Source organism: Lathyrus oleraceus, chromosome 7 (genome assembly GCF_024323335.1).
Source record: "Lathyrus oleraceus cultivar Zhongwan6 chromosome 7, CAAS_Psat_ZW6_1.0, whole genome shotgun sequence".
In the NCBI taxonomy this organism is placed as follows: domain Eukaryota; kingdom Viridiplantae; phylum Streptophyta; class Magnoliopsida; order Fabales; family Fabaceae; genus Lathyrus; species Lathyrus oleraceus.
The window spans coordinates 196,858,938-196,931,026 of NC_066585.1; the positions used below are offsets into that span (position 1 = coordinate 196,858,938).

Here is a 72,089-nt window from a genome sequence, read left to right on the forward strand (position 1 = left end):
CAATGTATGCAAATTTTACATGTTCTACCATTTTGATCATAAAATCACCATATTAGATCCAAATCAAATGAAATTTTAGGTGTAGATTCCTGACACTCTCCTGGAATTTTTGGCATAGGTTTTATAATTTTTGGCCTTCTGGTTTTTGATATATGATTTATTGAACTTGAGTGTGGAAATATGTGACACAATGTGACATGCCGAGTTCCCTGATTTTTTTGCCATGCTTCCCCTTGGCCAATGGCCTTAATTTTTTGCATGTAGCACCATTAACATGTTAACATTCAATATGATTTTTCGTGGATTTTTATAATCCATTTCTTAATTGATTAGAATTTTTGAGTGCTGCCTAGCATTTTAGGGCTTTACTTGTGTAACCTTTTGTGTATATGTTGCCAAATCCTCATACCTTATCCAATGATCATGAAACCTGGTAGGGTAGTTCCTAACACATTAAGCTTTCATTTAGCTTTGGTCCCGTCCATTTCCCATTGAATGTCACTGTTTACCATTTAATTGAAGTTGGTGCATATTTGTGGACCTCATTTGATTGTGTTTTTGCATGCTTAGACATGTTGAATTAATTCCCATAGTTCCACTAATCCAAATTGCTTGAAAATTGACATGCAGCTTGTTGAATGTCCTCTGTTTAGGATATAATTTTTGTGGAATTTTCCATGCTGTTTTGATATTTTTTTGGATGTGATCTTGCTGGTTGCTCATATGTGGTTTACCTTTGCTTCCTTTGCCTTACATGTTGCATAAAATGAAATGTGTACATAGTTTGGATATGGGACCAATTGGGATCCCTTTGTTATTGAAATAGCTTGACTTTGATCATGAATTGGTTGCTGTTTTAGGATTTTTCCTTCTTTTGGACCCTAGGCTAGTCCTAGTGGTCTTGTCACTTACATTTGAACTTGTCTTTGGCTTTTCAGGTTAAGAAGTTAAGGCTTAAGGATATTGTTTCACATTTGGGATGTTTTGCTTGATACTTGTAAACTAATGTGGCTGTTTTGTAGGATGCATAGCTCATTTGAGCTTTGAGCCTTGTGCTTTGCACATTGTTGTTTGATTGTACATTATTGATTGATCATTGTTATTGTTTGATTTTGAATGGGATGCTGATTCTGTTTGATGATTACAGGTACCCTTAGTTGCTCAGTTCTCTTAAGAACTTGCATTGCTTCGCTTATAAGCAATTAGCATTGAGGTATTGCACCTTCTTCTTCATGTAGTCTGGAGACCCGGCCCGTTATTTGGCCGGGCAAATTGTCTGAAGTCCTCCTTAAGAGGCATTGATTGTGTATGTTTATGTTTGTCCTAAGCAGGAAAAGTCCTCATTCGAGGCAATTGGTGGATCATAGAGATAAGTAGCCTATCTCCCACTATTCAGTGAGTCTTCTCCTTGCTCCCATTACATGGTTGTAGCATTGAGATCCTAGCCCAAGATCTATCGAGTCTAATTGGGGAAAGAGTTCCATCTTTCTGAACTCCCCCACATTCTTATATTTACATGCTCTCTCGGACCTGAGATAGAAGCAATGAGGCACACCCCTCATACCCTTTCATCTGCTTCACCTTAGCCCCTCAATGGCAAGGTTAAGAGCGACACTTACCTCTTACAGTGGACTTTCATAGTCAAACCCTTTTGCTTGAGCCTCATTGAATGGTTATAGCGTGTGCTACTTGAATTTATGTGATTGATTACTTGACTCATTTATACATGATTACTTGATTGCCATTGTGCATTTACTATCATTGATTGCCATTGTGCATTTATCATCTTTGTTTGCCATTAGTGCATGATCATTTCTTTTGTCCTTGTGACATTGATGTTTTCCCATTGAGGACAATTGTAAGTCCATATTGATTGGCTTTTGTTCCTATGACATGGAAGAGATAGAGTGTAAGACCTCATTGGTCACTCATATCTTCTTTGCTCTTTGTTTGAGCATTGTTGTTGTATGTGAGGATTCATTGTAAGTCCCTGTGATGTGGCATTTGTATTCCTAGGATCATACTGTGGAGGTTAACATAAGTCCAGATAGATTGGCAGTTGACTTCCCTGTTTTGTTTTTTTGTTTTATTCTGATGGAGATTAGTGTAAGTCCATAGAGTGGCTTCTGATATCCTTACTTGTTTTAGGAGACAGGTATAAGACCATTGAGTGGCATCCAGTATCCGCTTTTATTTACTTTCATCTGTTACCATGTTCATTGCTCATTTGTAGCCTATTCCTAAGGACCCACTTGAATCATCTTCTATATGATTTCAAGAGGTGGACCCTCCTAAGAAGTTTTTCATTCGCTCCACCATTATCCATTCATCCCATTGTGTCCTACCTTTTCACACATGTTTTAAAAAGCTTGAAATAAGTGTTGTGCAAACATTCTCACCGCTTTCCAAATTAGAAACTTGGACCTTAAGTCCATGATTTTCCAAACTTCATTTTTGTAAATACTTCATTTTGAATTGACTTTAATCATACTTTGACTTTTTGTAAATAATCCAAATAACTTCACCCATTCAAATGATTTTGTGGCTTTGTCCATGTTTGTTAAGTTTTCATACATTAGCTATAGGTTTGATTTACCCTAGTTGGTTGATATTAATCTCACCTATTTGTCCTTAGTAGATGAATTGCAAGTCTTCCTTGCTTATTATAGGGTTAACCCCTCTCTAGCAAGTTGAAGCTTTTTCTCACATGGTGGACTAGTTGTTATATAAGGTTGAGTTTTCTCCCGTGGGTAACGTAAGACCTTTGAGCTTGTGTTTTAAAATTGAATCCACTAACTTTTGGAAGTTTTTAGCCGAACTACGAGGTTTTGATCCTGTAAAGGTACGTAGGCAATGGTTATCCATCCAAACACAAAAATAATTAATTTGTACATTCTTTCCTCATCATCCCAATCATGTTTGCACAATACTTATGTCATGACAAATAATAATTTTTCAAACAACAAAGTGTGAAAAGGGCTCCCTAGGAGTACCTAGGACGCATTGGGTGCCTAACACCTTCCCTTTGCGTAATTTACCCCTTACCCCGATCTCTGATCTTTTCATTAGTTTTCTACGTGTAAAACTTCTTAGGTTTTTGTTCGCTTTTTAACCAGTCCTTAGGATAAATAAAAGTGCGGTGGCGACTCTATTTACTTGTATACTTTGCTTATGATTTAATCTATAGATCATATAGTGACGAATACACCGCTACAGAAAAGTGGCGACTCTGCTGGGGATTAAAAGGTATTTCCTTGGTGGTATTGCCTACTTTTCACCATTGTCGTGTGATATATTATTATTTGTTATTTGACATATTTTTGTACAATTTGGGATAACTGTATTGATTGTAATGTTTGAATTGCTTGATATACAATTGCTGTTTGCTTTGGTGATCTCTGTGAGATGAGTTCTATACCCGAACCCGAGTGCACTCTAGGATAGGAGAATGGCGTAGTCTTGTCGACTGGTGTGGAGTAGTCCTTAGCCAGTTGACTCGCGAGTCCATTCACTTGGTGGAGGTCATGTTGGATTAATAATGTCACACAAGTTATTTGTGGTTAGGCATTATTCTTTCAATCATGTGCCTTAGAAGCCAAGGACCTTAGTTTACCAAACCCATCTTGGCCTATTTTTAGGACGTAGTGCGGAGGTCGTTCAGATGTCAGTTCTGATACGATTGTTACGCGATACTACACTCATAAGAGTTTCTCTTGAGAATATTCTTGGAATACGAGTATTCGTTCCTCCGATAATATTCGAAAGATGGAACGATGATTATGGGAACCTTTGGTAGAACATGTCTGGCAGGTTTAAACCCTAGTACACTCCCTTTGGGTGGTTCTTAACCAAGACTCCATGCTCGTGACTCTCAGCAAACCCGTGATTCGTGGTTGAGTCGTTCAAACATTGTTAATATCAATGGATCCCGGATCAGGTGTAAAACCTAAGATCCACCAAAGCGGCTGGTTGATATTAAGGATGATTGAGCCGGTTCATGTACCGTTAATATCAATGGAACTTGGGTGTTGATAAGGTGAAAACCTGAATCCACCAAAATGGATGATTGATATTAGGGATACATAGGGCTTTCCCATGACCTTTGTTTGGTGTGCTTTGCTTGATCCTTGAGTGTGATTGTTGCATTCATGCATTCATGCATTCATCTACATCCATATCACCAGATAAAAAGAAAATTTTCAAGGAACTCAAAGGAGTTTATTTGCAAAAATTTTCAAACATGAAAAAACCGGGAAAATTTTTTCACCTGATATATCTGATGAGATGTTCTCATATACAATCAAAATGCTTAAATATTTCAAAGTTTGCAAATAAAACCTTCGAGTTCCTTTGATATAAAAACAAGCATATGCATAAACACTTCATGCATCATTTGCATAAGCAGGTGTTTTGTTCCGGTCTCCCGTCCTGTGGTCTGACCCTGCGATCTTCATTTATTTTGGAGACGCACCTTCCCGGTACTATACCAGAGCCAACTCTGCCAGATTGATGGATCATCCTGAGCAAGAAAGTTGTGAACTCAGAGGAGATATTTGCTAGACTAAGTATTGTTGATGGATTTATTCCTGGTTAACCGATCCCGGGCTGGCATTGGCTACTGTTCTGGGGCGTATGATGAGCAATCTGAGGAAGCTGCTGCTATCATTGAAGAAGATGCAGAGGATATGAGCAACTTCGTTATTCCTGGCGGTGTCTGCCACAATTGGGTCGCTGTGGATGTTCCTACAGTTATCCATAAGTCAGAGTAATAATGCTCACTTTGTTTAAAACCCTTCTCCCATGCCAAAAGGAGAAGTGATGACATTGTTGGCAGCATTTAATACAATGATGTTTCATTCAATTAATGCATTGGTAAACATTTGTTTTTCCATTTGTTTTCACTTTTTGCTTTTGCATGAAATCAGTGATCACAAAAAAACCATGAAAAACAAAAACAACTTTTTCATCTGCATAAATGATTTGCTTGTTTAAAAATCAAAAGCTTTTCATTATCCAAAATCATTATGCAGGGATTTCTAAACCCATTGAGCATAACGATCCAACGCCATCTCCCAAATTTGAATTCCTTGTATTCGAGGCAGAGGAAGATGATGTTGAAGGGGATTCCTGATGAGAGTACCCGCCTTCTTGAGCACGAAAGAAGCTCATTCAGCTGTATCATGAGAATCAGCAAACCAGTCAAACTGGGGCATTACAAATGTAAAAAAAAAATGAAAGAAGAGAGGGTGGAAAAAGATGAAAAATCAAAAATCAGCAAATTTTTTTCAAGATTTCTTCAAAAGAAAAAAAGAAAAATGATACCCTCGAAGTCCCTAGTTGACTGATGCTGAATGGATTCAGAGTCGTTATGACCAGTTGAATTTAATTGAAGAGAAGCGATTAATTGCCATGTGCCATGGTCAGTTATATCAGCAGAGAATGAAGAGAGCATTCGATAAGAAGGTCAAGCCTCGTGTGTTTAGAGAAGGTGACCTTGTGCTCAAGAAAGTTTTGTCTTTCGTGCCCGATTCCAGGGGCAAGTGGACTCCAAACTACGAGGGTCCGTATGTTGTTAAGAGAGCCTTTTCAGGCGGAGCTTTGATGCTTACAACAATGGATGGGGAGGATTTCACTCGTCCTGTGAATTCAGATGCAGTTAAGAGATACTTTGCCTAATAAAAAAAAAGTATATGCAAATGAAAAACAGAATAGTTCGCTAAGTTGAAAACCCGAAAGGGCGGCTTAGGCAAAAATGAGCGTCTCGGTGGAGAACCTGCAAGGGTAATCCAGGCAAAAATTAGACTTTTAAAAAAAAAAAGCATATTTGCATCCCGCTAGATTGAGTACCTCACCCTGGGGCAATCTAGGCAAAAATTAGGGATCAGGCAAGTAACTGCATCCTGACAAGACTTTCTGTTCATCAGCTGTCTGGTCGTCAGAGGATTCTCGATTCGTCGTCAACTGAAGCTTCGAATACATCGAGATTCAAATTGGTAGAGAAAGGATCATTATGTTCAATGTAGCCCTCTTCCAATATATATCACTGATTTCAAATTTGTACAGATCTATGGAGTCTTGCCATTTGCAGACTACCATTCCATCAAATAAATTTGAGCTTTTATCCAATTATTTGCACTCTTATTTGTTCAATTCAACAAATGTTTTGCATGTTTTACTTGATAAAAATATCATTGTTTTAAAAACAAGATTTTTCAAAGATTATTGTTTTAAACAAAGTGAACATTCACAATGATAAAAGGATACTCAAAGAAATTCTCAGCGCTCTCCCAAGGGTGGCATGATTTCCAACAGGTAAGACATCTGTTCATATTCCTGGTTTGGTCTGTATCCTTCTTCTCCAGATTTGATTGTTGGGGTTGTTCCCCAAGCAGAGATTTGGTTGTTGGGGTTGTTCCCTAAGCAGAGCTTCCGTGGATTTTGACTCCCCGAAGCAGAGTGGTGTGTTGAAGACTCAGTCTGTTCTCCAGCAGTAGTCTTTCCCCGGCTTGATTGCTCAGCTGTTCAGAATATTTGCGGTTGGTGGGTTGATATTCCCGTATCCCGTATGTCTCCCCAAGTGAGTTGCTAGCATAATTGCAAGTCGAGTTGTTGGTGGGGTTATTCCCCAAGCAGAGTGTTGTTGAAGAGTCAGTGTTCTCCAACAGCAGTTTTCCCCAGCATGGGTGTTTTCCTTGTGGAAGATTCGGCGGTTGATGGTTTGCCACCTTGGTGCCTCGCCACTTTCTCCAGTGGATCGCTATCCCCAGACTTTATTTGTCTCCTTGGCACAGTAGAGCTGTTATTGATATCCCCATCCAAGTCGCGAGCAGAGTTGTTGTCACTCTCCCCAGCGCAGTTGCCAGCAGATTTATCTGTTTTCTCAGCACGGTCGCTTTCCTTTTGGAAGACTCGGTAAGTCAGTGGTTTGATACCCGATACCTTACCTTTTCCCCGGCAAAGTCGTCAGTGGAGTTGTTTACTTTCTCTCTATCAGAATGGTTGTTATTCTCAGCAGAGCAGGATTTATTTTCCTACTCCGTGGTTAATTGGGTTGATATCCCAGTATTTTCGTCCATCTTTCTCTAGCATTCGTCTGCAGAGCGGTTGTTGTGGCAGTATTTCCTGTTGAACCTCCTTCAATCCCCGGTATGGTCGGTTGATAGCTCCGTCATCCAGAGGTTGTATTGATTTCCTGATCACTTTTCGATCCTCAGTAGAGCGGATTTTGTTGCAGAATCTGCTGATGTGATCCATCAGATGTGTGTTCGCCCCGAGTAGAGTGGTTTGTTGCAGAATCTACTTGTTTGGTGCTTTCCTTCCTCAGTGGGTTGTTCCCCAAGAGAGTAGTTGATAATATCCCCAGTAGAGTTGCTTGTGCAGCCAGACTCTATCCGGATGACCTTTGCTCCCTCAGTGGGTTGTTCCCCGATGGAGTTATGTTGGATCCGTTCCCTTAGCGGTGCTGCTAGGATCCCCTGCAGGACTTTGAGATTCTCTTGTTCCCCAACAGATTTGTCTTTGTGGCTCTTTGCCTGTTGTGACTTTCTGTACCCCAGTTGGGACGATCGCTGATCCATCGCTCAGAGATTTGGTATTCTCCAGATATCTCTGATTCTTTTGCTTCTGCTTCCCAGCAGGACCCGCAGATCTTTGCTTTATAGCATGTGGATCTCCAGCAGAATTGGCTTTCCAGTTGGTTTTCCCCTGGAAGTGTAATACCGGACGTTTGATTCCTGGACCTGTTGTGTTAGAAATGTCTGTTTTGTCAGCATTCATCAAACATAAACCACGCATATTCATGCATATTCATAAACATTCAGATATTCATGTTGCATTTTTTGCCATATATCCTTTGTTTGTTGTTCCCTGCTATGGTGATATAGATCTTTATAGATCTTCCCAAGCAGATGTCGGGTGTTAAATCTCTCCATATAGAGTCAGCCCATAAGCAGAAAGTGTTTGTCTTTCCTTCTGCAGTTCCCCACTGAGATATTTCCTCGTGGATGACGGTTTCTTCCGTTTCCTCCCAACACATATATTGGGATGGAGGTTCCTAATTGGGTTATATCCTCATTAGGACGTGTCTTGATTCAGTCTGTCTTTTCGGATCTTTCCTGAATTGGCATTTGTCGTCTGTTCCTTGTGCTTCCCTGTGGTGATTTTATCCCCAGCGGAGTTTCGGGCCTCTACCCTTATACCGGTAGTTGTAAGTCCTATTGTTCCTTTCCTCTTGGCGGAACTTGTGGTTATATACCTTTCATTCCTCCGCAAGAGTCGATTTTGGCCTCTACCCTTATACCGGTAGTTGTAAGTCCTATTCTCCTGGCTTTCTTGGCAGAACTTGTGGTTATATACCTTTTAGTCCCCAGCCAGAGTTGTTGGTTTTCTACCTGATAGTCGGTAGTCGTAAATCCTAATTCCCTACTCTCCAACAGAGTTTGTGGTCTGTTATGAACCTCATTTTTGGTTTCTCGTGCGGATTCATGATTTATTCTATCCCCACGCAGAGTTTTTGGTTTTCTACCCCGTATTCGGTAGATGTAAACCCTAATTTGTGGTTATTCCCACCAGAGTGTGGCTTCTACCCCGTATTCGGTAGTCGTAAGTCCTATCTTTTTTCCCCTAGCAGTGGTAACCTTTATGGTTCGATCTGATTATTGGTGAATCTTCTGTTGTTGTGGTTTTATCCCTAACAGAGATTTCGTTCCCGGTGGTGATTTATATCCCCAGTGGAATTTGTGGTATTCTACCCCGTATTCGGTAGTTGCAAATCCTATGTCGCTGTGATCTTTCTCTCCAGTGGAGTGGTATCTTATGATACATGTGGATAATTGCCGGTTGCTAGCAATTTTATCCTCAGCTGAGTCTTTGGTTTCCTACCCAGTAGTCGGTATTGTTAAACCCCTTGTTTTCTCAGCCAGATTTTTGGTCTTCTGCCCCGTATTCGGTAGATGCAAACCCTAGTCTTCCTTTGTGGTTATCTTCATTCAATATTCGATGTTGATATTCCTCCCTGCTTTTGGTAGTTGCTCTTGAGTAAGCACTTGTATTCCCAGCAGTCTTCTGGATCATTGCCGGATGCTCGCAATGTTATCCTTTTGAAGTCGCCAGTGGGTCTTTTCACCGTTTGCTAGTGATTTGTTCCCCGGATCATTGATTGTTTATCAATGTATCCCCAGTTTTGCGGATAATTGCCGGATGCTTGCAATTTATCCCCAGTGAGTCTTTCATTTACCCTTTTGTTGGTAATGTTGTTGCTCTCTTTGATTGGTCATCATTATATGCCTGTTTGGTATCCCGATGCCTTTCGTTTCGGACGATTTATCCTTTATTAACCCTTATACCGGTTGTGGATAATCTTCCATGCGAGTATACTATCCACGTTCTGACGGTAATGGATAATATATCTCATGCACTCTTCAGCTGAAGCCTTTTGTGTTTCCCTGGTCGAGTAAGATTCGTTGTTTCCCTTTGCGGGATCGAATATTCTTGTTGTTGGATAATTGCCGGATGCTTGCAATTTATCTCTTTGAGTTGTCTCTCGTTTACCCGGATGCTTGGTATCGATTGTCTCTCTTTTTGGTTAGTCACCTATTATATACTTCGGTATCTCTGGTGTCTTTTCCTTTCGAGTATATTATTCACGGTCTGCCGGTAATGAATAATATTCCTCATGCGCTCTTTAGTTGGAATCCTTTGTTGATTTTCCCCAACTGAGCAAGGTTCGTATTCTTTGTAGAATCGAATATTCATCCTTTAACCAGTTTGTGTTTCGGATGTGTGTTTTGGCATATATACCAATTCACGTTTTCGGTAGATCACCTATTATATACCTCGGTATCTCTGGTGTTTCTTACCATGCGAGTTTATTATCTACGTTCTGACGGTAATAGATAATATGTCTCATGCGAGTATTCTTATCCACGGTCTGCCGGTAATGGATATTATATCTCATACGCTCTTTGGGTTTGTGTCCCCAGTTTGAGTAAGATTCGTTTTCCCGTTGTGGATTCGAATGTCCATCCTGTAAGTTGTTTTGCTTTTTCAAGCCCTCCTTTCGGATGATGAATGTCTTGGCATATATACCAATTCACGTTTTGGTCGGTCACCTATTATATACTTCGGTATCCCTGGTGTTCCTTCCTTTCTACTCCCTATTATGACCTTGGTCCCCTGTGGAGTCAGATTTTCCTGAGTATTATACCCTTTGTTGGTCTGTCTCAGATGTTGGTTGATTGATATCTCTCACCCTTATACCGGTCTTAGATATTCATTCTTCCTGAGTTTGTTACCCTTATACCGGTAACACCTCATTCCTGTTGCTTTTCCCAGTAGAGTCTCTTTGTTAGACATTCCCCTGTGGAGTTTCCTTTGGTGATTTTTACCCTTTGCTATATGGGTGTTTATTCCCCAGTATATGCATTTCCCGGCAGGGAGGTTCTATGTGAATCTTTTCCTGGTCCGAGTCCGGATTTTTATCCGAAGTATCCTTTCTGGATAGTTGAGTCAGCTTATGTCTTTCCTATGGATTTATTTTCCTCTGGAATTCTTTATTCCCCCGGTGTGAGTCCTTTGCTCCCCCAGCAAGCTCTCCTGTCCGATATCTGTTATCCCCAATCGGAGTCGTGTCTAATTCACGCTATGTCAGTTTTGTCATTTCCCTAATCAAAGTCGTGTTCTGCTCACGCATCCTTTTTCTTATTATCCCCTAAAAGAGTCCCAATAAGAGTCTTATTAGAGTCTCTGTTCCTGGTGAGTGTATTACTCCGATGGATCGTCTTTTCTTCTGTGTGAATCGTATATTCCCCATAGAATTTGCTTTTGCATGCATACATCTGCATCATGAGGTCTCTTAGGGACCAAAATTTGTCTCATTACTATTATTTAAGCCCATTCTACCGCGTCGAGTTGAAGATTTCTAAACTTCACTTCTCCGGATAGAATGACCTTAAATAGGGGCATCTGTAAGACCCGAATTTTGGCCCTAAGATCCCTCATGGCCCATATCATATCATATCATGGCCTCAAGGATCATTGCATACCCTAGCTGCCCTCCTAGTGGGTGGGTTACCTTGTGAGTGTGGTTCTTGATCACCAAGCATGTATTGCATTTGTATATCATTGCTTTTCATATGTTTACTAACCAAATGTACAAAAATATTGTCATCTAACCTTGTTGCTTGCAGATGAAGCAATCATCAGTCAATCAGTCAGATCAGGCTTTGAGCAATAGATGGTGGCCATTCTTGAAGAATCTGGACACCATGATCATTCATAAAGAGTTCATATAACTTGTGATATAATTTGGAATCAAGATCTCAACTGAAAGAGGCTTGAAATTCATCAGAACATGGCCCAGTCAACAAAAGTCAACAAAAGTCAACTGTGGTCAACTGTGGATTTAATCAGTGATTTGATGATTGGAATTGGTTAGAAAGATCTCATTCATGTCTATATAAATTTCATTCGGCATTTCAAAGACCGAGGTTGAAGGAATTGAAGTCAGACAGAAAGTTTCCCAAAATGGCAAGTGGACCTGTAATTTCAACTGCCAAAAATGGAAACTTCTTGATCCTCAACTTACATCATGATACAAGCTTCAAATGGATTTTTGCCCAACATGAAAGTTGAAGATCTTGTTCTCACGATTCCAAAAAGTCCAAGAACTTGAAAATCCCATGTATGGTTGGGAAATTATGGCTCAGTGAATTTCAAAAAAGACCCGTAATCAGGAGGCCATAACTTCCACATGGAGTGTCCAAATTGCAAGTTCTTTATATGCACAAACTCCATTTAATATGTACTTTCATGGTGCATAATTGGATTTCTTCAAAAGTGGTCAATGCAAAAGGTCAAATTTCAACTGGACTGTTAAATGAACCAGGGGCAAAATCGTCCAACTTGTGAAATAATTGGAATTTTTGAGTGGGGATTTTTGTAACACCTCACAAATGGCATTTGAAACTTGTTGGAATATTCATAACATGCCTAGGCCTTGTGGTTTGGAAATTGGCTTTTGAAATGAATTGGAAAAATGGACACATAAGCCATCACAGAGCCAAAATGCAAAATAGGAGGAATTTGGAAATGAGACCAATTCTATCAGCTTCCAAATGATATTTGTGGTTTGCTTGAAGTGATAAATTGCTGCTACATTGCTTCTAATGATACAAGGGCTTAAGGACCAAAAATGCATCATAAGCTTAATTTCACTAATCCTTTTTTTTTTCCACTAATCATGATTAATTGTGAGATTAATTGGTAGTATATAAGCTTAATGCTAACTGTTTTTGCGGGGACTAACCACAATTTCTCAGATCCACAAGAAAATCTCAAAAATTCTCTCAAAATTTCACAATTCTTCATCACACTTTTTTCAATTTTTCTTTGAATTGCTTGATCTTTTGTGTTTGCTATTGTGATAATCATCTTCCAGGCGTGCTATATTGGATCTGTTTTCATCGAATCGTGGCAAAAGCATCAAGAACTTGCAGCTGTTGAAGCAACCTCCATTTCCATGGCAGCTTGAAGAATCCATTGATAGCAGTACAATTGAGCTAAAACTTTGATCCTGTTGCACTTCCACATCAACATACTCAAGCTTTTTCACCGTTACACGCTTGGAAATGCGCTAATTCTTCAACTGTCATCATACAAGGCAAGAATTCGATCCTCATCAAACTCAAAATAATGATATGGATCTTGTAGGTCTTAGTGTGTAGATCGTGCAGAACCTTAAATCTTGAATTTCCATGATGAATTGAACGAGTTATTGCCGTTTGAACTTTGATACGCTAAACTGTTTTGGCTCGATCCTTGAAATATATTTAGAATTAAGTTGTTTACTTGCTAGATTCATGTTCTGCGTTGCTAGACGGTTACAACGGTATATTATTTGCTTGATTTGGTTGAGAAACGGCCATAACCGAAGCTGGTGTTATCGAACCCGTAGAACGCATGCGAAGAAGATGCAGAAAGCTGGAAAATTCTGCGCTAGATCCATGCTGCACGCGTTTCATTTCAAATTGTTGTTTCCCTCTGAACCGAGCGAATCAAGCAGCGCCACGTCAATTAGTGGCACGGCAGCGTTTTGGATCAGGAATCGCTTATTACGGATTTGCCACTCGGTTACCAATTAATTAATTAATTCATAATAAGGCTTAAATAAATATTTCAATAAATATTTAGAAACTTCTAAAATTCATAAAACCACCAATAATCATCCAAATAAATTGAGACTTTTTTTGACAATCTCCTTTTTTAATCTATTATTTTTTAGATACAAAAAATAAAATAGTGCTTGGTGGAATTTTTAATTGGTATAGAGGTCTTTACAATGTATGCAAATTTTACATGTTCTACCATTTTGATCATAAAATCACCATATTAGATCCAAATCAAATGAAATTTTAGGTGTAGATTCCTGACACTCTCCTGGAATTTTTGGCATAGGTTTTATAATTTTTGGCCTTCTGGTTTTTGATATATGATTTATTGAACTTGAGTGTGGAAATATGTGACACAATGTGACATGCCGAGTTCCCTGATTTTTTTGCCATGCTTCCCCTTGGCCAATGGCCTTAATTTTTTGCATGTAGCACCATTAACATGTTAACATTCAATATGATTTTTCGTGGATTTTTATAATCCATTTCTTAATTGATTAGAATTTTTGAGTGCTGCCTAGCATTTTAGGGCTTTACTTGTGTAACCTTTTGTGTATATGTTGCCAAATCCTCATACCTTATCCAATGATCATGAAACCTGGTAGGGTAGTTCCTAACACATTAAGCTTTCATTTAGCTTTGGTCCCGTCCATTTCCCATTGAATGTCACTGTTTACCATTTAATTGAAGTTGGTGCATATTTGTGGACCTCATTTGATTGTGTTTTTGCATGCTTAGACATGTTGAATTAATTCCCATAGTTCCACTAATCCAAATTGCTTGAAAATTGACATGCAGCTTGTTGAATGTCCTCTATTTAGGATATAATTTTTGTGGAATTTTCCATGCTGTTTTGATATTTTTTTGGATGTGATCTTGCTGGTTGCTCATATGTGGTTTACCTTTGCTTCCTTTGCCTTACATGTTGCATAAAATGAAATGTGTACATAGTTTGGATATGGGACCAATTGGGATCCCTTTGTTATTGAAATAGCTTGACTTTGATCATGAATTGGTTGCTGTTTTAGGATTTTTCCTTCTTTTGGACCCTAGGCTAGTCCTAGTGGTCTTGTCACCTACATTTGAACTTGTCTTTGGCTTTTCAGGTTAAGAAGTTAAGGCTTAAGGATATTGTTTCACATTTGGGATGTTTTGCTTGATACTTGTAAACTAATGTGGCTGTTTTGTAGGATGCATAGCTCATTTGAGCTTTGAGCCTTGTGCTTTGCACATTGTTGTTTGATTGTACATTATTGATTGATCATTGTTATTGTTTGATTTTGAATGGGATGCTGATTCTGTTTGATGATTACAGGTACCCTTAGTTGCTCAGTTCTCTTAAGAACTTGCATTGCTTCGCTTATAAGCAATTAGCATTGAGGTATTGCACCTTCTTCTTCATGTAGTCTGGAGACCCGGCCCGTTATTTGGCCGGGCAAATTGTCTGAAGTCCTCCTTAAGAGGCATTGATTGTGTATGTTTATGTTTGTCCTAAGCAGGAAAAGTCCTCATTCGAGGCAATTGGTGGATCATAGAGATAAGTAGCCTATCTCCCACTATTCAGTGAGTCTTCTCCTTGCTCCCATTACATGGTTGTAGCATTGAGATCCTAGCCCAAGATCTATCGAGTCTAATTGGGGAAAGAGTTCCATCTTTCTGAACTCCCCCACATTCTTATATTTACATGCTCTCTCGGACCTGAGATAGAAGCAATGAGGCACACCCCTCATACCCTTTCATCTGCTTCACCTTAGCCCCTCAATGGCAAGGTTAAGAGCGACACTTACCTCTTACAGTGGACTTTCATAGTCAAACCCTTTTGCTTGAGCCTCATTGAATGGTTATAGCGTGTGCTACTTGAATTTATGTGATTGATTACTTGACTCATTTATACATGATTACTTGATTGCCATTGTGCATTTACTATCATTGATTGCCATTGTGCATTTATCATCTTTGTTTGCCATTAGTGCATGATCATTTCTTTTGTCCTTGTGACATTGATGTTTTCCCATTGAGGACAATTGTAAGTCCATATTGATTGGCTTTTGTTCCTATGACATGGAAGAGATAGAGTGTAAGACCTCATTGGTCACTCATATCTTCTTTGCTCTTTGTTTGAGCATTGTTGTTGTATGTGAGGATTCATTGGAAGTCCCTGTGATGTGGCATTTGTATTCCTAGGATCATACTGTGGAGGTTAACATAAGTCCAGATAGATTGGCAGTTGACTTCCCTGTTTTGTTTTTTTGTTTTATTCTGATGGAGATTAGTGTAAGTCCATAGAGTGGCTTCTGATATCCTTACTTGTTTTAGGAGACAGGTATAAGACCATTGAGTGGCATCCAGTATCCGCTTTTATTTACTTTCATCTGTTACCATGTTCATTGCTCATTTGTAGCCTATTCCTAAGGACCCACTTGAATCATCTTCTATATGATTTCAAGAGGTGGACCCTCCTAAGAAGTTTTACATTCGCTCCACCATTATCCATTCATCCCATTGTGTCCTACCTTTTCACACATGTTTTAAAAAGCTTGAAATAAGTGTTGTGCAAACATTCTCACCGCTTTCCAAATTAGAAACTTGGACCTTAAGTCCATGATTTTCCAAACTTCATTTTTGTAAATACTTCATTTTGAATTGACTTTAATCATACTTTGACTTTTTGTAAATAATCCAAATAACTTCACCCATTCAAATGATTTTGTGGCTTTGTCCATGTTTGTTAAGTTTTCATACATTAGCTATAGGTTTGATTTACCCTAGTTGGTTGATATTAATCTCACCTATTTGTCCTTAGTAGATGAATTGTAAGTCTTCCTTGCTTATTATAGGGTTAACCCCTCTCTAGCAAGTTGAAGCTTTTTCTCACATGGTGGACTAGTTGTTATATAAGGTTGAGTTTTCTCCCGTGGGTAACGTAAGACCTTTGAGCTTGTGTTTTAAAATTGAATCCACTAACTTTTGGAAGTTTTTAGCCGAACTACGAGGTTTTGATCCTGTAAAGGTACGTAGGCAATGGTTATCCATCCAAACACAAAAATAATTAATTTGTACATTCTTTCCTCATCATCCCAATCATGTTTGCACAATACTTATGTCATGACAAATAATAATTTTTCAAACAACAAAGTGTGAAAAGGGCTCCCTAGGAGTACCTAGGACGCATTGGGTGCCTAACACCTTCCCTTTGCGTAATTTACCCCTTACCCCGATCTCTGATCTTTTCATTAGTTTTCTACGTGTAAAACTTCTTAGGTTTTTGTTCGCTTTTTAACCAGTCCTTAGGATAAATAAAAGTGCGGTGGCGACTCTATTTACTTGTATACTTTGCTTATGATTTAATCAATAGATCATATAGCGACGAATACACCGCTACAGTGAGCACTGGAGGCCCATCGTTAGGATTTTCGGATATCTTATGAAAACCAAAAATCTTGGTCTCCATTATGCTAGATTTCTTTCCATATTAGAAGGATACACCGATACAAGTTTGATATCAAGTGTTGAATAATCATAAATATGCATTTATGTGGATATTTACACTAGCTGGGGGTACAATTTCTTGGAAGAGAAAGAAACAAATGTGGATCACTCTCTCAACCATAGAATCGAAGTTTGAGGCTCTTGCTTCCGCTGGTGAAGAAACTGAGTGGTTGAGAGACCTTTTGTTGGAAGTTCCATTAACTAAAAACAATGTTTCAAAGGTGTTGATACATTGCGTTAGTCAAGCCACTTTACCTAGAGAATATAAAAAGTGTATAACAGAAAGTCTAGGAAAGTAGGACTTAGACACTCCTTTATGAGAAAATTGATTAAAGATATAATTATTTCCCTCACCTATATATGAACGAGCTATAATTTGGTTTATCCAATTACTAAGCCACTGACCAAAGACTTAGTAAAAACAACCTTGAGAGACATGGGGTTGAAACTCCTTGAGTAACAGTTCCGACAGCGGCAGTAGCCCAATCTTACGTTAACAAAACATTAACCTCGAGATTCAATGGGTAACAACAAGTTGTTGATTTGGATGTTCGTTGAACATTTCGTGATAATGTTGAACTTTAAAATGAGGGTTGAGTTTTTATTTAAACTCTTAATGAAGTTCAATATCAAAGGTGTATGTCTCGTGGAAAAAGGATATAATATGAACTTCACATATGAGAATTTCGAGATGGTTCCGTATCATGAAACAAGAAAGCATATGCTATAAATAAGTGATAGGTGAGATATGTAGGGGAAGAACCCTTAAACAATGTGTGTAAGGTAACAGCAGTATAATCATATGGATTAATGGTTTACAAGCATTGCTATCTAACATTTCGATTAGACTTTGTGTTGTCCTCACTAAGGTTAAATTCTAAATTGAAAGATACTTAATTATATTAACATTCTTTATTTCTCTTTTTTTAGAATTGATCTTCTCATTATTAGAACAAGTGGAGGATTGCTGTAAATTATTAAGAATTAATAAACTTGAGTGTGTTTCAAAATGACAAGAAAATATGCAAGTGAAGATTAATTTTGAATTCAGAAATAAGCAATATCTATGAAGTGTTGCAGTGGGTTTGGATTCAGAAATAGGTAACACTTTGAAGTGTTGTAGTAGGTTTGAATTCGGAAATAGACAACACTTCGTGAAATGTTGCAAAATAAAAGTATGCAACTCTTGAAGAATGTTGCAGTAGGCGAAACAATGTATCTTTTGGTAAAAGTACGTAACATTTGGCAAAAGCTTGTAACTCTTGGTAAAAAGAAGTTGTTTCACAAAGGGTCGCAACCTTGTGAAGCAACACATATATGACCTATAAATACTCCATTCTGGATTCAGGAAAAAAATATATATATCATCTTCACTAAAATTCCAGATACGCTTCCCTACATTTGAGTTTTCATCGGTCTTGTGCAAACTCGGGTATATGTTGAATTATCTTGGGTATTTCCGCGTTCCAACTCTAAGAGATTTGAGAGTGCTTGGAATACTTATAAAAAAAGTGATTTCTTTCACGATTCTAACCTCGATCAATTCGATTTAAATTATTTTTCTAATATATATATATATATATATATATATATATATATATATATATATATATATATATATATATATATATATATAATTTGTTTGTGTATTGTACAATTATATTTGCGTTAACTTACAAAATGATGGAATGTTAAATATTTTTTAGCAACATTCAAGATACATACCTAATAAAAATTTGAGATATTGTTGATAAAACTTAAATCAACTAAAATAAAGTATAAATAGAGACAATGATGTGTACATTTATGTTTGCATCAAAGCTGCTTTTAGTAAATATAGTTTACACTTAGCTAGATATATCAATTCATATAATTAATAATGTGGATTATCTAATGAACTTTTTATATTACTACCACACTATTATAAAAAATTCAAAATACCTCAATAATTTGAAGATACATCTTCGAGCACACCTCAAACATATATAATTGATGTTGATTTTGAGTCATGTCTCAGTTTTGTGTATATTTTTTTTCGAAGATGTGTCTCCGTAAGTCATACAGAGGTGTATTTTTTGAGCATATTGAAGCAGAAACAGAAAGTTATTGTTTGACAAAATAAAATTAACATTGATAAGATAAGAAACAAAGTATTACACAGGTAATCATTAACATAAATCAAACATTATATTTCAATATCCAGATGGACATTCGAACATCTTGATAATATCTTCGACCGATCTCGAAATCGCCGCATCCACCTCGATCAGAACTTTTATTTCAAAACAGAAAAAGGTATTTCACATAGCCCTTAAATTTGCACATGTCTTCAGCTCAAAGTTGTTGAACTCAATTTCCCTTCGTTGTCAAGCAATGTTGAACGCCACTTGAGCTTCACAATTTTTCGATTATCGAAGTATGATAGGAGATTATGCAATATGTATTTTAGATATACAAGAGGAGTGTACTCATTGATCTTAAATTCAATTGAGGTTTCACGTCGTTAAAATGGACATTTGCGACAATGCCAATGGATGTTCGTTATGGTGTAATGTGTTTTGGTATGAAAGATGAGACAATAGCCCATACTTATAGTAGTTGTAGATAAATATGGACCTAAAAAATTCTATCTTGTACCGAGGATGTTCTAGAGATGCATCTCTGGTATCATCCTATTCCATTATTTTGGAAATGTATTTCCGAAACCACTCAGAACAGAATGCCAGACAGAAACATAACCTGTATTAAATGCATAATTTTTTGGAAAACTTCAAAATATATTGAAATATTCTAAAATGTAAATATTAGACATCATTAATATTAATACAAGATTACATATAATATATTGTTGAATTAAAACTAAAATGAACCGAAACATGTGTCACCAACAAAATTTATATATATGTGTGGTATCCCCCTTTGACTTTTGTTTATTTGATTTTCTTTTAATCTCGCTCAATTTGGTGAACTATTTCATTCTTTCCACAAAATGGTTCGGCCAAGTCTCGACTTTTTTTGTTGAATAAGTTGTCCACTCCGGTGATGTCATTGGTATTGGGCATCCCGATTTCAAATAAACTTGAACAAAGTATGGCGGATTTGAAATCCACCCACCACACATAATACATATATTTAGATTTTGAGGTGAGGCAGTGCGCAGTGGAAAAAATGCTTATAAAAAATTGTATCTTGTAAGATCAATGCTCACTCTTTCATACGCATTTGTTATGAGATGACCCATTTCAGTGAAGCACATCCATTTTTCCTCCGGTGCCGGTCCACTAATGCAAGGAATTAAAGATTCATAAATTGAGTCAAAATTTCCCTTTTTCTCCGTATAGTCATGCGAATGATTCTTTATGGCCCCTCAACTATTGGGTAAGTTAATGGCAGACAAGTGTGTGATCCTCTTATCCTTTGAAAGGAAAATAAGAAACTGCTTGAAATCTGCAGTTACCATCACCCTCAACATTGACGATTCGTTCAATGTATTTGTGCATAAAAACTAGCATCTCATTAATGAATGGATTTTTTGGGGGATGAGGTGGTTTGCTAGTGCGAGCTCCTTTGAAAACGTTTTTTTTTAGATTTTGGAGTTGAAAAATCGGAAAAAAGTTTGTCAATATGTTCATAATATGAAGGTGACAACATCATTGAATTGTCACTTGGTGTATGTTTGACCTTCTTAGGATCACATTTTGTTTTTAGCAGTTGAGAGGGTGGTTTCAAGTCTGTGGTTTATGAATAAGAAATCTTCCTCAATTACTCTTTGATGTGGAGTTTCATATTGTCACCTACTTTCAAAAATCTCTCTTGTAGCAGTTCCCAAAAAGTCAAGATAAAGATATTCGATTTACTGTCTTTCATGACACTATCATCATCAAATTTAAGCCTTATCGAGTGAGTGCAAACTTGGTCTTTTTGTATCGGGCTATCAAGTTTCACCTTCTTAGATGTAATACAAGCACAATGGAGACTATAGGTTTTCATAAGTGTGCAATAACATTTCGAGCTACCAGAGCCTACATTCTTAGCTCGTTTGACTTCGTGAAAAATATAATTCAGGTCTGCTCGAGATATGTTTCCGATTAACCGAGAATAAAGACTATGGTATTTAAATTTTTGTTTCAACACTGTGATGTTGCGACCAAATTATGTATGTATCTCATTATGCTGATTTTAGATCATTTGTTTCATAGAATCTCAATCGCTACACAAATAACCCTTACTATTTCCCAACCAATTCTTCAGTGTAACATGGGCATACTCAACTCGGTTAGTTGTTGTATTTCTAAGGTGTCTAACCTGATCGGTCCAAGCACATATAATTTTCTCCTTCACATAGTCCAGAATTGTACTTTCAACATATTTTAACAAATCTGGATATTTCTCACAAACCTTCCTGAAATGTATAACAACATCGGCATATAACTCTTTTGTAGAATAATTTATTATAACATTCCATGCATCCATCATTTTTTCCACTACCAAGTTCGCCTTGACCATTTTTCTGTCCTCGACCTTTATCTGTTTCGTACGTACTACGTGTTTAACCCGACTTCTCACATTTTTTGTTGTGTGATACCTGTAGCGGTAAATTCATGACCATCAAGCTATGGATAAGCTGAACGCCAATAAAACCACAGTGGCCACCACGCTTTTATTGTTTCCAAAGGAAAAGGCAAAAGTACGAACAAAACCCAAGGATAAGAAGTTTTCAAATCAAAACTAATAAAATGCCAGAGATTACAGATAAGGGGGTTGGTTACACGGAGGGAAGGTGTTAGCACCCAAAGTATCCTAGGTTCTCCTAGGGAGCCCTTTTTTGTGTGCATATGTTTTTGGGTATAAATGATGTTTGATAAAATAAAGAGTGTGGGGGTGAGAAAAGAATTCATTGATTATATTTTTGTGTTTGATAAGACCTTCAGTCTTATGCCTACATACCAACATAAAAATGAGGGATCAAAACCCCGTAGTTCGTGGTAAAAATTCAAAGAAGTTGGTGAATTGATTTTAACAAAAAGTTTAAGTAAAAGGGGCATACAAAGCCAAAGATTTGAATAGGGTTCTTCGTTCTTTTTGTCTTTTGAAATTTAAGTCAATATGGTTAAGTTTATTTACAAATTTGATTTAAGAAAAGAAGTTTAAATAACTCAATGGTATAAAGTCGAAGTTTCTAATCATTACAACATGTCTAAGTTTGAAATCACAAACAAAGAAAGTTTTTGAAAAGATGGAGAGATTTTGAAATTAAAGAAGTGGGGGGAGATGAAGAGACTACCCTAAGCAAAAAATTAAAAGTTAAAAGTTGAAAAGATCTTACCAACAGGATTCAATCCAACAGACAAGAATGTCATATAGAAACCCATTTTCCTTTGGACTTTAATCAAGCAACAAGCAATAAGCAATGAGCCATATCCAGACATCAAGAAGATCAAGGCATCAAATAAAGATAGTCATATCCAAGCAAGCATTCCAATAGCTAGCAGTCTTCAGTATCTTCCAATGTATCAGATGAAATATTCCTTTATCAACTCAGAATAAAACATCAAACATAGACCATAACAAAATAACAATTAAGCACAGAGACAGAGTATCAGATGAATCAAAGAGATCCAAGGTCTTGCATCAGATGAAGGCATAATCAAAGATAACTCAGTCTCAGATTTTGGCATTGGCCAAGTCCTTTAGAACATGGAATGTTGCCTAATTTTAAGTCCAAATCTCAAATCAAGTCCCAACAGTCCACCAAATGTTTTTTAGGATTTTTTGTTGTTACTAGGTATTTTAGGGTCCTAAGACCACAAACAAAATCAAAACACACAAATAAATATATACAATCACAAGATATGGCTCAAGTGAGCAAATTAAAAATGACTTGGAACATGAATAAGTTGCATGAAATGTAAATATCAATGAATGATAAATGACTGAAATTTAAATTGCATAAAGTAAATGACTTGAAAGTAAAAGCATAATGAATAAGAGTTAGTCAATGGTTAGTCAAATGTTAATGGTGAATTTTAATTGATTAAGTCATTCTTTGGAGAACACCCAACCATTCATTCACAAGTATGAATACTTAAACCAAGACATCTTCCATGAGAAGGGCTCCAACTTGGATAATTCAACAAGTATACCACTAGCTCTTATGGAAGGAAAAAAGGTCACGTTTACACACAATGCCATGAAGAATGGGAGACTTGCAATCTCACTTACTAGAATGTTATGCCTTAAGGGTCAAATTTAGCTTTACGTTAAGCAATCGTAATTGGACTTATGTAGAAGTCACAACTATCTGAGGTTGGACAAACAAATATAGGTGTTAATGCATGTTAGAGATTTTATACAAAGAACCAAACTCCTAAAATATACCACACACTAAAAAAATGGGAGAAACCTATCTGAGTCAGACTTGTACTGATTCATCTGATACAAGGTCATTGATGAATCAATTAGCATTTAGACATTAGAGATTTCATTGGTCAAATAAGGGAATGGGGAAGAATAGAGATGAAGATGAAGAGTGAAGGGGAAAAAGAAACACAAATTGATCATGAGAGGAATTTCATCTGATCAATACCATCCATTCATTTCGGGAGATGAAATATACATTTTATCAATCCCTTAAATCCAATGGTTTTGATCAAACAAAAGTCAAATCAACCATGACCAAGTCCTAAACAGAAATTCAAACATCACAAGACCATAAAAATGGCTCAACATAATTTTTAAACAATTATTCAATAAAAGATCAATTTAAAAATGAATTAAAATACATTTTAATTTGGTCAAAACCTCAAATCCCTTCAAAACACCAAATAAATGGCCAATGGATTTATCCCAGGTCAAACAAGGTCAAAGGACCTTAGACAAAAATTTTCACAATTTTTAGAAAGTCAAAAGTATTTTTAAAGAATTAAAAATATGCACAAAAACATTTAATTCATGAAAAATACAAAAATTAATCCAAAAAATAATTTCAATTCAGAATATGGAAGAGAAAAATATTTAAAGATTTTTGGTGAAAGTCTCATATTTTTTAGATTAAAAATGAAATTTCTATGAGTTAAATAAAATAAGTGGATTGATTGGAAATTCAGAAAATACAAAAAAAAACAAGGGTCATCAGGTCTCCCTCATTAATTGAGGTGGCAGATCTGATGGCTAAGCGTGTGCGTTCCACCAAATACCTGAGTCAATGCGCCACACCAATGGTAATCAGAACCAAGGGCCAAGATTAAAACATTTTAAAAGAATCAGATGGTTTGAAAGGTGCAAACGCACCACCGGAGCCCTAGCTCCGGTCATCTTCTCCGGTGGACCTCACCAGACTGGTCCACCACAAAAATGAAAAGTAATGACATGGTTTTAAAGGAAAAATGCTCAGAGCTCGAATCTGACCTCCATTTCATCCAATTCCAAGTATATTGAAAGATACATGAATTTGAAATTTGAGGTTCATGATCTGAGTTGCTTCAATTTAACCTCAAAGCAACTCAATCTTGTTATCTACATTGGTAGGAATTCAGCCAACCAAAAATCAAAGAGAATAATGAAGAATTGAGAGAGAATTGAAGAAGGGAAGTTTGATAAAAATCACCTTCGGGTAGCTTCAATTCAGCTTGATCTTGCTTCCAATTTGCCTTGGCTCGACTCTAGAAGCTTGCAGGAAGTGAAATGGATCAAAAAGAGGCTTGGATTCTAGGAGTTTCAATCTCAAAACAGAAGGAGAATTCATACTCGATTTCAAGTGAAATCTTCAAGTTTATCCTTTAATGGAGGTTAGGGATGCAATGCTTCAAAGCTTGGGCAGAAGGGATCCTTATTTTGATCATAATGGTCAATGTATTTATAGGGTATTAAGGTGCTTTTCACACACTTTGAAATTTTGCTAATTTTAGTAACTTTAATGCATGGATGCATGGGCAATTATTTGGGCCCAATCCATGATATGATCACATTCCAATTCACGCACAATGGATCCTGCAGCATTAACATGTAAGCATGCAAAAGGAAATGGACAAATGAATCAAAATCTTGCCAAAACAAGCCTATGAAAGGAATCATGTGCAAGTCCCTCAAATCTTGTTCAAATGAAATGAGCTTGGACTTTTTGGAAAGGTGACATCAAGGGGGACAACTTTTATGTTGAACACTTTTCCATTTGGAGCTTGTATCATGATTAATTTTGAGGTAGAAGTTTGAGAAATCAAACATACTTTAAAAAATTCTAAGTACCAGGTCAAATGACCACCTCTTCCACCTTGAATAACTTTTTCTATGAGCTTCAAATGGAAAAAGTTCCTTCATAAAAGTTTTTTATATTTCAATCCTCTTCAATATTATCACATATTTGACCTCATTTGGATTTGGCATGAGGGAGTTATGCATTTTAGAAGTTGAGGAAAATTGCTTGTTCAATGATGATGGCCCAAAATGACCTACAATGTTTCCTTGTGGCATATGCCCTTGCAAGTTGAATTTGACATCTCTCAAAGAATAAAAGTTTTATAAGACATATTTAAATTTATCATGAAACTTGGATGACCTTCATATCTTAAAAATTGAGCAAGTTATCGTCCTTGGAAGTTGACCTCCTAACTAGGGCACAAACAAAATGGCCTATAATGTCTCACCATAAAAAATGACTTTCCAAGCAAAACTAGCTCTTGATATGAACATGAAAGTTGTTTGTAATGTCATAAGGAGTAACCTTTCTATTTGAATCATTTTTATATGACAAAATTTATAGGAGATAGGGTCTAGGGAACCCTAGTTTTAACTAGTTGACTTTCTCTGGTCAACCACCTTTAACCAACATGCAAAATTGAAGTTATCTTGATGTTTGGGACTCATGGGGGATAATGTATGTATAAGATGATGTATTATAAAGTATACCTTAATGTGTTTGACCAATTATTGAAGAAACTTGTCGAGGAAGTCACATAAGATACCCAAATGAATTAGGGCTTCCAATGCAAACTAGCTTCGAAATCTTGATGAATTCTTGATCAAAATGACAAATGAAGATCATGGGGATCCATGTATGGTGTTTATAACCATTGTGAACCATATCTTCTTGATTTATCTCCTTGCACTGAGGGTCTCAAACCCTAGTTGTGAGCTTGATAGGGCATAGGTCGATGCACACATTACCTGCAAAAGAAACAAAGTTATACATAGACATATTTTTATATTTTGGTTAGTAGACAAAGAAGAATAAAGTATGATATAATCAAACGTGCTTGGTTATCTCTCCCAATGAAAACCCAATAAATGAGGGGTAAGGAAGATGCCAAGGTGTGATCCCAAAGCCAATGCAAATGATGAGATAGCATTAGGGAATCTTAGGGTCAAAATTGGGGTCTTACAATACCTATAAAGTAATGCATATGAATTAGGAAATACCTTTGCAACCGAATTCATCAAAGCAATATCGCATTCGGTAAAAATTACTTTTGACATGGCTTCTTGATCCTTCAACATTACCCGACACGCCTCTAAAGTAAAATTAACATTTTCCTCTTTTTCGCTTTCTAGAAATGCAAACCCAACAAAATAAGTCTTCTTAGTAGAGGGAATACCAACAATTTCCAATAGTGGAAGTATGTATTTGTTATCTTATATGTTTAATCAATCACTAACATAGTAGGAAATGTGTTGAACAAATTGATGGAATCAGGATGAGTCCAAAATATATCTCTAATGGTTATTCCATCATCACACGTTTGGTACCTAGATACATAACTATTATCATCCACAAGTTTCAAGAGTTGTTGCATTTCAATTCTATCCCCCCTTAATGCCTTATTATTAAGGTCCCAAATATTGTATACTTAGATGATATTTGAAATATTCTCAGGTCTTTTATGTTTCAAAGTTGTAAGTATGTTTTTCAATTGCACCATATTTAATGTCGTGTCAGAAACACATTCCTTCTCTTCCGGCAAGAGGCTACATGCAAATGGATGCTCAACTAACTTTTCACACATGTCATGGTTATGTAATCCACATATCACATTGAATCTCCATTTTTTATTTACCAACAAATAACCGCATAACTTAAAGGGACACTCACATTTTGTTGAACCAGTATTATCTCGTTTGAATTTCCAAAGAGGATTCTTATACTTCACACTTCTTTCGCATGTCATTGTCACAAATGCAACTCTTATATCTGAACCATTATCGTACATTCCGATTACAACACCAAACCCCAATTTGGATGCCTCCGTACGAATCCATTAAAGCGTGTTATCACAAAATTCAAACTCTTGTCCATTTTTAAGTTGGTTACAAACATCTACCTCATTCACAACAACACGTTTGTGAAGGTGACAAAAATACAAGAAGGGGTGATTGAATTGTGTTGAATTTTTATTTCTTTTTCATCTCTTAAGTCAGATTATAAATGCAAGGTATACAATCTGATTTAGTCTGAGGTATGCAACATGTATAAAATGAAAGAAAGAAGAATAACACACAGAGTTTTCCTGGTTCCTCTCACAAATCGAGAGCAATCCAGCCCCCTTGTACTTACAAGATATTTTCACTATAATCACACAAGATTAGAATTTTCTCAAGCCCACAAGCTAAAGGCTTCTTTGCTCGAACATACAAGAGACTTCTTTGCTCAAGCACATAAGCAAGAGACTTACTTTGCTCAAGCACACAAGCAAGATACTTCCCTTTCTCAAACACACAAGTAAGTGACATCATTTGCTCAAGCACACAAGCAAGAGACTTCAAATGCTCAAAAACTTAGTAAGAGACTTCTAACTTCTACCTAGCAAATAAATGATTGCTGGGTGAATACACTTAATATACAATCAGAGGTGTATAAATAATACAACGCAATAAGACTCTTTTAAGACTTAAGAATTTATAAGATATACAAGGATAAGAAATCCTAAGTTTTAGCTTGTGCTTTTTATTTGACAGAGTAATTTCTCTTTTCATTGTCAATTGGTGTTCATTAGCATTTTGTCTTCAAGACTTTTAGCTCCTTAAATAGATAAGAAAAGAGTTGTTGAATGTGCAACACAGTAGAGTCCTTTGAGAAGGTTCAAAAGAGACGTTGTGATGTTTCACCAAATTGTCAAGTTAGGTGAAACATAGTTTGAAAACCCTTTCCTATAAAAGGAATAAGTAGTTATATCCTAGCAGACTCCATGAAGAAAATATAGTTTAGGTATTCACGTGACAAAGTATGTTCAGAGATGAACGATGACCTATCAGTGTCACCTTGGTCCTTGCAGATTGACTGGATCATGTTCTGATCATCAGAAGCAGACTTCTCTTAAGTCTAGTCTTCAAAAGATGACTCTTTAGACTCTAATCTTTGGAAGCTGACCTTTCAGAAGTTAAATTCTTCAGAGTCTAGTCTTCGTCTTATGATCTATCAGATTTTGATCTTAAGCTTCCCTTTGAATGTTAAGATTCATAACCAACACTTGGATTCTATATGAAATATTAGTATATGGTCCTGCACACTTGAACAAACATTAGTATACTAAATTGTTCTTTAAATACTTTGTAATCATAAAAACCTAAGGGATATGGGACAAACCAATTTTGTTCCAACAGTTTGGCATCCGGAGACACAATAGGTTTTGGGGAAAACATCGTAGTGCACCATATCTAATGAAAACAATAACATTAAATGTTCAAAAACAGATGAAATTGAAAGCAGATTGGTGTCTAATGGAAACAGACAGACTCCGAAAATGTATTTTCGGAGGAATTCATATAGAATCCGAAAATAAATTTATGGAGTCAATGTAAGTTTTTTCAGAAACAAAACAAGATTAATGTGAGCAATAAGGCTTGAAATAAACAATCTTTACCTTGAATTCCAACTTCTTTTGCTCCATTTATTCTGATGAAATACAAGAATGAAGACTTGGAGTGAAAACCTTGATTGAGAGTGGAAGGTTTTTTGGAAAGGCTTTTGAGCAAAAATGGGTATGGGGCTTGATCATACAGGTGGATGTTTTATTAAAATCACATTTGATATTTCCGAAAATGCATCTCCAGAAATGACTGACATGCAAAGGTGACAAATTTTCAAATTCCCGCTTCAAAACTCCAGAAATGTCTTTCCGGAAAATCCATTGGGATTCTCAATAATCAATAAATTGAATGGATTTTTCCAAAGATGCATCTCGAAAATAAAATTTTGAAAAAATATGGGATGACACTCAGTTGGGGCGTTATTCAGTAAGGAAAAGGTTGCATCCGAAGATGTGTGTCCGAAATCTGATGAACAATTTCAGACTTTCATAAGGTGCTTTTCTACCTCTTAGGGTTGGATTAGAAATCCCCTTAATAGTATACATGTAGCGGGGCATGAGCCCACACCATGCAAAACATGGGTTTGCCCTAGAACATAACTACTTTATAGATTGGAGAAGATTTTCTATAAAAACATATGATTACCTAATTAGTGTCCATAAAATTTGAATCTTCTTTGTTAATATTTTTAACATGGCTCTTGGAATCAAATTAATGGTGATTCCACCATTGACCAATATTACGTTTTGGGGTATTCCTTTGATATGTGTTCTAATGTGGAACGAACGCAAGTGAGTGATCTCTTTGTTACTTTTTCAGTTTTTATGCTGAGTATAACTCATATTATGGAGATTATTATGAGTATTGTTGAATATGATTCATATCATGGAGGTTATTATGGATCAGTAACTGGGTTGCAAGGCCTTCAAGGGGTATTTGTAAACTGAACCATATATATATATATATATATATATATATATATATATATATATATATATATATATATATATATATATATATATATATATATATATATATATATATATATATATATATATATATATATATATATATATATATATATATATATATATATATATATATATATATATATATATATATATATATATATATTGCTTGTATTACTAAAACCCTAATTCATTAGACATAAAACCATGGTGCGAAATTAAAAATAACAAGGTTTGACGAGACATGTAATTTTAGATAATGGAGGATATCAATTGACGTGGAGGATATCATTTGGGTAGAGATGAAAGAGAAGTTCGCGGGATTGATTTACCTATTACATTTAAGTCGAGTCAATTCCTTTATGTGAGGCTTTTGAAAGGTTGTTTCTTATCTCGAAGAAAAAAGTCTCACGCAACGGGTTCACTTGGTTCTTGGAAAGGGGGTGTCTGTGTGTGGAACTTTTTGTGGAGGCGACTTTCCTTGTTTAGGAGGAGGAGCTTTTAGAGGGTTTTCCCGGTCTCATTACAGGTGTGGTAAGGGAAGACCAGGAAGATACCTGGGTTTGGAAACCCAATCAAACTAGGGGTTTCGGTTAGGCTTGCTTATGATTGTTTGTTTCCTTCGATTGGTTGTTCGGAAAGTAGGTCGAATATGGTTTTGAGGGGGCTTGCCAGGGTTTGGAAGAGTTGGGTGCCTTTCGAAGATAGGAAGCCGGCTATGCAAAATATGGAGTCAAATCATGCCACGCTATAGTAATGTAGGTGTGTGGTGTGTGTTAGGGAGGTGGAGGCGGTTGATCATCTTTTTGTCTTGTGTGAGGTTGCTTCAACTATTTGGTAGAGTTTTTAGGTGGTGGGGCAGTCGAGGCCTCTGTCGCAGTCAATCTTAGGTGTGTGAGTTGTTTCAAGGTTTAGGTCAAGGTAAACAGCAATCTTTAGGCTTTGTCTCAATCTTGGAATCAGTGGCCTGGACTATTTAGAAAATATGTAATAATAATATTTTTGCTGGTAAAATTTGACGGTTAATGACTAAATTTCTACAGTTATTAGCTTGAGGTGGAAGTGAATTTAAAGTGATGATATGAATTTTGTCATTTGTTTGTTATACTAGGAGCTATTGGAAATCCCCCAAAACCTATGGAGAATTTCAGTCAATCTTGATGAACAAGATTGTTATTACCCACACAATAGCAATGAAAAGAAAGGAACAATGGAGAAAGAGAGAGTGTATAGAACGATGAAGAAGAAGAGTAATATAATTCTGCAGAGTTTCTCTCTGTCCACAAACTGTGGAAAACTTGTTATTCATTTTGCAACTGCAAAATACTGTGAATACAATGTGTTGTGAATACTATATTAACCTCTATATGAAAATAAGGGTTACTCCCTCTATTTATAGATTTAGGTTAACTTGGACCTTAAGCCAAAACCCAAAACTATAAAAACCCAAAATTATAAAATCCCAAAATAGCTAACACTACTTAACATACTAGGTGGTTGGACATTTCCTTGCTCTGTCGAGCAACCTGCTTCGACACAAGGAATTATAATTCAACACACCACCTAATTCATTGTGTCTAAGCTATCTACATTCATCATAGCTCTTAGCCTTCTGAACAATTCGACCTGCACTCCCTTTGTCATGATGTCTGCAATCTGATTCTCAGTTCTACAGTGTTCCACAATCATCTTCTCATCTACTACCTGCTCTCGAAGATAATGGAACCTCATCTCGATGTGCTTGCTTCGACCATGTGCTATCGGATTCTTCTCCAGATTGATAGCTGACATGTTGTCGATCTTCATGGTAATTTCTCCATGACTCTTTGTTGTTATTTATTCGACCGGATTCACCATCCATGTTGCTTGGCATGCAAAAATAGAAGCAGCTATGTATTCTGCTTCGCACGATGATAATGCCACTACTGGCTCTTTTCTCGAACTCCAACCAACTGGTGTACCACCTAGCATAAACATATAACCAGCTGTGGATTTTCGATCCTCAGCATCACCACACCAACTTGAGTCGGTGTATCCCACACCTTAGTATCCTCTTCGTTGCTGCTAGATGTGATACCTTTGGCTTCTGCATAAACCTACTCACCATACCTACACTGTTGTCATACCCCAATTTTGTCCGGGCATATTTAAATTTTTTGTAAAAATCGATTTCATTTTTAACTTGCATCATATGCACAGCATAACATGCATTCCATCATGAATAATAACTAAAATATCAATCAGAATAAATTTATTGAAAATACAGACAAATCGGTTGAATCATTTCCTCAAGTACGGACAAAATCAACGGATAAAAAGTTTCGAAATTAAAATTGCAGACGCCAGTATTATTAATCTACGGTTCATGTAGTTTAACCTGGTGTGCTCGTTGTATTTTCCAGCAGCTGTTTCAGTTGCGTTTTGACCCGCCTGAGCCTTTTAACCGGTGCAAACTTATTTCAGAATTTGAAGAAACGTTGTATTTTTTCAATAAGTATATTTTGCACTGATCATTCTCATGCATCCGATTTAATTTTTTGAGCAAATTTTTGCCCGAATTTTATTCATTTTTAGTCGTTTTAATTTTGTTCTTTCGTCAAAATAGTCAGATTAAATAAATAAAATTTTCCATGTCATTATTTTAATTTTATCAAGGTTATTTAAAAAGTTGTGAATTTTATTTGATTCAATTGATTAAAATTGTTTAAAATCGATTAAGTCATCTAAAAAATGTATTATATACATTTTGATTTATTTAAATAATGTGTATTTCTTGGTGTGCTTCTTTGATTCAATCTGAATCGTTGATTCAAATTAATTAAGGGTCTAAGTTCATAATCCATGTACATTTTATTATCCAATCAGAATTTAGAAATAAATTGAATAATAATTTTAAAAAATGAAAATAAAAGAAAACTCTCTTCTTCCAACGGTAACAAAAATAATATTAAAAAAGAAAATAAAAGTACATTGGACTCTCTCAAACGGTAAGAAAAAAAAGGGGAGAAAGGGGCATTAAAGGGAGGACATTCTTTCTCTCTTCAGGGATTTTCCTCAACTCCTTTTCTTCCTCAATCTAAAAATATCATCTTTCAAACAACCACTTTCCTCTCTCTTCCTTCACCAACAACAACCCACCCTCATTAACTTCACCGAAATTCTTCATCCACGTCGCTCAAATCCTTCAACATCCGCCGGATCCTCACCTTAAACCGCAACGAAAACCAAAATACATCGCCGCCGTCAACGTCGACAGCACCGGAACCTCTTCACCTCATGCGAACCATCACGCCATCCCGTCACCGCCAAACCACCACACAAATTGTGTCGCCAAAACCTTTCATCTCCCTCCGCCGGAAACCCACCTTCCAACACCCACTTTACCGTGCTTCACTCCACCGTCTTCCATCAACCAAAAAACCACTTCTACACACACCACCACTTCATAACCATACCTTCTCAGTCGACGACATTCTGTACAACCACCACCCTTACAAACTCCACACTCCCTTCCTCATCTCCATTCACTATCGCGCCACCCTTACAAACCGGATTCAATAAAAAAACAAAATGAGCGCCCTTCATCTCATCTTCGGATGAGCACTGCGTTGGATCCAAAGATCCACCATGGAACACACTTCTATGGCAAACCTCACATAACATCAGTTTGCGCATAAACTCAAGGAGCAGGGAAAGCATTTACACTATAACAACATATCACTAACGTCAAGATGCAGCGACAAAGATACCTCTCGTGACCCCACTGCGTGTTCGGCTAAAACCTGACATATTCGGCATTTCCAACAACGGTTCAACAGTGGTAACTTTCAAAATAAATTTTTCTATTGTACTATTTCATTTTCTACTGATATTTGTTCAATTTTGGTTCAGCTGTGTTATGCATATGCCATTTTTTTCATTATGGTTGGGATTATAGATTATGCAAATATCACTCGCATGTTGCGGTTATGTTTTTATTTATTTATGTCAATTTCGTTTTCACTTTATGTTACGGTTGCGTTTGACTCCAAGTAACGTTGCAGCTTTGAGTTTTGTTTCAATTTTCTGTATGTGTGTGTTTTTTCTTATATATTGCGGTTCTGCTGCAGTTCCAGTTCTGCAATAAGATTGGTATTGATTTCATTTTGTGAATGTTAGTGCTATTGCTGCCTTGGAGTTTGTTGCCATGTTATATCTTTTAGTGGGATTTCGTTTTCATAACTTAGTGACCACTATAATCTAATTTCGGGTTGTTGCAACTCGACTCTGTTTTATCGGTTTCGAGCTCGTAAAGCTTGTTTCTCCATTCAGTTTGTTTCGATATTTGTTGATTATGCAAGATTTGAGTATGAGTCAAGGTGATTTTGTTATTGCCTCGGTGTCTCCGGATTCTGTTTTTGATTAAGCAACAATCATATGCAGCAACAATGTATATGTTTTGGGTCGATTCCAGACTTTTTCTTAAGATTGTGTTTGTCTACAAAATTAATTGGTGTTGCAATTAAAATTTTTGATTCGATTTCGTATTGAGTTTGATTGTTTATAATATATTTAATTTGAACATATTATGTTGTGTTGAGATCTTGAGATTACAATTTGTATTTTTTTTTATAACTTAATCAATGGTTGAGGTCTATTTTAAAGTTTCTAAATTATGATAACTGGTTCATGTTCATGCTAAGTAAATGAGTTATTATAAGCTACTTAAGGTTTATTTCAATTAGTTTGGTTTAATTTATCGCTTTTTGGAAAGTATAGCATTACAAATAATATTAGATGGTTGTTGTTTAATTGTGATTACATTGAATTGAATAGGTCGAATTTTAATCCACGGATTCGATAACTTAATACCGTTATGCCGCCCAAAATCTCAACAAATTAGTAGAATATTTTCGCCGCGTTTGGATCTTGCAAATGACATTAGTCATGTTGTCATTTTGCACAAACCGGTTTGAGCACACCGACTCAATTCGATTATTTCACAATTATCATTTATTTCTCTTTTTAAAAAATCAATTAATTAAAGTTTTGATTAAATTAGGATGATTTTGTTAATTAATTTTAATTAACTTAATTATTTGATTATACTATTTTTAAATCAAATAGTTTTGATAACTAATCGTAATTACCTTTAGTTAGACGATTTAATTAAATTTTAATCAAATAACTTTGTTAATCAAAAAATGGACTGACTTATCTCATCATTAATTCATAGTCCTTTCAAGCCAATTCAACTTCATCATCAATCCAAACCGACTCCAAAACCACAAATAAATCGCACAACTCTCGATTTAATATTGAGCCCATTCTTCGAATACCTTTGTAAGTTGATTGCTTTTAAAGCATCGACATCAACCTCACATAGCTTACTCTTGGGCTTTCTTACAATGAGACCTAGTCGATCGTTAATTGGTCGATTAGATGATCGACTCACTATAATCCAATTCATTCAAAACACAAATTTAAAACCTCGATCCGATGTCGAGTATTTTCATTAAAAATTAAAAGAACGTATCCAATCACAATCAAATACTGTTTCATTTGGAAATGAAAAAGGGATGGTTTTGAGTTTTCAACTCCTCTCCTCGATTATTTGAATACGAGTTTTCTTACTCGGTTAGTCAAATGGTCGTCATTTCTAATTCATTTAAGTACAAATAAATCAAATCCTTTTATAATAACAAAACGAAAAGGGAGATGACTTTGAGTCTTCAATTTTTCTCCTCGATTATTTGAGTACAAGTTCTCTTACTTGGTCAGTCAAATTATTGTCGTTCCTCTACCAACTTCCAAACTCCGATTAAATCGAAATATTTTCACAATAAGCTAAATGAAAAGGGAGTTGACTTTGAGTTTTCAATTTCACTCCTCAATTGTTTGAATACGAGTTCTCTTACTCGGTCAGTCGAACAATTGTCATTTTTCGCCAACTCATACCGTAAGTCAAATCATTCTCAATCAAAACTATACGAAAAGGGAGATGGTCTTGAGCCTTCGATTCCTCTCCTCAAATGCTTGGATATGAGTTGTCTTACTCAGCCATTCAAGTATCTGTCGTTTATTTTAAAAATATATCAACCATACACAGACCTATTTTCATAAATACTCAGATGAAACAGAAAGCGGTCTAGAGTCTTTTATTCCCTTTCCCGACTATTAGGATACGAGTTGTCTTACTCGAGTATCCGAGTAATCGTCATCCATTCAAAACACCTTAATTATTATCCAATCCTTTTCATAATTACTCAGATGAAACAGAAAGCGGTCTAGAGTCTTCTATTCCTTTTCCCGACTATTAGGATACGAGTTGTCTTACTCGACTATCCGAGTAATCGTCCTCCAACCAAAAACATCTCAACCAAATCAAAACATCTCAACCAAATTGTCATACGGTGAACTGGACTTTTTTGTGGTTTTAATCGCAATGTCGCGGTTAGCAAGAGTCGCCACCGACTTTTCTTTTATCCAATAAGGAAAGGTGGAAAAGAACAGGAAAAACCTTAATTTAGATTTTGGGTTCGGGAGGTACATTATACAAAGGGAAGGTGTTAGCACCCTTTGTATCCATGGTTATCCATGGGCTCTTAATTGCTCGATCACTTATATTATTTTTGTCTAAAAAAAAGTGTTTGTGAATTGTTTAGAAAAATTGTTTTGAAAAGAGAATTTAACTTTGTAATGATTCTTGTATGAATGTATACAAAGTGATTATCTCGTTTAGTTTTGAAAATTGTTTAGAAAAATATAACTCGGTAATGATTCTAGTATGAATGTATACCAAGTGGTGATTTTCTGAAGGTATTTTGAAAGGTGTGAGGTGTGAAAAAATGTTTTAGGTTGTGAGCCAGCAATTAAGAGTTATACCGACCCAAGGTCTTTATGAGTATTTCCTATCCTTATGAGGGTAAAACTGTCCTTATTATTGAGAAATAAGTAGTTTTATCCTTTGGATGTAAAAGGGTCATCGTAGGGTCATCGATTGGTCATTGAAGGCAACAGTTACGAGGATACCTTAGCATTCGAAGGGACTATCATCTTTTAACCGTAGGCAACATCGGAGGGTCATCGAGGGACAAAGTTGTATATTCGAAGGCAACATCCGAGGGACTATAATTTATTTTATGATGATTTAACCGAAGGGTCTTTGCTAAGGGTATCCCCACGTTCGCGGGACATGACCGTAATATCGTAATCGTAAGGCAACAAAGAGAGGTCCAAGATCACTTATTCAAAGGCAAAGTTTTACAATTAATTATATAATTAGGATGAAACTCCACATTAAAATTATTAAAAATAATATATTAAAAAAAAATTAATACATTAGAAATTAATACATTAAAAATTAATTTAGGGTGAAACTCCACAAGGGTATCCCATAACTAAAGTGGAATACCTAGCCAATAACCTTTTCCTGGGATATGCGAACCTTTACGAAACTCAAAAAAAAAAGAAACATGTCAGAACACCAAATCAGGGTGCAATCGAAGATTACACCGGAGAAATATCACAACAATAAATAGGATATGATGAATAATGCATGGCTATGATAAAACATAAAAAAAAAAGAATAGAAAAGTCAGCTACTGTCTCGTTCGCCTCTGCCTCGCCTAGCGAAGGCCAGGCGAATACTCGCCCCAGGCTCGCCTAGCGAGGTGCTAGCGAGCGGCTACGGATTTTGAATTTGAAAACAGCCCCATGTTAGGAACTTTGAATTTTATGGCATTTTATCACAGGAATAACATGGTCAAACATTCAGGGTATTCAGGCATATTTAAATTCCCATACGAAAGCAAATTATATATCAACATTTTATCATGATGCATTATATATGTAGATATGGCCAATTGAAAGTATAAACAATAGAGATACGCAAACCTGTTTGCCAATTCAAGGTTGAAGGGATTGACCACTTGTAGTATCAGAATAAGTTAGGCAGCGGGAATTGGACGGCGATGGCTTCGGTGCAGATGGGCTGCCTTCAGGATTTCTTTACTCTGAATTCTCCGGGTAGGCAGGGTTCCTATGCCAAAACTTCTATTCGTTCTTCTCTGTTCTCCTCCTCTTTTTTTTCCAGTGAATCTCCCAGTGTAACTCCAAGTGTCACTCCCCTACTGAAACTTCAGTATTTATAGACTAATTTCGTGGGTAATGGGCTTGGAATGAGGGAGACCCAAGTCCAAAATAATTTGTTATATTTTATTTATTTATTTTAATTATTTAATTAATTAATTAATTAATTAATTAATTAAAAAAAATTCTTTTTTTTTTTTTTTTTTTTTTTTTTATTACTGAAGTGCTGGTATTTATAGTGATAATGGTGAGCTAATGGGCTCAGAATGAAGCCCGAAATTTTTGTTGTCTGTCAGCTTCGCTAGGCGAGCGCGTAGCGAACAGGCCAGTTTGGGCCATCCGTGAGCTGGGCCTTTGTTTCTTCAAGATCAGTGTTATATATGAGTCGGAATGCCTTGTAAAATGTCTTGAAATATTAATGGGCAAATTTTGGGGTATGATAGCTGCCCCTGTTCAATATTCTTGGACCGAGAGAGTTAGAATGGTGTGTACGCCATTCGTGGTCTGGAGGTGGAAGATTATTGAACACTAGAATGCCCCAAAAATTTGCACTTGAGAATCGACAGTTGGTCTTGATGGAGATGGGCTTAAAGGTGCCATCCGGGAGGTTTGATGACGAAAGCTTCAGATCGCGCCGTATATTAGGCCAATTTGAAGACATGGGTGCCACACTGGGTCGTACGTTAGACCGTATAATGAGTCATCCATTAGGCTGCCGACTTCGCTGGGGAGTCGGAGTGTGTCATATGCTGTTGGGGATAAAGGGTCAGAATGGACCATACGCTAGATCGTATCTGAGTTGCAGAATGAGCCGTACGTTAGGCTGAATCTGATGACGAAAGGGGTAGTCGTACGTTAGACTACACTTCAGAAATGTACCGTATGTTAGGTAGCATCTGAGGGGATGGACATCCGAACGGGTCGTACGTTAGACCGTCGCAGAATGAGTCGTCTGTTAGGCCGCATCTGATGATGAAAGCGGTAGTCGTACGCCAGACTACACTTCAGAAATGTACTGTACGTTAGGTAGCATCTGAGGGTTGTAAGATCCAAACGGGTCGTACGTTAGACCGCGTTGGAGTTGCTGGAGTTCAGAATGGATCGTACGCTAGATCGTATCTGAGTTGCAGAATGAGCCGTACGTTAGGCTGTATCCGAAGAAGAAAGTAGTCGTACGCTAGACTACACCCCTGAACGTACCGTACGCTAGGCAGTATCCGAGGATTTGAAGGTCCAAATGGGTCGTACGTTAGACCGCATTGGAGTTGCTGAAGAAGTCATATGTTGGGCTGAATCAGAATGAACCGTACGTTAGGCTGTATCTGATAACCTGTATATGTTGTACTTGCAATAAATGTCTGGGATGGGCTTAAAGATGCCATCATTAGGAGGATATCGAAGTGTTGTCAGAATGAATGTTCCCATGAACTGTATTTGAAATATGTATCTGAATCTTGAATGTGATTGATAAAGGTGTCTGTCTGAATGAACCTTCTACTTTGACTATATCAGGAGGATAATTAACCTGCAAAGAAAAAGTTAGCTTCATGCTATGTCATGATGCATGAGATGTTTCGTGTTATGCTAAAATAAATGTGAATGTTGTATGCATGCGTATGCTGTGAAAGGATGTAATGAATGAGTTATGCGTATGAGAAGTTCTGCTTGGGGACTCTACTGGGGAAAATAAATCCCCATCTACTGATTTGAGACATTTGTGTCGATGACCCTTTCTCGGCTGGGGATGCTTGATTTCTGTCTGATGGTGGAAATATTCAACAGAGCCTGGCTGGGGATGGATGAGATGATCAATCTGTCTGGTGACGCCGACCTCTGTTGGGGAGTAACTGGCTGTGCCTGGGGATACTGCCATTTTCTGAGGAAAAAAAAACAGGCTTGCTGGGGAAGAGAATTGGTAGCGGATTCATTGGAAGCATGATTAGACCTTTTCCTTGATCCTGAAGTCGGGTAGTAATTGCTATTGCTATTCTATGCATGTATTTTTGGTAAACATCAGTCATATTCAAATGCACATATTAATTCAAATTAAATCAATGGACATTTACGCAACCAAAACAGAAAAGTAAAAACAAAAGCATCTTTTTTTTGAAAGAGGGTTGTATTGATTTTGAAAGGAGGCCTATAAACAGGCAATTTGTGTACAAGGAGACAGAAATCCTAGTAAGAGGAAATTGTCGAAAACAAAGAGAAAGCTATGTGGAAGAAGTCCTATTGATTTTAAGCCTACTACTGTCATTATGTCTTCGAGCATCTCATCCCTTGCTGTCGGATAGAAGTGATTGGCTTGGTCAGTCCCTCGAACTTGGATGAAAGTTGACTGAGAACGGGACATAGTCATACGCTTTAATCCCTAATTTTTGCCTGGACCGCCTTTTCAGGTTTTCAGTCCACCAGGATACCCTTTTTTGCCCAAGCCGCCTTTTCAGGTTTTCGACTTGCCGGGTGTACATTTTTTTATATATCCCTAATTTTTGCCCGAACCCTTTTGGTTCGCCGGGATGCCCTTACTTTTGCCTAGATACGTCGATCTAGCGGGTCTCTTTTATGCATAGTATTTTTTAACTATGTCCGCGTTCACGGGATGTGGGAAGCCTTCACCATCCATTGTAGCGAGTATCATGGCTCCACCTGAGAATACCTTCTTAACTACAAATGGCCCTTCGTATGTGGGAGTCCATTTGCCTCTGGGGTCAGTTTGTGGTAGGATGATGCGTTTGATTACCAAGTCGCCAATTTGATACACTTGTCTCTTGACCTTTTTGTTGAATGCCCTGGTCATGCGCTTCTGATATATCTGCCCGTGACATACAGCCGCAAGTCTCTTCTCATCCATCAAATTTATCTGATCGAGTCGAGTCTGAATCCATTCGTCTTCGTCTAAGCCCGCCTCTTTCATGATCCTTAGAGAGGGAATCTGAACCTCTACTGGTAAAACGGCTTCCATTCCGTAGACTAAAGAGAAAGGAGTTGCCCCTGTCGAAGTTCGCACGGAAGTACGATAACCATGAAGAGCAAATGGTAACATCTCATGCCAGTCTTTGTATGTTACCGTCATCTTTTGTATAATCTTCTTAATATTCTTATTAGCCGCTTCTACAGCGCCGTTCATCTTTGGCCGGTACGGAGAAGAGTTATGGTGTTTTATTTTGAACTGCGTGCAGAGTTCAGTAATCATCTTGTTGTTCAAATTAGTGCCATTGTCAGTGATAATCCTCTCAGGGACGCCGTATCGGCAGATGAGGCTGTTCTTGATGAATCGTGCCACCACATTCTTAGTAACAGAAGCAAATGAGGCTGCCTCCACCCACTTTGTGAAGTAATCAATAGCAACAAGGATGAAACGATGTCCATTAGAGGCGGTAGGTTTAATTTCGCCAATCACATCAATGCCCCACATTGCAAAGGGCCACGGCGCGGTCAACACGTTTAATGGAGCAGGAGGCACATGTACTTTATCCGCATAGATCTGGCACTTATGACAAGTTCTGGAGTGATGGTGGCAATCAGTTTCCATGGTAGACCAATAATACCCTGACCTCAGAATCTTCTTGGCCATTGTATGTCCACTAGAATGAGTCCCAAAGATACCGTCGTGCATGTCTTCCATAATCTTCTCTGATTCCTTTCTATCCACACAGCGAAGCAAAGTCGAATCATGGTTACGTTTGTACAATATTCCATTACTCAAAAAGAATTTAGCGGAGAACTTCCTCAGAAATTTCCTGTCATTGATGGATGTCCCTTCAGGGTATTCTTGAGCTTCTAAATATCTTTTTATCTCGTGGTACCAAGGCTTCTCTTCTACTTCATCAGCGTTAAGTTCATAACAATATGCTGGTTCGTCTAGTCGTTCAATGGTAATCCGGGGAGCTTCATTGTCCCATCTGACTCTGAACATAGATGACATGGTAGCTAATGCGTCTGCCAACTGGTTCTCCTCTCGTGGAATATATTCGAATGTGATCTCTTCAAAGTATGGGATTAATGTCAACACCCGTTCTCGATAAGGGATGAGATTCGGATGTTTAGTGTCCCATTCTCCTTTGACCTGACTGATTACCAAGGCTGAGTCTCCGTACACCTTCAAGAACTTGATTCTTAGGTCTATAGCAGCTCTGAGTCCCAAAATACACGCTTCATACTCAGCCATATTGTTGGTGCATTCAAAACATAGTCTAGCGGTGAAAGGCGTATGGCCACCCTTGGGGGAAATGATCACGACGCCAATACCGTTGCCCAATGCGTTAGACGATCCATCAAAAACCATAGTCCATCGGGATCCCACTTCGGGTCCTTCCTCTGGTCCAGGTTCTTCATAATCAGTAACAAGCATGACATCCTCATCTGGGAACTCAAAATTCATAGACTGATAATCATTCACTGCCTGATGAGCCAAATGATCAGCTAGCACGCTTCCTTTGATTGCTTTTTGGGTGGTATACTGGATATCATACTCTGTTAAAATCATCTGCCATCTTGCTATTCTTCCGGAGAGGGCGGGTTTCTCAAATATGTATTTGATAGGATCCATCTTAGAAATCAACAAAGTGGTGTGATTCAACATATACTGTCTTAGTCGGCGAGCAGCCCAGGCCAAAGCACAGCAAGTTTTCTCGAGCAGTGAGTATCTTGTTTCACAGTCGGTAAACTTTTTGCTAAGGTAGTATATGGCATGCTCTTTTCGACCAGACTCGTCATGTTGCCCCAACACGCACCCCATTGAGTTTTCTAAAACGGTCAAATACATGATTAGAGGTCTTCCCTCAACTGGTGGTACCAGAATCGGAGGTTCTTGGAGGTACTTCTTGATTTTGTCAAAAGCTTCTTGACATTCATCATTCCATATCATCTCCTGATTTTTTCTCAGTAACTTGAAGATGGGTTTGCAAGTAGCGGTCAAATGGGAAATAAACCGGGCAATGTAATTCAAACGTCCCAAGAAACCTCTGACTTCTTTATCCGTACGGGGAACTGGCATTTCTTGAATAGCTCTCACCTTGGCCGGGTCAACCTCAATACCTTTACCACTGACAATAAAGCCCAAGAGTTTACCGGATCTTACTCCAAAGGTGCATTTGTTCGGGTTCAATCTCAACTTGTATTTCTTCAGCCTCTCAAACAGTTTGTATAAATGATCGAGATGTTCTTCTTCAGTATGAGACCTGGCTATCATATCGTCCACATATACTTCTATTTCATGATGGATCATGTCATGGAACAAAACCACCATAGCACGCTGGTACGTTGCTCCTGCGTTCTTTAAACCAAACGGCATTACTTTATAACAGAAGGTGCCCCATTGCGTCACAAACGTAGTCTTCTCCATGTCCTCAGGTGCCATTTTGATCTGGTTATAACCCGAGAATCCATCCATGAAGGAGAATACCTTGTGTTGAGCGGTGTTGTCTACCAGAACATCAATGTGTGGCAGTGGGAAATCATCCTTGGGACTCGCTCTATTCAAATCTCTGTAATCCACACACATTCGCACCTTACCATCCTTCTTTGGCACTGGTACCACATTAGCAACCCATTGAGGATAAGAAGTAACCGCCAGAAAACCAGCATCGAATTGTTTCATGACTTCGGCCTTGATTTTCTCGGACATTTCAGGACGCATGCGACGAACCTTTTGCTTAACAGGACGACAATCTTCCTTCGTCGGCAAACGATGCACTACTATATCGGTATCCAGCCCTGGCATGTCTTCGTAAGACCAAGCAAAAATCTCCACATAGTCATGTAGCATCTGAATCAATCTTTCCTTGATACTGCTTTCCAAGCCTGCTCCTATTTTGACTTCTCTCTTGTCCACCTCGGTACCCAGATTTACAGTCTCAACTGACTCCTCATGCGGCTGTATAGTCCTTTCTTCTTGTAGTAACAGTCTGGCAAGTTCTTCAGGTACTTCACAATCTTCCTCACTTCCATCTTCGGCTCGGTAGATCGGATTTTCAAAGTCATAATGAACAGTAGTAGAACTATTATCAACAGGATCCAGAGTGGATAGGGATCTGCAATTCGTTACGTGCGTGTGTGTAAGAAAACATAGCTTGTTTGAAAGATAATAGGAAAGACAAAGAGCGCAATATTTGAATGCAAAACGTCCATTGATTTATTGAATATAAATATGCTTATGAAAATGACAAAACCCCTAACAAATTAGCCATTGTGCCTCGGGCATAGACACAATGCTTTAAGAAGTTTGATTGTAAAAGAAAATTAAAATTTGCAATTCTAGAATAAACAATAACAATTACTCCTGACTAAAGGAAATCGGGATAATGTCTTCAGTCTTCCAATTGTTGAGTCCGTCACCAATTGTTGGGAAAATCCAGCTATCCAAGTCGCAATCACTATCAGCATCTTCCATAGCATTAATCTGATTTTTGACTATCTTTCCAGAGTTAAACCCCAGGCCAGCTTTATCAGACTTGTACGGTACATTGATCAGTTGACCCCAACCAGCACGATCACCATTTTCAATCGCGGCTTGAGCATCTTTCAGAGAGATCATGACAGGGGGAGCACGAACAACCTTGGGCACAAGGGGAGTTGGCTTAAGGACAGGACTGGGTGGAGGAACCACTTCAAATGACTGAGAAGGAGTCTCAAAGAATTCACCATCCATCTCGACGTATTTGAAGGCTTGCACACTACTGACAATATACTCTTCTTCTCCACATACAGTGACAACCATGCCTGCTATTGGATACTTCAGCTTTTGATGAAGCGACGAAGCTACCGCACCTGCCCCATGGATCCAAGGGCGCCCCAACAAGCAGGAGTAGGCGGGACGAATGTCCATCACGTGAAAGGTAGTGTTGAAGACTTGAGGTCCTATCTTGATAGGGAGAACCACTTCACCATAGACAACACTCTTCGCACCATCGTAAGCACGCACCACAACATCACTAGGTTTCAGTTCAATGCCTTTGTAGTCAAATTTATCGAGTACAGCTTTCGGGAGCACATTCAAGGAAGAGCCGTTGTCGATCAACACGTGAGCCAGGGTGATCCCCTCACACTCGATGGAGATATGCAGAGCTTTATTGTGATTCTTTCCTGCTGGCGTCAGGTCAGCATCGGAAAAGCCTAGGCCATTGTCAACAGTCAAATTAGCAACATAATGTTCGAATTGATCGACGGATGTTTCTTGAGGCACATGAGCGGTCTTCAAGAATTTCATCAATGCATTGGCATGGGATTCAGAGGATAATAACAAGGACAACATTGAGATTTTAGACGGAGTATGCCCCAATTGTTCCACTACATCAAAATCGCTCTTACGGATGATTTTCAGCATCTCTTCCATTTCCTGTTTGGCAACATCTTCAGAAGTAACTTCGACCGATGTCTCTGACTGAGGAGGATTGACTGGTCTTTTCCTCGAATTTCGGGAGCGGGAGGTGAGATTTCTGGGGAGTAGATCCTTCCACTTCGAGTAACTTTACTAGTCCCCACAATATCATTAGGATTAGCAGAACTACCAACTTGCTTTATGCCATGGATGTAAACGTCGCCTCCATAGTTCCACGGAATAGCTTTGCTGGAGGAATATGGCACGGGGCCAGGTGCGGTAATAATCAGGGGAGCCACTTTGGGCTCAGCGGTAATCTTCACAGGCACTCTAGTAGCGGTAATCTTCACTGGAGCTTTGGACCTAGCAATCACAGATACCTCTTCAATAGAGTTGTCCACCTTAGGAACCCTTTCAAATAGAATTGTACGATCATCCATCAGCCGTTGAATGCCGTTCTTCAACTTCAAACAATCATTGGGTCGGAGTACACAGAGATCGCAATCTTCAGCACAACCTGGAAATAAACCAGCTTGCAATAAATTCTTCTTAACGATCAGGAGAGGAGATGCTAAATCAGCAACGTCAGTAACGTGAGAATTGTCGTCCACAACATTAACATTCTGGTCATGATTAGGCATAGGTGCTGTGATGACATTGGGGGTCGCCGGAGGATCAAATTCAATTTCTCCAGCGTCGATCATATCCTGAATCTTGTTCTTCAACAACCAGCAATCATTCGTATCATGCCCGGGGCTATCGGAGTGATAGGCACACCTGGCGTTGGGATTATAACGAGGAGAAGTAGTGTTGGGATTTGCAGGAGGGCCTCTGAGGGTAATCAAATTGGCCTTTAACATACTCTGCAGTGCTTGGGTTAAAGTCATATTGATCTTGGTAAACTGTCTTCTCGACCTGTCTTGTCTGTGTTGGAAGTTCTGAGATGGCGGTGCGGCAATTGTAACTGCCCCAATAGTATGGTCACGATTCTTCTTGTTATGCTTCCTCTCACTGTACACAGCATTTGATTCATTCTTTCCCTGATAGGACTTTTTGGTGCTTGCAGAAGTAGCTGCCTGTATCTTTCCACTTCGAATGCCGCTTTCAACCCGTTCACCTGTCAAGATAAGTTCAGTGAAACCTGACGAGGAACTTCCCAGTAGATGGCTGTAGAATGGGCCAGTCAGTGTACCCATGAACATGTCCACTAACTCTCGATCAGTCATAGGGGGTTTGACTCTGCCAGCCAAATCTCTCCACTTTTGAGCATATTCTTTGAAACTTTCTTTAGAGCCCATAGTCATATTTTGTAGCTGTAGCCGAGTAGGTGCTAACTCAGAATTATACTGGTAGTGCTTGTAGAAAGCTGTTGCTAAATCAGTCCATGTGCGGATGTTAGAGCTCTCAAGCTGATAATACCACTCTAACTGTGTGCCAGACAGACTCTCTTGGAAGAAATGGATCCACAGTTTCTTATCAGTAGTATGCGACTGAATCTTTCTCACATAAGCCCTTAGATGCATCTGAGGACAAGAGGCACCATCATACTTAGTGAAAATGGGAACCTTGAATTTGTGGGGAATGACCACATCAGAGACCAGACCCAAGTTTTCGAAATCCAGACCGGGCACTTTCTGCCCCTCCATAGCTAGCATACGTTCTTCCAGCAACTTGTACTTATCATCCTTCGGAGAGTACTGTTCATGTTCATAATCTTCATCGTCGTCCTCAGAATTGACGAGATTAGGATTCTCATCTTCCGAATCATTCTCGGTCTCTTCTTCTGAATCCTTCGGAATTCTAATCTTGACTCCTGTAACCTGTCCCTTAAGCCTTCTCCCCGGGTTGATGTAACCCACAGGTTTCTGGTCCTTCTTCTTCTCCATCAAAAGAGCTTTCAGTTCTTCCTGCCCCTTAGATAAGCTCAGCATCATTTCCTGGAATTGAGCATTCTGGGCCTGGAGATCTTTGACAGTTTGTTCGAGAGCCATTGTTCAATCTGTTTGAATCTGCTGGAATCTGTTTGATAGGAAAATCGTGAGAACACTGATCCTTTAGAATACCTGTTATGCGATGCAATGCAATGTATGAAATGTTTTCAAGGACTTTCGGGATTTAACTTTGCATAAACTAACAAAAAGAGCTTTTTTTTTCTTTTCTCTTTTGTTTTTGCTTTTGTTTTTGTTTTTTCTGTTTTTTTTTAGCAGAGTTAAATCCCTAAATCCTTGAAATGGTTAGTACAATGCCATGATGTTATGATGTTATGTTGTTATGATGTCATGTTGTTAGATAAATAACAAGCACAAGCAAGTCACACAACAATCATTCCTAGGTTTTAAGGCTTGCGTGAGTTCCATAGGTAAATACCCTCCCCACTGAAGTTTGGTTGGTTCAACCTGTCTTAGAATAGTAACCGGGTTCTAGAAGGATCTCAAATCATTGACCTTTCCTTAAGTCCACTTCAGTGCAACACCAAGTGGTTGACCGAAGCTTCCCTAAAGTCCAATCTCAAAGAGTGTAGTATCGAGTCTCAACCAACTCCAGTCGGAACCGAAGCCAGTTATCTCACTACTTTCTAATGGCCAGGATGAGTCAATTAGGGTTCTAAAGGTCTGGTTAATGCTTTTATGACACCACGCGAATGCCAAATATTTCCTCAACTAACATGAGGAACATCAGGACATCCAAAGTGCCACATTAACCGTAGCCATCATTTTGACCATTCCAGTATACGCCGGACAGTCGCGATGATCTCTTGCTACTTACCTAAGGTACACTAGATCCGGGTGTAGGATCTTTCACTCAAGCATAACATACCCAAGCAATCCCTTAAAAATAAATCAGCCAAATTGAATAAGTGATCTTGTTTTTAAGGTAACCTCTCTTTTTAAGGTCCCCAGCAGAGTCGCCAGTTCTGTCATACGGTGAACTGGACTTTTTTGTGGTTTTAATCGCAATGTCGCGGTTAGCAAGAGTCGCCACCGACTTTTCTTTTATCCAATAAGGAAAGGTGGAAAAGAACAGGAAAAACCTTAATTTAGATTTTGGGTTCGGGAGGTACATTATACAAAGGGAAGGTGTTAGCACCCTTTGTATCCATGGTTATCCATGGGCTCTTAATTGCTCGATCACTTATATTATTTTTGTCTAAAAAAAAGTGTTTGTGAATTGTTTAGAAAAATTGTTTTGAAAAGAGAATTTAACTTTGTAATGATTCTTGTATGAATGTATACAAAGTGATTATCTCGTTTAGTTTTGAAAATTGTTTAGAAAAATATAACTCGGTAATGATTCTAGTATGAATGTATACCAAGTGGTGATTTTCTGAAGGTATTTTGAAAGGTGTGAGGTGTGAAAAAATGTTTTAGGTTGTGAGCCAGCAATTAAGAGTTATACCGACCCAAGGTCTTTATGAGTATTTCCTATCCTTATGAGGGTAAAACTGTCCTTATTATTGAGAAATAAGTAGTTTTATCCTTTGGATGTAAAAGGGTCATCGTAGGGTCATCGATTGGTCATTGAAGGCAACAGTTACGAGGATACCTTAGCACTCGAAGGGACTATCATCTTTTAACCGTAGGCAACATCGGAGGGTCATCGAGGGACAAAGTTGTATATTCGAAGGCAACATCCGAGGGACTATAATTTATTTTATGATGATTTAACCGAAGGGTCTTTGCTAAGGGTATCCCCACGTTCGCGGGACATGACCGTAATATCGTAATCGTAAGGCAACAAAGAGAGGTCCAAGATCACTTATTCAAAGGCAAAGTTTTACAATTAATTATATAATTAGGATGAAACTCCACATTAAAATTATTAAAAATAATATATTAAAAAAAATTAATACATTAGAAATTAATACATTAAAAATTAATTTAGGGTGAAACTCCACAAGGGTATCCCACAACTAAAGTGGAATACCTAGCCAATAACCTTTTCCTGGGATATGCGAACCTTTACGAAACTCAAAAAAAAAAGAAACATGTCAGAACACCAAATCAGGGTGCAATCGAAGATTACACCGGAGAAATATCACAACAATAAATAGGATAGGATGAATAATGCATGGCTATGATAAAACATAAAAAAAAAGAATAGAAAAGTCAGCTACTGTCTCGTTCGCCTCTGCCTCGCCTAGCGAAGGCCAGGCGAATACTCGCCCCAGGCTCGCCTAGCGAGGTGCTAGCGAGCGGCCACAGATTTTGAATTTGAAAACAGCCCCATGTTAGGAACTTTGAATTTTATGGCATTTTATCAAAGGAATAACATGGTCAAACATTCAGGGTATTCAGGCATATTTAAATTCCCATACGAAAGCAAATTATATATCAACATTTTATCATGATGCAATATATATGTAGATATGGCCAATTGAAAGTATAAACAATAGAGATACGCAAACCTGTTTGCCAATTCAAGGTTGAAGGGATTGACCACTTGTAGTATCGGAATAAGTTAGGCAGCGGGAATTGGACGGCGATGGCTTCGGTGCAGATGGGCTGCCTTCAGGGTTTCTTTACTCTGAATTCTCCGGGTAGGCAGGGTTCCTATGCCAAAACTTCTATTCGTTCTTCTCTGTTCTCCTCCTCTTTTTTTTTCAGTGAATCTCCCAGTGTAACTCCAAGTGTCACTCCCCTACTGAAACTTCAGTATTTATAGACTAATTTCGTGGGTAATGGGCTTGGAATGAGGGAGACCCAAGTCCAAAATAATTTGTTATATTTTATTTATTTATTTTAATTATTTAATTAATTAATTAATTAATTAATTAAAAAAAAATTTCTTTTTTTTTTCGTTTTTCGTTTTTTTTTTTTTTTTTTTTTTAATTACTGAAGTGCTGGTATTTATAGTGATAATGGTGACCTAATGGGCTCAGAATGAAGCCCGAAATTTTTGTTGTCTGTCAGCTTCGCTAGGCGAGCGCGTAGCGAACAGGCCAGTTTGGGCCATCCGTGAGCTGAGCCTTTGTTTCTTCAAGATCAGTGTTATATATGAGTCGGAATGCCTTGCAAAATGTCTTGAAATATTAATGGGCAAATTTTGGGGTATGACACAAATCAAACATATTAATTCAACTTATCACCCCCGTGTGATCAAAACCCTTCTCTCAAAAGGAACACTGTTAATCCTTTCTAATGCGCACAACAAACTAGTGCTTAAGCCTCCGCCGAGAGTAGACAAGCCAACGTTTAGCCTTTAGGCTGCGATCTAAACAATTGTTCATTAAAAAACACCGACAAATTGTAGTTCCCCGAACTACGAAACTGTGATTTCCTTATTATACCATAAGGATACGTAGGCAGGAGATTGCTGTATCTCTGCGAGCACACTAATAAAAAACCTCCCCTTTCCCTTTCTGAGGTTCTCATCCATTTCTATTTTCAATATTTTTATAACCTAAAGATAACAAACAAACACAAATTAACACTTGAAACGAACATTAGAACTAAAAGGTTCCCGTTGAGTACAACGGACGTAAGGGGTGCTAATACCTTCCCCTTACGTAATCCACTCCCGAACCCAAATATGGTTGCGACGACCATTATTCTATTTCCTAAAGGTTTTATCGATATTTTCCTATCCCTTCATTGGGATAAATAAAGTTCGGTGGTGACTCTGTTCGAACATTAATTTTTTCCGCGACCATCGTGAGGAATCGTATTTTTCGAGATGCGACAACTGTATGCTAAGTCATGCCTTGTGTGACAAAGGTATCAAAGTGACCCAATAAGTCTTCTATATTGGGTTGGATCGACATCATATTCATCCAAATCCTTCGACAGTTGTAATCTGGGCTCAGCTGGAGTCGAAGTTGGGTTGCAATCTTGCATCTCAAATCTCTTGAGAATTTCGCCTGCATACCTTTTTTGATGCATCATCAAACCTCTACCACTCTTGTAGAATTCGATGTCAAGGAAATATGAAATGTCACCCAAATCTGACATTTCAAATTCCTTGTTGAGATCACCTTTGAAGTCTTCGAACTCTTTCTTGCAGGTACCTATTATCAACAGGTCATCGACATAGAGGCATAGTATAAGCAATTCACTCTTGCTTCTTCTTACATATACTCCATGTTCAGATTTGCACTTCTCGAATTCCTTCTCCCTTAGAAAACCATCTATCTTCTTGTTCTAAGCTCTTGGAGCTTGTTTAAGTCCGTACAGGGCTTTATGCAACCTGTACACCTTTCTTTCTTCGCCATGTTTCACAAACCCAGTTGGTTGTGCAACATAAACTTCTTATTCTAAGGGGCCATTAAGGAATTCACATTTCACGTCCATCTGACATATCTGCCAGTTGTTCATGTTTGCTAGACCAACAACCAACCTGATTGTTTCAATCCTAGCAACAGGTGTGTCATACGGTGACTTTGGTGTATTTTGCTTTGGAAAGCAAATGTCGCGGATAGCAAGAGTCGCCACCGACTTTTCTTTTATCCAATAAGGAAAGGTGGAAAAGAACAGGAAAGACCTTAATTATATTTTGGGTTCGGGAGGTACATTATACAAAGGGAAGGTGTTAGCACCCTTTGTATCCATGGTTATCCATGGGCTCTTAATTGCTGGATCACTTATGTTTGTCTGAAAAAAGTGTTTGTGAATTTCTTAAAAAAATGTTTTGAAAAGAGAATTTAACTTTGTAATGATTCTTGTATGAATGTATACAAAGTGGTTATCTCGTTTAGTTTTGAAAGTTACTTAGAAAAATATAACTCGGTAATGATTCTAGTATGAATGTATACCAAGTGGTGATTTTCTCAAGATGTTTTGAAAGGTGTGGGGGTGTGAAAAACGTTTTAGGTGGTGGGCCAGCAATTAAGGGTTATACCTACCCAAGGCCTTTATGGGCATTTCCTATCCTTATGAGGGTAAAACTGTCCTTACTATTAAGAAGTAAGTAGTTTTACCCTTTGGATGTAAAAGGGTCATCGTAGGGTCATCGATTGGTCATTAAAGGCAACATTTGTAAGGATACCTTAGCATTCGAAGGGACGATCATCATTTAACCGTAGGCTACAACGAAGGATCATCGAGGGGCAAAATCATATATTCGCAGGCAACATCCGAGGGACTATGATTTATTTTATAGGGACATGATGATTTAACCGAAGGGTCTTTGCTAAGTGTATCCCCACATTCGCGGGACATGACCATAATGCCGTAATATCGTAAGGCAACAAGAGAGGTCCAAGATCACATATTCAACGGCAATATTTTACGATCGATTAGGTAGTTGTAATCAATTAGGTAATTAGGTCCATATTAATTAAGTAATTAGGAGGAATCTCCACATTAAAATCAATTAAATAAATAGGATGAACCTCTACATTAAAATCAATTAAGTAAATAGGATGAATCTCCACAAGGGTATCCCACAAATAAAGTGGGATACCTAGCAAGCTACTTGTTCCTGGGAATATGTGAATCCTTACAACATTCAGCACACAGGTCAGAATACCAAATAGGGGTGCAATCGAGGATTACACCGCAAAGGAAAACACAGCAGTAGGAATGTCAGGCAAAATAACGCATGATTAACATAGAACAGATCAAATAAGCACAGAACAGAACACCCAAAATATTAACGACTGTCACGTTCGCCTCTGCCTCGCCTAGCGAAGGCCTAGCGAATATTCGCTACATGCTCGCTTAGCGATGTGCTAGCGAGCGGCTGCGGGTTTTGAATTTCAGAACAGTATGGCCTCAGCCTGCTGCACGCCTTATGGCGTCCAATACACAAATTACATGGTTCAGCATTCACAATATTCAGGCACACTTAAATTCACATGCAAAACCTCAAATATGTTTATGAATTCAATTATAATATCACATACAAATTAAGAACGTAAAGCGGTAATAGTAATACAAACCTGTTTGCAATCGAATTGCAACCTTGAATTGGCAAGTCGGATTGAGTTGGGCGGAGGTGACCTTGATGCGGATGAGCTTCCTTCAGGGTTTCCTTTAGGGTTGCTCTGAATTCTCTTAGTTAGCCTCCAGGGTTTGTTGTGCCTTCTTTCTATCTCCGGTTTTCCTTCCGTATTCGTTCTCCCTTTTCTGAATGAAGTCCTGGGTATTTATAATAGTTTTTGTGACCTAATGGGCTCAGAATGAAGCCCAGAATTTTCTGGTATTCGCAAGCTTCGCTAGGCGAGTATTGTAGTGAAGGGTTCGCTAGGCGAAGTATTTGCTCGCCTAGCGAGCATGCCAGTTTGGGCCATTTTCTGGATTTGGCCATCTGTGTGTTGGGCCTTGGTTCCTTTAAGGTCAATGCCTTGGAAAATAAGTTGGAGTGCCTTAGAAATTCCTTGTAATGTTAACGGGCAAATTTTGGGGTATGACAGCTGCCCCTGTTCAATATTCTTGAACCGAGAGAGTTAGAATGGTATGTACGTCATTCGTGGTCTGGAGGTGGAAGATTATTGAACATTAGAATGCCCCGAAAATTTGCACTTGTTAATCAGAAGTTATTCCTGATGGAGACGGGCTTAAAGATGTCATCCAGAAAGTTTGATGATGAGAGCTTCAGAGTGCGTCGTACATTAGACGATATCTGAAGGCATGGGTGTCATACCGGGTCATACGCTAGACCGTATGGTGAGTCATCCATTAGGCTGTCGACTTCGCCGGGGAGTCAGAGTGTGTTATACGTTGCTGGGGATAAGGGATCAAAATGGATCATACGCTAGACCGTATCTGAATAGCGGAGTGAGTTGTTCATTAGGCGGATGACTTCGCTGGGGAGGAAAGATCAGAATGGATCGTTCGCTAGATCGTATCTGAGTTGAAGATCCAAATGGGTCGTACATTAGACTGTATTGGAGTTGCAGAATGAACCGTACGTTAGGCTGTATCTGAAGAAGAAAGTAGTCGTACGCTAGACTACATCCCGAAATGTATCGTACGCTAGGCAGTATCTGAGGATTTGAAGGTCAGAATGGATCGTACGTTAGATCGTATCTGAGTTGCAGAATGAGTCGTACGTTAGGCTGTATCTGAAGAAGAAAGTAGTCGTACGCTAGACTACACCCCGGAATGTACCGTACGCTAGGCAGTATCTGAGGATTTGAAGGTCAGAATGGATCGTACGTTAGATCGTATCTGAGTTGCAGAATGAGCCGTACGTTAGGCTGTATCTGAAGAAGAAAGTAGTCGTACGCTAGACTACACCCCGGAATGTACCGTACGCTAGGCAGTATCTGAGGATTTGAAGGTCAGAATGGATCGTACGTTAGATCGTATCTGAGTTGAAGATCCAAATGGGTCGTATGTTAGACCGTATTGGAGTAGTTGAAGGTGTCATATGTTGAGCTGAATCAAAGTGAACCGTACGCCAGGCTATATCTGATAGTATCTGTATATGTTGTATTTGCAATGAATATCTGGGGTGGGCTTAATGATGCCACCATTGGGAGGATATCAGAGTGCTTGTCAGAGTGGATTGTATCTGAGGGATGTAGTTGAAATTGATAAAGATGTCCGTCTGAACGGATCTTTATTTTGACTGTATCCGGAGGATAATTAACCTGAAAAATAAAGTTAGCTCCATGCCATGTCATGATGCATGAGATGTTTTATGCTTATGAAAATGAATGCGGACAATGTATGCATGCGTATGTTGTGAAATGATGTAATGAATGAGTTATGCGTCTGAAAAGTTTTTTCTGGCGACTCCCTGGGGAAAATAAACCCCCATCTTCTGGTTGGAGATACTTGTATTGATAACCCTTTCTCATCTAGGGATACTTGATTTCTGTCTGATGGTAGAAATATTTAACAGAAGCCCGGCTGGGGACGAAAGAGATGACCGATTTGTCTAGTAATGCCAATTGCTTCTGGGGAATAACTGGCTTTGCTGGGAATAGAATCAGCACCCGGATTCATTGAAAGGCATGGTTAGACCTTATCCTCGATCCCGAAGTCTTGTAGTAATCGCTACTTCTATTTTATGCGTGCATTTTTGGTAAACATCGATCATATTCAAATGCACATATCAACTCAAATTAAATCAATGGATGTTTATGCAAACAAAACAGAAAAAGTAAAACAAAAGCATCTTTTTGGAAATAAAATTATATTGATTTTGAAAGAGGGCCTATAAACAGGCAATTTGTGTACATGGAGACAGAAATCCTAGTAAGAGGAAATTGTCGAGAACATAAAGAAAAAGCTATGACGGAAAAGTCCCATTGATTTTAATTCTGCCACTGTCATTATGTCTTCAAGCGTCTCATCTCCTGCTGTCGGATAGAATTGATTGGCTTGTTCAGTCCCTTGAACTTGGATAAAGCTGTCTGAGAACGGGGTATAGTCATACACTTTTAATCCCTAATTTTTGCCTGGTTTTCAGGTTTTCAGTCCACCAGGATACCCTTTTTTGCCCAAGCCGCCTTTTCAGGTTTTCGACTTGCCGGGTGTACATTTTTATATGTTTATCCCTAATTTTTGCCCGAACCCTTTTGGTTCGTCGGGATGCCCTTACTTTTGCCTAGGTACGTCGACCTAGCGGGTCTCTTTTATGCGTAGTATTTTTTGACTATGTCTGCGTTCACGGGATGTGGGAAGTCTTCGCCGTCCATCGTAGCAAGTATCATGGCTCCACCAGAGAATACCTTCTTAACTACAAATGGCCCTTCGTATGTGGGAGTCCATTTGCCCCTGGGATCACCTTGTGGTAGAATGATACGCTTGATAACTAAGTCGCCGATTTGATACACCCGTCTCTTGACCTTTTTGTTGAATGCCTGGGTCATGCGCTTCTGATATATCTGCCCATGACAAACAGCCGTCAGTCTCTTTTCATCAATCAAATTTATCTGATCGAGTCGAGTCTGAATCCATTCATCCTCGTCTAAACCTGTCTCTTTCATGATTCTTAGAGAGGGAATCTGAACCTCTACCGGTAGGACGGCTTCCATTCCATAGACTAAAGAGAAAGGATTCGCCCCTGTCGAAGTGCGTACTGAAGTGCGATAACCATGAAGAGCAAATGGTAACATCTCATGCCAGTCTTTGTACGTTACTGTCATCTTTTGTATGATCTTCTTGATATTCTTATTAGCAGCCTCCACGGCGCCGTTCATCTTTGGCCGGTACGGAGAAGAGTTATGGTGTTTTATCTTGAATTGCGTGCAGAGTTCAGTAATCATCTTGTTGTTCAAATTAGTGCCATTATCAGTGATAACTCTTTCAGGGACGCCATATCGGCAAATAAGACTATTCTTGATGAACCGTGCCACCACATTCTTGGTAACAGAAGCAAATGAGGCTGCCTCTACCCACTTTGTAAAGTAATCAATCGCAACAAGAATGAAGCGATGTCCGTTAGAATCAGTAGGTTTAATCTCCCCAATCATATCAATGCCCCACATTGCAAATGGCCAAGGGGCTGTCAACACGTTTAAAGGAGCAGGAGGCACATGTACTTTATCCGCATAGATCTGGCACTTGTGACAAGTTCTGGAGTGATGGTGGCAATCAGCTTCCATGGTAGACCAATAATACCCTGATCTCAGAATCTTCTTGGCCATTGTATGTCCACTAGAGTGAGTCCCAAAAATACCGTCATGCATGTCTTCCATAATCTTTTCTGCTTCCTTTTTATCCACACAACGAAGCAAAGTCGAATCATGATTACGTTTGTATAATATTCCATTACTCAAAAAGAATTTAGCGGAGAAATTCCTCAGGAATTTTCTGTCATTGATGGACGCCCCTTCAGGGTATTCCCGAGCTTCTAAATATCTTTTTACTTCGTGGAACCAAGGTTTCTCTTCTACTTTATCAGCGTTAAGTTCATAACAATATGCTGGTTCCTCTAGTCGTTCAATGGTGATCCTGGGAGCTTCATTGTCCCATCTGACTCTGAACATAGATGACATGGTGGCCAAGGCGTCTGCCAACTGATTCTCTTCTCGTGGAATATGTTTGAATGTAATCTTTTCAAAGTATGGGATTAATGTCAACACCCGCTCTTGATAAGGGATGAGATTCGGATGTTTAGTGTCCCATTCTCCTTTGATCTGACTGATTACTAATGCTGAGTCTCCGTACACACTCAAAAACTTGATTCTCAGGTTTATAGCAGCTCTGAGTCCCAAAATACATGCTTCATACTCGGCCATATTGTTGGTACAATCGAAACATAGTCTAGCAGTGAAAGGCGTATGGCAACCCTTGGGAGAAATAATTATAACACCAACACCATTACCCAACGCATTAGAAGATCCATCGAAAACCATAGTCCATCGGGATCCTAGTTCGGGTCCTTCATCTGGTCCAGGTTCTTCGTAATCAGTAACAAGCATGACATCCTCATCTGGGAACTCAAAATTCATAGATTGGTAATCATCCACTGCTTGATGAGCCAAATGATCAGCTAGCACACTTCCTTTGATTGCTTTCTGGGTAGTATACTGGATATCATACTCTGTTAAAATCATTTGCCATCTTGCTATTCTTCCGGAGAGGGCAGGTTTCTCAAATATGTATTTGATAGGATCCATCTTAGAAATCAACAAAGTGGTATGATTCAACATATACTGTCTTAGTCGGCGAGCAGCCCAGGCCAAAGCACAGCAAGTTCTCTCGAGCAGTGAGTATCTTGTTTCACAGTCGGTAAACTTTTTGCTAAGGTAGTATATGGCATGCTCTTTTCGACCAGACTCGTCATGTTGCCCCAACACACACCCCATTGAATTTTCTAACACGGTCAAATACATGATTAGAGGTCTTCCTTCAACTGGTGGCATCAGGATCGGAGGTTCCTGGAGATACTTCTTGATTTTGTCAAAAGCTTCTTGACATTCATCATTCCATATCATCTCTTGATTCTTCCTCAGTAGTTTGAAGATGGGTTTGCAGGTAGCAGCTAAATGGGAGATAAACCGGGCGACGTAATTCAAACGTCCCAAGAAACCTCTGACTTCCTTATCTGTACGGGGCACTGGCATTTCTTGGATAGCTCTCACCTTAGTCGGGTCAACCTCAATTCCTTTACCACCGACAATAAATCCCAAGAGTTTACCGGATCTTACTCCAAAGGTGCATTTGTTCGGGTTCAATCTCAGCTTGTATTTCTTCAACCTCTCAAACAATTTATACAAATGATCGAGATGTTCTACTTCAGTATGAGATCTGGCTATCATGTCATCCACATATACTTCTATTTCATGATGAATCATATCATGGAACAAAACCACCATAGCACGCTGGTACGTTGCCCCGGCGTTCTTTAAACCGAATGGCATTACTTTGTAACAGAAAGTGCCCCATTGCGTCACAAACGTAGTTTTCTCCATGTCTTCAGGTGCCATCTTAATCTGGTTATAACCCGAGAATCCATCCATGAAGGAGAATACTTTGTGTTGAGCGGTATTGTCTACCAGAACATCAATGTGCGGGAGTGGAAAGTCATCTTTGGGACTCGCTTTATTCAAATCTCTGTAATCGACGCACATTCGCACCTTACCATCCTTCTTCGGTACCGGTACCACATTAGCAACCCATTGAGGATAAGAAGTAACAGCCAGAAAACCTGCATCAAATTGTTTCATAACCTCGGCTTTGATTTTCTCAGACATTTCAGGACGCATGCGGCGAACCTTTTGCTTAACAGGACGACAATCTTCCTTCGTTGGCAAACGATGCACTACTATATCAGTATCCAATCCTGGCATGTCTTCATAAGACCAAGCAAAAATTTCTACATAGTCATGTAACATCTGAATCAATCTTTCTTTAATATTGTTTTCCAAGCCTGCTCCTATTTTGACTTCTTTCTTGTCCACTTTAGTACCCAGGTTTACAATTTCGATTGACTCTTCATGCGGCTGTATAGTCTTCTCTTCTTGCAGTACCAGTCTGGCAAGTTCTCCAGGTACTTCACAATCTTCCTCACTTCCATCCTCGGCTTGGTAGATCGGATTTTCAAAGTCATAATGAACAATAGTAAAACTATTATCAACAGGATCCAGAGTGGGTATGGATCTGCAATTCGTTACGTGAGTGTGTGTAAGAAAACATAGCTTTTTCGGAAGATGACAGGAAAGATAAAGAGCGCAATATTTGAATGCAAAAAGTCCATTGATTTATTGAATGTGAATATGCTTATGAAAATGACAAAACCCTTAACAAATTAGCTATTGTGCCTCGGGCATAGACACAATGCTTTAAGAAGTTCAATTGTAAAACTAAAAATTTTTGCAACAATAAAACAGACAATAACAATTACTCCTGACTAAAGGAAATCGGGATAGTGTCTTCAGCCTTCCAATTATTGAGTCCGTCACCAATTGTTGGGAAAATCCAGCTATCCAGGTCGCAATCGCTATCAGCATCTACTACAGCATTAATCTGATCTTTGACCACCCTTTCAGAGTTAAATCCCAGACCAGACTTGTCAGACTTGTATGGTACGTTGATCAGTTGACCCCAACCAGTACGACCACCGTTTTCAACCACGGCTTGAGCATCTTTCAGAGAAATCATGGCAGGAGGAGCACGAATAACCTTGGGCACCAGGGGAGTTGGCTTAAGGACAGGGCTGGTCGGAGGAACTACTTCAAATGACTGAGAAGGAGTCTCAAAGAATTCACCATCCATCTCGACGTATCTGAAGGCCTGCACACTACTGGCAATATATTCTTCTTCTCCACACGCAGTGACAATCTTACCCTCTATTGGATACCTCAGCTTTTGATGGAGAGATGAAGCTACAGCACTTGCCCCATGAATCCAAGGGCGTCCCAGCAAGCAGGAATAGGCAGGATGAATGTTCATTACGTGAAAGATAGTGTTGAAGACTTAAGGTCCTATCTTGATAGGGAGAACCAATTCACCATGGACAACACTCTTCGCACCATCGTAAGCACGCACCACAATGTCACTAGGCTTCAGTTCAATGCTTTTACAATCAAGTTTATCGAGCACGGCTTTCGGTAGTACATTCAAAGAAGAGCCATTATCGATCAACACATGAGACAAAGTGATCCCCTTACACTCAATGGAGATATGCAGAGCTTTATTGTGATTCTTTCCTGCTGGTGTCAAGTCAGCATCAGAAAAGCCTAGGCCATTGTCAACAGCCAGGTGAGCAACATAGTTTTCGAACTGATCGACGGATGTCTCCTGAGGTACATGAGCAGTCTTCAGGAATTTTATCAATGCATTGGCATGAGATTCAGAAGATAATAACAAGGATAACATCGAGATCTTAGACGGAGTATGCCCCAGCTGTTCTACCACATCAAAGTCACTCTTGCGGATGATTTTCAGCATTTCTTCCATTTCTTGTTTGGCAACATCTTCAGTAGTAACTTCGACGGGTGTCCCTGACTGAGAAGGGTTAACTGGTTCCTTTCCTCGGGTTTCAGGGGTGGGATGCGAGATTTCTGGAGAGAAGATCCTTCCACTTCGAGTAATTTTACTAGTCCTAACAATGTCATTAGGATTAGCAGAATTACCAACTTGCTTCACGCCATGGATGTAAATATCACCTCCATAATTCCACGGAATGGATTTGCTTGAGGAATACGGTACTGGGCCAGGTGCAGTAATGATTAGGGGAGCTACCTTGGGCTCAGCAGTAATCTTCACAGGTACTCTAGTAGCGGTAATCTTCACTGGACCTTTGGACCTGGCAATCACAGATACTTCTTCCACAGGGTTTTCCACCTTAGGAATCTTTTCGAAGAGAATTGTACGATCGTCCATCAGCCGTTGAATACCATTCCTCAACTTCAAGCACTCGTTGGGTCGAAGTACACAAAGATCGCAACTTTCAGCACAACCTGGAAATAAACCAGCTTGCAATAAATTCTTCTTGATGATCAGGAGAGGAGATGTTAAGTCCGCCACATTAGCAATGTGAGAATTGTCATTCACAGAATTAACAGTCTTGTCATGGTTAGGCATAGGAGCAGTGATGACATTAGGAGTCTCCGGAGGATCAAATTCAATTTCTCCCGCGTCGATCATATCCTGAATTTTATTCTTCAACAACCAACAATCGTTTGTATCATTCCCGGGGCTATCGGAGTGATATGCACACCTGGCATTGAGATTATAACGAGGAGAAGTAGTGTTGACATTCGCAGGAGGGCCTCTGAGGGTAATTAAATTCGCCTTCAACATACCCTGCAGTGCTTGTGCTAAAGTCATATTGATCTTGGTAAACTGCCTTCTTGGCCTGTCTTGTCTGTGCTGGAAGTTTTGAGTTGGCGGGGCTGCAATTGTAACTGCTCTGATGGTATGGTCACAGCTTTTCTTGTTATGACCCCTTTCACCGTACATAGCATTTGATTCATTCTTTCCCTGATGGGTCTTTCTGGTGCTTGCGGAGGTAGCTGCCTGTATCTTTCCACTTCGAATACCACTTTCAACACGTTCACCCGTCAATATAAGGTCAGTGAAACCTGATGAAGAACTTCCCAGTAGATGGCTGTAGAATGGACCAGTCAGTGTACCCATGAACATGTCCACCAATTCTCGATCAGTCATAGGGGGTTTGACTCTGCCAGCCAAATCTCTCCATTTTTGAGCATATTCTTTGAAGCTTTCTTTAGAGCCCATAGTCATATTCTGCAACTGTAGCCGAGTAGGCGCCAATTCAGAATTGTATTGGTAGTGCTTGTAGAAAGTTGTCGCTAAATCAGTCCAGGTGCGGATGTTAGAGCTCTCGAGCTGATAATACCACTCCAACTGTGTGCCAGACAGGCTTTCCTGGAAGAAATGGATCCATAGTTTCCTATCAGTGGTATACGGCTGAATCTTTCTCACATAAGCTCTCAAATGCATTTGAGGACAAGACGCACCATCATACTTAGTGAAAGTGGGGATCTTGAATTTGCGAGGAATGACCACATCAGAGACCAGTCCCAAGCTTTCGAAATCCAGACCAGGCGCCTTTTGACCCTCCATAGCTAGCATACGTTCTTCCAGCAACTTATACTTATCCTCTTTTGGAGAGTACTGTTCATCTTCATAATCTTCCTCGTCGTCCTCCTGGTTGAGGGGATCAACATTCTCATCTTCCGAATCATTTTCTGTCTCCTCCTCTTGATCCTTCGGAAGTCTAATCTTGATTCCCGCAGCCTGTCCTTTACGCCTTCTCCCCGGGTTAATGTAACTCACAGGTTTCTGGTCTTTCTTCTTCTCGAGCAAGAGAGCCTTCAGTTCCTCCTGCCCCTTGGATAAGCTCAGCATCATCTCCTGGAATTAAGCATTCTGAGCCTGGAGATCTTTGACAGTTTGTTCGAGAGCCATTTTTCTGTTTGCAATAGGAAGACCGTGAGAACATAGATCCTTTAGAATACCTGTTATGCAATGTTATGTCATGCTATGCAATGTATGAAATGTTTTCAAGGACTTTTGGAATTTAACTTTGCGTAAACCACCAAAAAGAGGGAATAATTTTTTTAATCAATGTTCATTACAAAAGGAAATAATAAAAATACAATGAAAGCTCAAATCTCCCAGGGACGGCTTCTTTTTGGGCGAAGATATGCGTTGAGTCTTCGTTCCTCATTAAGCTGGCTGGTGAGCTCTAACACTTTCTTCCTTTCAGCACAGAACTGAGCTTCAAAAGTATCCCTTTCCTCTCTCAACTGGATCCAGGATTTCTTTAGCTCTTCAACATCGGTAGGCATATCCGGATAAGGAATGATCTGAGGAGTACCTCCTTCAACTTCTGGTTCAACAATCAGCGGTCCGACTGCAAGATATGGCATGCCAAGTTCACGAGCTCTGGCGCGTACCCATCTGAGATAAGGTTCCATAGGAATAGAGTTTTTCTGTCCTACAGTGCTTCTTTTCACCATGCCCCAAGCTCGTACAAATATTTGACGGAGACCTTGAGAGTCGTTGTCATAATCAAACACAGTGCTTTGGATAATTATTTCATGTGGACCATCTCTTCGAGCACAACCAAACTGACGTAGGGCTAAAGCAGGATTATAAGTAATACCTCCTCTTATCCCCAGGAGTGGCACATTAGAGAATTCTCCACAATGGTCAATGAGGATAACATTTTCTTTGAGATGAGGACACCAACGGATGTCTAAATGGGAGAGCGACATTATCCTTTGAGACCATTTCAAATTTTGCTCATTCTTCAAGACTGATTGAGGAAGGTGCGAAATAAACCACCTAGACAATAAAGGTATGCAACACATGAGAGTCCCTTGCCTTTTCATAGTACGGGTGTGAAGGGAATGCAGAATGTCTCCAAGCAAGGTACGCACAGGGTTATGAGTGAGAAATATCTTAATAGCATTCATATCCACAAATTGGTCTGGATTAGGAAATAACACCAACCCATAGATTAGTAATGCTAGAACGTCTTCGAAAGCATGGACATTCATAACCTTTAAGAATTCTCGGGCCTTATTTATCAGAAACTTGGCAAGTAAACCCTTAACTCCACTTCTTGTTACCCAATTGGTTTCAATATCGGACTTTGTCATGTGCAAAGCCGCGGCAACTTCTTCAGACTTCGGAATCTTTTCTAAACCACTGAAAGGTGTTTGATCAAGGATAGGTATCCCAAGCATCCTGGAGAATTCTTCTAATGTGGGTACCAACCGATAATCTGGAAATGTGAAGCAATGATGTTTAGGATCGAAGAACTGGAATAGAACCCTCATCATATCTTCTTTGAAACCAGTGGTAACCAAACTGAGGAGAGAACCATGTTTCTTGACGAACTGAGTCTGATCAGGAAGTTCTGACACTAAATCCTTGAGTTGAGGAGAGATCGCTACAAGATTGATCCGGATGGTCTTCCTGGAAGCCATAACCTATTTAACAGAGCAAAGCTAAATCCCTAAGTCCTTGAAATGGTTAGTACAATGTTATGATGCTATGATGTTATGATGTTATGATGTTATGATGTTAAATAAGTAACAAGCACAAACAAGTCACACAACCATCATTCCTAGGTTTTAAGGCTTGCATGAGTTCCATAGGTAAATACCCTCCCCACTGAAGTTTGGTTGGTTCAACCTGTCCTAGAATAGTAACCGGGTTCTAGAAGGATCTCAAATCATTGACCTTCCTTTAAGTCCACTTCAGTGCAACACCAAGTGGTTGACCGAAGCTTCCCTAAAGTCCAATCTCAAAGAGTGTAGTATCGAGTCTCAACCAACCCCAGTCGGAACCGAAGTCAGTTATCTCACTACTTTCTAATGGCTAGGATGAGTCAATTAGGGTTCTAAAGGTCTGGTTAATGCCTTGATGACACCACGCGGAATCCAAATTTTTCCTCAAGTAAACATGAGGAACATCAGGACATCCAAAGTGTCACATTAACCGTAGCCATCATTTTAACCATTCCAGTATACGCCGGATAGTCGCGATGATCTATTGCTACTTACCTAAGGTACACTAGATCCGGGTGTAGGATCTTTCACTCAAGCATAAAATACCCAAACAATCCCTTAAAAGTAAATCAGACAATTTGAATAAGTGATCTTGTTTTTTTTAAGGTAACCTCTCTCCTTAAGATTCCCCAGCAGAGTCGTCAGTTCTGTCATACGGTGAACTGACTTTGGTGTATTTTGCTTTGGAAAGCAAATGTCGCGGATAGCAAGAGTCGCCACCGACTTTTCTTTTATCCAATAAGGAAAGGTGGAAAAGAACAGGAAAGACCTTAATTATATTTTGGGTTCGGGAGGTACATTATACAAAGGGAAGGTGTTAGCACCCTTTGTATCCATGGTTATCCATGGGCTCTTAATTGCTGGATCACTTATGTTTGTCTGAAAAAAGTGTTTGTGAATTTCTTAAAAAAAATGTTTTGAAAAGAGAATTTAACTTTGTAATGATTCTTGTATGAATGTATACAAAGTGGTTATCTCATTTAGTTTTGAAAGTTACTTAGAAAAATATAACTCGGTAATGATTCTAGTATGAATGTATACCAAGTGGTGATTTTCTCAAGATGTTTTGAAAGGTGTGGGGGTGTGAAAAACGTTTTAGGTGGTGGGCCAGCAATTAAGGGTTATACCTACCCAAGGCCTTTATGGGCATTTCCTATCCTTATGAGGGTAAAACTGTCCTTACTATTAAGAAGTAAGTAGTTTTACCCTTTGGATGTAAAAGGGTCATCGTAGGGTCATCGATTGGTCATTAAAGGCAACATTTGTAAGGATACCTTAGCATTCGAAGGGACGATCATCATTTAACCGTAGGCTACAACGAAGGATCATCGAGGGGCAAAATCATATATTCGCAGGCAACATCCGAGGGACTATGATTTATTTTATAGGGACATGATGATTTAACCGAAGGGTCTTTGCTAAGTGTATCCCCACATTCGCGGGACATGACCATAATGCCGTAATATCGTAAGGCAACAAGAGAGGTCCAAGATCACATATTCAACGGCAATATTTTACGATCGATTAGGTAGTTGTAATCAATTAGGTAATTAGGTCCATATTAATTAAGTAATTAGGAGGAATCTCCATATTAAAATCAATTAAATAAATAGGATGAACCTCTACATTAAAATCAATTAAGTAAATAGGATGAATCTCCACAAGGGTATCCCACAAATAAAGTGGGATACCTAGCAAGCTACTTGTTCCTGGGAATATGTGAATCCTTACAACATTCAGCACACAGGTCAGAATACCAAATAGGGGTGCAATCGAGGATTACACCGCAAAGGAAAACACAGCAGTAGGAATGTCAGGCAAAATAACGCATGATTAACATAGAACAGATCAAATAAGCACAGAACAGAACACCCAAAATATTAACGACTGTCACGTTTGCCTCTGCCTCGCCTAGCGAAGGCCTAGCGAATATTCGCTACATGCTCGCTTAGCGATGTGCTAGCGAGCGGCTGCGGGTTTTGAATTTCAGAACAGTATGGCCTCAGCCTGCTGCACGCCTTATGGCGTCCAATACACAAATTACATGGTTCAGCATTCACAATATTCAGGCACACTTAAATTCACATGCAAAACCTCAAATATGTTTATGAATTCAATTATAATATCACATACAAATTAAGAACGTAAAGCGGTAATAGTAATACAAACCTGTTTGCAATCGAATTGCAACCTTGAATTGGCAAGTCGGATTGAGTTGGGCGGAGGTGACCTTGATGCGGATGAGCTTCCTTCAGGGTTTCCTTTAGGGTTGCTCTGAATTCTCTTAGTTAGCCTCCAGGGTTTGTTGTGCCTTCTTTCTATCTCCGGTTTTCCTTCCGTATTCGTTCTCCCTTTTCTGAATGAAGTCCTGGGTATTTATAATAGTTTTTGTGACCTAATGGGCTCAGAATGAAGCCCAGAATTTTCTGGTATTCGCAAGCTTCGCTAGGCGAGTATTGTAGCGAAGGGTTCGCTAGGCGAAGTATTTGCTCGCCTAGCGAGCATGCCAGTTTGGGCCATTTTCTGGATTTGGCCATCTGTGTGCTGGGCCTTGGTTCCTTTAAGGTCAATGCCTTGGAAAATAAGTTGGAGTGCCTTAGAAATTCCTTGTAATGTTAACGGGCAAATTTTGGGGTATGACAAGGTGCAAAAACTTCATCGAAGTCAATTCCTTCTTTGTGAAGAAATCCTTTCACCACAAGTCTCGCCTTGTGTCAAGTCACTTCTCCTCTGGGATTCAACTTCACCTTGTATACCCAACTCACATCGATTTCCTTCTTGTCTTGGGGCAATTCAACAAGTGACCAAGTGTTGTTGACTTCGATTGACCTCAGCTCTTCGTCCATTGCTTTCATCCATTTCGATTCTTTCAATGTCTCAGTTGCATTGACAGGTTTGACATCTGCGCATAAAGCATAATGTACCAGCTCACCTTTTTCATCGACCACATCATCTGTTGTAATCGCACATTCTTGCAATCTTGCAGGCATGTGTCTTGTTCTTTGAAGTCTGCTTGTACTTACTTCACCTCTGACTTCTTCTTGTCGAACTTCTCTTTCGACTTCACTAGCTGGTTCATCACAAAAGATTCTCACTGAATCTTTCTTGACATTCTCAGTCCAATCCCACTCCTTAAGCTCATCCATGATCACGTACTGGGTCGAACAACTTGTATCCTCCAGTCGAATGATATCCTATCAGGATCATCTGACTCGACTTGTCATCAAGTTTTCTTCTCAACTGATCTGGCACATGTCTATGTGCTATAGATCCAAACACCCTTAGATGACTCAAGCTAGGCTTGACACCAGACCAGCATTCTTCTGGCGTGATTCCTTCTAGCTTCTTCGTCGTACATCTGTTCAGGATATATGTCGCAGTTGACACAGCTTCTCCCCATAATTCTTTGGATAGATGCTTGCCTTTCAACATACTTCTAACCATATTCATAATGGTTCTATTCTTACTTTATACAACTCCATTCTGATGTGGAGTGTAGAGTGGCACCACCTCATGCATAATCCCTTCTTTCATACATAATGCATCAAAGTCTTTCGACACGTATTCTCCACCACCATCAGTTCTCAAAATCTTGATCTTTCGACCGCTCTGTCTTTCGACCATAGATTTAAACTTGGAAAATACCTCGATCACTTCACTTTTCTTCTGGATCAGGTAAGACCATAATTTTTGACTGAAATCATCTATGAATGTAACAAAGTATTTGTTACCTCCAATCGAATCCACATGGAGAGGACCACATACATCAGAGTATATGACTTCAAGAATTGCCTTCGACCTGCTTCCTGCATCCTTACTGAAGTTATTCTTATGTTGCTTTGCTTGCACACATTCTTCACACACTTCGTTTGGAATGTCGATTTCTGGTAATTCTGAAACCATATTTCTTCTCTTCAAATCTCTGATGTCTTTGAAATTGAGATGGCCAAGTCTGTAATGCCATATCCATTCATCTCTGTTGGCTGCTGTTGCAAGACACTTATGCTCCATCACATTTAGTTCAATCTTGAAGGTTCTATTCTGAGACATTGGAGCCTTCAAGATCAACCTTCCATTTGAGTCGAGAACTCTCATCATCTTGTCCTCGATCGACACCTTGTAGTTCTTTTCGACCAACTGCCCTATGTTGAGCAAATTACTCTTCATGCCTGGTATGTACAACACATTTGAAATTACTGACCTCTTGCCATCTTTCCTCATAATCAGAACATCACCAACACCTTCAGTTGCTAGAGTGTTGTCATTTGCAAATTTCACCATGTTCTTCATTAAGGGCTTTATGTTGACAAACCAATATTTTCTTCCAGACATGTGTGATGAGCATCCTAAGTCCAAGTACCATTGGTCCTTGAATCTCTCTTCTTCTCTTGTTGTAACCATCAACAACGTCTCTTCTTCTTCGTGTTTCGCCAGCTTTGCATAAGTTTCTTGATTCTTCTGCTTTTCTAGACAATCACTAGAATAGTGACCATACTTCTGACAATTGCAACACTGAATGTGACTCTTGTCTGGCTTTTGACCACCACCTCTTCCTCTACCTGCAACACCACCTCTTTGGTTGTCTTGGTTCTAGGGTTTTCTCTGATTCGACCAGTTTCCTTCTTACTGATTTTGACCAATCGAATTGTTATAGCCTCCTCTGCCTTTGTTGCCATTCCAGCTTCCTTTGCCTTTTCTTTCTTTTGCTTATTGAGCCTGCAAAGCCATATCACTCTTCGACTTTCCTGCACCTCTTTCAGCCATTCTTTGTTCATGAGATTCAAGGGTCCTTTGAAGCTCTTCCTTTGTCAATTTTGACAAATCTTTCGACTCTTCTATAGCTACTACCATGTGGTCGAACTTTGGAGCCAACGACCTCAAGATCTTTCCAACAATAGATCTTGATGTCAACACTTCTCCACATACCTTGATTTGATTCACCAGTTTCGTAACCTTGGTGAAGAAATCAGTTATGCTTTCATTGTCTTCCATCTGAACCAATTCATACGTTCTTTTGTGAGTTTGTAACCTCACCTCTTTCACCTTCTCCGCACCTCCAAACGGTTTCTCCAGAATTTCCCATGCTTCTTTCGTTGACTTTGCATCACTAACTTTTTCAAAGTTATTTGCATCAACACATTGATGGATTATAAAGAGAGCTTTATGATTTTTCTTCTTCAATTCTTTATGTGCAGCCTTTTCTTGATCTGTCATGGCTTCTGCAAGCGTTGCTACTCCTTCCTTCACAAGATCCCAAAGATCTTGATAACAGAATACAACCTTTATCTGCTTGCACCAATTCTCATAATTGTTGTTCTTGAGAATTGGAAGATTTGCTGGAAAATGCCCATTTGGATGATTCGTTGCCATGGTGATTTTCTTCCCACGAATCGATTAAACCGAAGCTTTTGATACCAAATGTTGGAAATCTCCCAAAACCTATGGAGAATTTCAGTCAATCTTGATGAACAAGATTGTTATTACCCACACAATAGCAATGAAAAGAAAGGAACAATGGAGAAAGAGAGAGTGTATAGAACGATGAAGGAGAAGAGTAATATAATTCTACAGAGTTTCTCTCTACCCACAAACTGTGGAAAACTTGTTATTCACTTTGCAATTGCAAAATACTGTGAATAAAATGTGTTGTGAATACTCTATTCACCTCTATATGAAAATGAGGGTTACTCCCTCTATTTATAAATTTAGGTTAACTTGAATCTCAAACCAAAACCCAAAACTATAAAAATCCAAATTTATAAAAGCGCAAAATAGCTAACACTACTTAACACACTAGGTGGTTGGACACTTTCTTACCCTGTTGAACAACCTGCTTCGAAACAAGAAATTACAATTCAACCGAAGCGAGACATATTCAAATGACTTGGCATTAAGGGTGTACTGATGGTCAATTGTCCTTCTTATGCTTTATGTAGCTGGTTGTGTTTACGTTCATTCAATTTCACTTTGGATATTTGTTGTGCCTAAAGTTTCATGGTAATTCAATGATTTAATTGACTTATTTTTCTCTCATTTTGTTTACTTGATTTATTTGTTTTTCTGTTATTTCGACTTTGATTTTTGCCTTGTTTTTTTTCTCTCTTTATTACTCTTGCTCGTTGATAGCACTTTGTTCCTTTTATAAATCTTATGTCTTTTATTAATATATGATAATCTTTGTGTCTTTTATTAATATATGATTTTTGTGTTGCTATTCAAAATAAACAAAAAGTACATGCTATAAACATATATAAATGAATTTATTTTAGTGAAATGAATCTAAAATAAATAATTTAATACTTAAGTTCTAAATTTTTTTAACCTTTACTTTAAATTATTGATCGTTAAGATATGGTTTTAAAAAATATTAACTATCTTTATCCTTTCTACGGTCTAAACTAAATAATCAATATATTGATTTTAGAACACTTATCTAAAAATAAGTATAGTACAAAAACTTTAAAGAATTTTTTAAAGAGTAATACCCAAAAATATATACCATTTTATACTCTTTTTACGTTTGCACATCACCTTTTAATTTATATTATTTTAAAATAAATTAAAATTTTAAATTAATTTTAACTAAAAATAGTGATACTCAATTAATTAAAGCTCGTATTAGTATCAAAGAATTTATTAAATTAAAACTTCAATCTTGTTTTATGAGAATTTATTTTTATTCATTCCAAACCTATTTTCTTTAATAAAAAAAATCCTATTGGTAAATTGTTATATTGTTAAACCTCACTTTGTTGGTAAATTGTTAAATTGTTTACCGTCTTTTATTGGTAAATTGTTATATTGTTAAACCTCACTTTGTTGTTAAACAACACTTTTATTAGTGAATTGGTAAACCTAATTTCAGTGTGGGACTCTCTCTAGAATGTTTTGGATATTTCCAGACCTGATGGTGACAAAAGGTTTCGATAAACAGAATTTTCTCGATAATACAAGATTATTCTTCCATCACGTTTAAATACCCTGAGCCTTTAAACAAAGTTATTCACATTAAGCATCCATATCTAATCTATTCCCTTATAATTCAAAATTTATTTACAGAGTTCTCAAATAGAACAAAAATGTCTTTGATTCCAAGATTCTTTAATGGCCGAAGGAGCAACGTATACGATCCTTTCTCCCTCGACATCTGGGATCCCTTCAAGGATTTTCCACTTTCTACTTCATTTCCTCGGGAGAATTCTGCGTTTGTGAGCACACGAGTTGACTGGAAGGAGACACCAGAAGCACACGTGTTCAAGGCTGATCTTCCTGGACTGAAAAAGGAGGAAGTGAAGGTTGAGATTGAAGATGACAGAGTTCTTCAGATAAGCGGAGAGAGGAACGTTGAGAAAGAAGATAAGAACGATGAATGGCATCGCGTGGAGCGTAGCAGTGGAAAGTTCATGAGGAGATTCAGGTTACCTGAGAATGCAAAAACTGAACAAGTGAAAGCTTCCATTGAGAATGGTGTTCTCACTGTCACCGTTCCAAAAGAACAAGTTAAGAAGCCTCATGTTAAGTCCATTGAAATCTCTGGTTGAACTCACACACAACATCATCTATTACTGTCTGGCTTTGAATTCGTGTACTTGTCTTGTCCTGGTTGTAATGGTTAAGCTTTTGTGATTGGCGTGTAAGAGATCTATGGTGATATAATGTTAATGATAAATAAATAACTAATCAGTTTTTACTCTTGTTCCAAAGAATGCAATTGAATGCTTGGTTATAAACAAACGTGATTCATAAAATTTGCTTGCAACATCTGGTCTATATACAGTCATATGCATCCAGAGTAATCAAATAGGTTTCTACAATACTACTACTAATCAAATCTATTTTCCTTCATACTTCATGGCACATGAATACACATTGTGATCTTGCTTAACTTCCATTTTATTCCTAGATGCAAGCGTAGGTTCATATAGAAGAGTTCAGATTTTCCTATTTGGTTGTTAACCATAAAAATTCAATCTCATTTTTGGGGGACTTTTTACATTTTTTTATAAATAAGACTTCGTGATGTATATACATGATTCAGAGAGAGATTTGTGAAAATGATTTCATTTAACCAAAAAGTTAATTACAATAGAAGGGTTACATCTTATATAATCAAGCTCCTGATAGATAATGCAGAAATCGAACAATAACTAACTTTCTCATTAATAGTATTGATTTAGTTGAATAAATTCACAAGTTCAAGGAGGTATGAAAGCAGCTATTTTGAGCTTGGTCTGAAGAATGATTCGCACTTTCAAGAGGTTTAGTGAGTATGCGATTTGAGTGGTGCTCTGAACATGTTGGATCAACATCTTCTTCTTCTATAATCCGCTCCCTTGCATATATATATATATATATATATATATATATATATATATATATATATATATATATAT

General features: G+C 38.5%; 1 protein-coding gene across 1 annotated transcript; it reads left to right on the forward strand.

Moving 5' to 3' along the window:
• The first annotated feature begins 70,704 nt into the window (after window positions 1-70,704).
• On the forward strand, window positions 70,705-71,386 carry LOC127108329 (18.2 kDa class I heat shock protein-like). The gene has a single exon (XM_051045791.1). The coding sequence runs from the start codon at window positions 70,776-70,778 to the stop codon at window positions 71,235-71,237; it is 462 nt and encodes a 153-aa protein (XP_050901748.1). The 5' UTR covers window positions 70,705-70,775; the 3' UTR covers window positions 71,238-71,386.
• The last annotated feature ends 703 nt before the right edge of the window (window positions 71,387-72,089 follow it).

What these genes read in the sequence shown, in the direction of transcription:
- LOC127108329 (XM_051045791.1), top strand. Translation starts at nt 70,776, where the DNA reads ATGTCTTTGATTCCAAGATTCTTTAATGGCCGAAGGAGCAACGTATAC.